The 71,028-nt window shown below is 31.6% G+C and overlaps 7 protein-coding genes and 2 long non-coding RNA genes across 13 annotated transcripts in view; 4 read left to right on the top strand and 5 right to left on the bottom strand.

Annotated features, from left to right (window-relative positions):
• The window catches only part of LOC107904919 (probable choline kinase 1), a 4,465-nt gene extending 4,272 nt beyond the window's left edge, over positions 1-193 (bottom strand). The window contains exon 1 of the mRNA XM_016831440.2: positions 1-193. This exon is cut by the window's left edge and continues 58 nt beyond it. The gene's annotated coding sequence lies outside the window, so the exon portion shown is untranslated.
• Positions 194-12,183: 11,990 nt separating this feature from the next.
• On the bottom strand, positions 12,184-14,141 carry LOC121217908 (uncharacterized). The gene is made up of 3 exons (XR_005914112.1): positions 14,072-14,141; positions 13,516-13,598; positions 12,184-12,640 (listed from the first exon to the last, which is right to left on the bottom strand). It is a non-coding gene; the product is annotated as an uncharacterized lncRNA (long non-coding RNA).
• A 4,070-nt stretch (positions 14,142-18,211) lies between these two features.
• Positions 18,212-28,827, bottom strand: LOC107904922 (carboxypeptidase SOL1). Of its 2 annotated transcripts, none has more exons than XM_016831443.2 (15): positions 28,532-28,827; positions 28,226-28,301; positions 28,046-28,141; positions 27,817-27,847; positions 27,633-27,689; positions 26,663-26,758; positions 25,800-25,922; positions 24,673-24,777; positions 22,936-22,982; positions 22,191-22,316; positions 21,931-22,033; positions 20,297-20,359; positions 19,998-20,081; positions 19,134-19,197; positions 18,212-18,584 (listed from the first exon to the last, which is right to left on the bottom strand). In XM_016831443.2, exons 1-15 carry the CDS (start codon positions 28,623-28,625, stop codon positions 18,277-18,279), a joined length of 1,473 nt encoding a protein of 490 aa, XP_016686932.2. In that variant the 5' UTR covers positions 28,626-28,827; the 3' UTR covers positions 18,212-18,276. The 2 variants fall into 2 exon arrangements, with proteins under 2 accessions (XP_016686932.2, XP_016686933.2); XM_016831444.2 differs by having other exon boundaries at positions 28,226-28,295; positions 28,532-28,797.
• Positions 28,828-34,730: 5,903 nt separating this feature from the next.
• Positions 34,731-38,844, bottom strand: LOC107904923 (UDP-rhamnose/UDP-galactose transporter 6). Of its 2 annotated transcripts, none has more exons than XM_016831445.2 (6): positions 38,574-38,844; positions 37,361-37,604; positions 36,631-36,815; positions 36,348-36,548; positions 36,068-36,229; positions 34,731-35,304 (listed from the first exon to the last, which is right to left on the bottom strand). In XM_016831445.2, exons 2-6 carry the CDS (start codon positions 37,488-37,490, stop codon positions 34,975-34,977), a joined length of 1,008 nt encoding a protein of 335 aa, XP_016686934.2. In that variant the 5' UTR covers positions 37,491-37,604; positions 38,574-38,844; the 3' UTR covers positions 34,731-34,974. The 2 variants fall into 2 exon arrangements, with proteins under 2 accessions (XP_016686934.2, XP_040950454.1); XM_041094520.1 differs by having other exon boundaries at positions 38,395-38,805.
• Positions 38,845-42,406: 3,562 nt separating this feature from the next.
• Positions 42,407-46,032, top strand: LOC107904924 (protein S-acyltransferase 8). The gene is made up of 5 exons (XM_016831447.2): positions 42,407-42,798; positions 43,883-44,068; positions 44,505-44,810; positions 44,915-45,148; positions 45,351-46,032. The coding sequence occupies exons 1-5, from the start codon at positions 42,760-42,762 to the stop codon at positions 45,843-45,845; spliced, it is 1,260 nt and encodes a 419-aa protein (XP_016686936.1). The 5' UTR covers positions 42,407-42,759; the 3' UTR covers positions 45,846-46,032.
• Positions 46,033-46,444: 412 nt separating this feature from the next.
• On the bottom strand, positions 46,445-48,954 carry LOC107904925 (60S ribosomal protein L3). The gene is made up of 6 exons (XM_016831448.2): positions 48,823-48,954; positions 48,453-48,547; positions 48,217-48,327; positions 47,566-47,870; positions 47,033-47,442; positions 46,445-46,905 (listed from the first exon to the last, which is right to left on the bottom strand). Exons 2-6 carry the CDS (start codon positions 48,535-48,537, stop codon positions 46,647-46,649), a joined length of 1,170 nt encoding a protein of 389 aa, XP_016686937.2. The 5' UTR covers positions 48,538-48,547; positions 48,823-48,954; the 3' UTR covers positions 46,445-46,646.
• Positions 48,955-51,829: 2,875 nt separating this feature from the next.
• Positions 51,830-52,265, top strand: LOC107903120 (egg cell-secreted protein 1.1). Its single transcript, XM_016829168.2, has one exon. It carries the CDS (start codon positions 51,833-51,835, stop codon positions 52,217-52,219), a length of 387 nt encoding a protein of 128 aa, XP_016684657.2. The 5' UTR covers positions 51,830-51,832; the 3' UTR covers positions 52,220-52,265.
• Positions 52,266-54,881: 2,616 nt separating this feature from the next.
• Positions 54,882-55,888, top strand: LOC107902568 (citrate-binding protein). The gene is made up of 2 exons (XM_016828724.2): positions 54,882-55,160; positions 55,475-55,888. Exons 1-2 carry the CDS (start codon positions 54,891-54,893, stop codon positions 55,856-55,858), a joined length of 654 nt encoding a protein of 217 aa, XP_016684213.2. The 5' UTR covers positions 54,882-54,890; the 3' UTR covers positions 55,859-55,888.
• A 4,206-nt stretch (positions 55,889-60,094) lies between these two features.
• LOC121217907 (uncharacterized) lies at positions 60,095-63,035 on the top strand. Of its 3 annotated transcripts, XR_005914110.1 has the most exons (4): positions 60,095-61,070; positions 61,158-61,211; positions 61,353-61,436; positions 62,884-63,035. It is a non-coding gene; the product is annotated as an uncharacterized lncRNA (long non-coding RNA). The 3 variants fall into 3 exon arrangements; XR_005914111.1 differs by lacking the exon at positions 61,158-61,211 and having other exon boundaries at positions 60,096-61,070; positions 61,353-61,471; XR_005914109.1 differs by lacking the exon at positions 61,158-61,211 and having other exon boundaries at positions 60,099-61,070.
• The last annotated feature ends 7,993 nt before the right edge of the window (positions 63,036-71,028 follow it).

The raw sequence follows: 71,028 nt of genomic DNA, 5'->3' as shown, positions 1-71,028 counted from the left end.
CACAAGAATCTTTGAAGAAAACAAAAGATGATGAACTATAAGAAGAAAAATAGAAAGACAAGACAAATGAAAGCTGTGATCTGTTGGTTAGCAAAGAGGCAAACAACCAAATGTTGGTTAACTTTTCCCTTTACCGTTGAAATAAAACTCAGCTCTCATTATCGGGTCATTTTCGATGAAAATTCTTCAAGCTATACGAAAGTAACCGTGCCGTTAACTAAGTCTTAACGAGAAAGAAAATGATTAAAAATAATGTTATATTTGAAAATATATAAAAAAAGGCTTTATTCACATTTTAGCCCCCAAACTTCCCCATTTTCCAAAATCCTAAATAGGTACCTGAACTTTAAATCCACTAACTTTTTTAGTCCAAGTGAGTAATACCGTTTGGAAAAGAATCCCTGACCAATCAGCTTCGGGCAAATAACCAAAAAAGGCCGGTTTTTTTAAAATTTACCGAAATGGGCTGGTTTTTTAATTATTTACCGAAATGGGCCATTTTCCGCGAAATCGCGTCCACGTCAGCGCGATTTGCTTCGCGCCCTCTAGGACGCGATTTGCTGACGTGGCATGAACAGTGTGTTTTTAGCTTGGAAAACTTTGAAAGGCCATAACTTTTGGCTCGGTTGTCCGATTGAGACGAATTTTTTTTTATTTCGAATAAATTTTCGAGATCTACGCGCTGGCAAACAGCCAACGGCGGTTTTCCGAAGTTTTCATAAAAAAAGATCCTTTTTTGCCCCTAAATTTTGATTTTTCGGTTTAAAATTGAATTTTGAAACATTCAAATCGTTATTTTCCTCATTTATTTGAAGTAAACACCGGATTTTTTTTATAGAATTGTCTTATATCATCCTGTTATAGGTATAAGTCAGCTCATTCCACTTTTGAGAAGTTCCCTAAAATTTTCCATTTTATTCAATTTAGTCCCTAAAACCTAAATAGTCATATTTTCAAATATGAGCTTCATTTTTCAATTCAATTTCAATTTCATCCTTCCATAACATTCAAATATTCTTAAATACAAAAATTTCATGCTAATTTTGAAATAATTACACTTTAGTCCCTATACTTGTAACTAACAAATTATACTTTACAAATTAGTCCCTATTCATCTCTAAGCAGTTTTCCAGCGCGTAGATCTCGAAAAGTTATTCGAAATCAAAAAAAATTTGTCTCAATCGGACAACCGAGCCAAAAGTTATGGCCTTTCAAAGTTTTCCAAGCTAAAAACACACTGTTCATGCCACGTCAGCAAATCGCGTCCTAGAGGGCGCGAAGCAAATCGCGCTGACGTGGACGCGATTTCCTGCGCGTACCCTGACATCGCGCTGACGTGGACGCGATTTCGCGGAAAATGGCCCATTCCGGTAAATAATTAAAAAACTGGCCCATTTCGGTAAATTTTGAAAAAAACCGGCCTTTTTTGGTTATTTGCCCGAAGCTGGATTGGTCAGGGATTCTTTTCCAAACGGTATTACTCACTTGGACTAAAAAAGTTAGTGGATTTAAAGTTCAGGTACCTATTTAGGATTTTGGAAAATGGGGAAGTTTGGGGGCTAAAATGTGAATAAAGCCTTTTTTTATATATTTTCAAATATAACATTATTTTTAATCATTTTCTTTCTCGTTAAGACTTAGTTAACAGGCACGGTTACTTTCGTATAGCTTGAAGATAAAAAATAAAATATATAATATACATAAATGTTCTACTTTTATAATATTTTTTACCTTACTTTATAAAAATAAAACATTTATGTATATTAAATATTTTATTTTTATTTATCTTTTCAAAAATAATTTATTTCTTTCTTTTAAATATACATGGAAAAAACAATACACGTGTTGAAGCTGGATTGGTTAAGGAATTTTTTCTAAATGGCGTTACTCATTTGGACTAAAAAAGTTAATAGAGTTAAAGTTTAGGTACCTATTTGGGATAAAAAAATTTAAGTACCTATTTGAGAAAAGGGAAAAAAGTTGGAGGCTAAAATGCTAATAATACCATTAAAAAAATTAAAATTAAATATAAGTAACACGAGGCCGGTAAACCTTTGACTTTAGATGCTGGTAACATCAACTCAAGTTCCAAAATTTAAGGCTTCAATTCTTTGCATATTTATTTTGGTTAATCTTATTATATAGTTTATTAGCTATAACTTTAAATTTAGTCTTTAATATTTTTTTTCTCAATTTAGTTTTAATTTATTTTTTAGTTAAATTTACATTTAACTTTTAAAATTTAATAAAAATATTGACTCAAATGTTGACATGATAACATGTATAATAGTCCACATATATTTTATGTTTGCTAGTGTTTATCGAATTATTATATTCTTAATTATTAGATTCTATCAACATTAGCTTGAATATTAGATTGCAATAAATAATTTAAAAATTATAAAAAATTAAAAAAAGTTCGTAAATTTTTTTTAAAAATTATCATGAATACGGGCTCCTTGTCTAAAAAAATTAACATTTCAATCAGGATTTTTTGTTAAAAAAATAATTCAACTCTTTTTGAAATTTTGATAATTAAATATGCCTCTTTTAAAGGTTAAATTAACAAAAAAGAATAAAGAGTCAAATTAACAAAAATTGTAAACATTGAGATTTAAATTTACCGGTTTGCTTTTATATTATAATGATAGATACTTATAAATTATATTGATTGTAATTGTAATATTTTTAAAATTTTATATTTATATTGAAAATAAAAAATATTTAAATAATGTAGGGGAAATTGTCCTTTACACAACGATTTTAGTTAACTAAACTTAGGATTAAGGAAAAAAATTGAAAATATTGAACATCACCTGAACAGTAATGTTACTTAATTTTATTAAATTCACATTGATTTTGATTTTGTGATTATTTTTATCCAGAGTTTTTTTTAGAATAGTTTAGATTTAAATTATTGTTGTACTAAAAATATTTTATTTATTTTATTTATAAATAAAAAAATTATAATAATTTGAATTGAGTTGTAATTTAAATTTTTATGTATAATTGTTTTATACTTGAATTAGTTAAAATAACTTTAAAATATTAAAATTTTCTGTTTGACTTGATTAGCCCCAAATTCACTGTTCATTTAACATTAAATTTGTAAGAATATTATATTAATTTATGAGGGGTGGCTGAAAGTTAACACGGACGGTGCCAGGAGTTGTGCTACAGGACATGCTACGGCAGGGGGTGTTATTAGAGACCACACCGGTGCATGGATCATGGGGTTTGCTAAACATATTGGCGCTTGCTCGGTTGTTGACGTACAGCTTTGGGGTATTGTTTTCTAAATCTAATCAGCATCTAATCCGCCACTTGCACAGCCCACTTGCGCCACCATCATCATTCCATGCAGCCGACCACCTAGCTGCCAGTTGTCACCAACTTGGCTAGGGTCCGATATTAAAAACAAGCACCGGCTCTCCTTTCTACCCAGAAATTATTTCATTTTTGAGTCAGTTCTAATTGAAACTGAAAAAGGAGAAAAAAGATGCTAATATTAATCGGATAAATGTCCATCGCCGAAGTAAAAGAAAGCGACGTAAAATAAAATAATTTGTGTACTTCCCATCCTACGTGGAAAATTTATGGGTCCATCAAAATTTCGGCTTGTCTAATTCAAATCTTTTCCACCATTCCTTTCTGTTAGCATAGGTGTTACTGACTCAGATTTTGTACAAAATTAAAAGCCTGTGGGGCAACCTAGAATTGTCGGGGTAGAGGAGAGGATTAAAAAGATTTTTTCTCTTTTGTTTCTAGATAATGGTAGTAGAACGATCGCAATATAATAAAAAAAGAAAAATAAGAATATAAAGATTTTGTATGAAAATTTTTTCGAAAAAAAATCATAGATAGAGAAGAAAAAATTTACTAATGTTGATAAACGAATAATATAAGAGGAGTTTCGACTATATTTATTTAAGGGTCGAAAAATCCTGTTTTATACAGATACAACTTGTGTTGTATGGTCCGTGCTGCTCCAATTGTGCTTAATGAGAATCATAGATCCCCTTATTTTATCATTATATTTATTTTTTAACAAATGATGGGATTTAAGTCACACAATCTCTAAAAATTTCATTGTTTATTTTAAATTTTTTATACTTCTAGAATGGACTAGATTTAACAAAATCTGATTAAGAATTAGAATTTCCAAATAATTACAAAATAGGAAATGAAACAATTTAAACTAAAACCAATTAATTGAACAATTGGATTAAGAATAAGAATGAACAAGTAACTACATACAGCACACTTACAAAGTAGAATCTAGAATAATTCAATTGGAATTAACTGAGTGAACAACTGGATTAAAAATTAAAATATCTGAATAATTACGAGCTAAAATCTAAACTAAAACTAACTGAGTGATTAATTGAACTAAAACCCACATTTAACTCGATATTAAAAATATCTTTAATTATTGTCCTTGGTTGAGAATATGGAATGAATTTGTACCTTGCAGGACATCTTGCGGTTGGATTCGGTTTGTCCAAGGTGTGGTATTATTGAAAATTTAGTGGTATTGACCAGCTGGCTTCATTGTTATAACTTTATTAAAGGTTTATCTGGGCACTTGAAAATGGTTAGAGGTGATCATGGGTTGGGTTACTTGGCCCGGCCAGACGGTTCGCTCGAGAAATGAGAGAGTTCGAGTAAAAATATAGATCTAAAATATGAGTTTGGGCAAAAAAACGAGACCCGTTTAAAAAATGAGCTGGGCCTCAGACCCGACCTGAATTATATGTTAAATACATATATTTTTATTTTTAATAAAATATACTTTTTATTAAATATATATATTTTAGACTTTTAATCAGAATTATATATTAAATATATATATTTTTATTTTTAATCAAATATGGGTCGGGCCGGGCTCGGGCTTAGTAATTTTCTTTCGGGCCAGACTTAAACAAATTTTTAGGCCCATATTTAGGGCTGGGCCAGACTCGGACTTAAAATTTTGTTTGGGTCCGGCCCGAACCCGGCCCATGATCACCTCTAACAATGGTTACTAATCCTAAACTTGCAAAAGCTTTGGCCATAAGGGAAGTGATCTCATGGTTTCGGTCCTTTACTTTTGACAAGGTGGAATCTGAGATTGATGGCTAGATATATTTGTTACATAAAGTGTCATAATTTAGTACTAATATTTAAATTTCTTATTGAGTTGATGTCACTTTTCAATTGTGTCCCAACTTAGTGAAGAGATTACCAAAAAATCTTTATTTTTTACAAAACATAAGATATTATTTTGAGGATAATTTTTTTTTCATATAAAATCTAAAAAAATATTTACAAATGATGATATTTAAATACAAAACATTATAATTTTTAATAATTCACGTTAACGATTTCAACCAAAACCATATTTGATTGCTATATCAATTTTATTTTAATTTATTAAATAAAATTGTCACCCACATCCTGACTATACCATAATCTAATATTATATAAAAAGAGAAGCATTTACATTAATTTATAATTAAATAATTTTTTATAATTCTTATACAATTAATATTTTAACATCTCATAAATTATCAGTTCATAATACTATCCTCATATATATTTAATAATTGGTCAAAACTCAAAGTACATAATGTAGGGGAAATTCTTTTTCAAACAGTCGATAATTACAATATTAATATTAATAGGATAAGAACTACTTTAATAAATTTTATTTCTAGACATTAGACACGCACAACTTATGGTCTGATGCCACAAATGTGCACAGAAACGAATAGGGAAAAGCATAATGCAATTATGGAGCTTCAATATTTATACAACATTCGAATCTTAACACATAAATATAAGAATATGAGCTTCGAAAATCCTAATTTACATGAAAATAATTTTTAAAAAAATATTTAGCCCATGGCCGTGTTGGACACTAACTCCTATATGATATACTTAAGACCTGAGCTCAATAATAGGACTACCTTCCCTGCATATGTATATCTAGCTAAAGGACAACGTTTATGTTGGGCGTAGGTCACATGAGTCCCACTATGTGGGAGGCTCAATGCCTATGTGTGTGTGCCCTATTATATGTGTTTTGGGGCAGCAGAATATTGCTTCAATTTATTTTTATATGTGGGTGCCGCAAGTAAAGAACAAAAAAGTTTTGTTCTCCAAAAGCGTGTTTTAAAGCTTTATTCGATGTCTATTTCAGCTGACTCTTGGGCTGTGACTAGTAGATTTGAGAATCTCAACTATAGATAGTGGAATTTTTCATAAAAGTACTGTAGCTTTGTGTTTTCATTTTCAAGTCAGTCCTTTTTTGGTAATGTTTTCACTTTTTTTGCTTTAATTTGCTTGAGATTACTTGTTTATAGTCTTTGTTGAGTTATATGCTCTTGTTGTGGTTCTATGTTGTAACCTTTTAGTAAGACTTTTTTTTTTAAAAAAAATTTTATGGTAGAGCTTTTGGTGGACTTTCAAGTCTCATTGCTTTAAAAGGGCTTTTCACGTGTATGTCTCGATATTTTAGTTTTGTTTGTGATATTATAGATAATTTGCATCAATTGTTGATATACTGTGTTATTGGGTTTGTCATAATTATCAAATTGATTTATTGAGAGTGAAAGAGCACCAATTGTGCTTCTGTGGTGTTTCATTGGGTTCGGTTTCATCCCAACATACCGGTATTAGAGCTTGGTTCTCGTGTTTGGTAATCATAAATATTAGCACTAGTAAGATAAATATGTTGAATGACACAAATGATTAACTTTGGAGGAAAAAAAATGAAAGATCTTCTGTTTGTGAAATCTTTGCACCTTTTTGTTTTTGCTACTCAAAATCCTAAGTCAAAACTGATGAAGAGTGGAAATTTGAGCATCAACAAGTGTACGATTTCATTCAACAATTTGTTAAGAGAATGTCTATAACCACATTGATTGAGAGACATATATGGGTACATTGTGGAACAAGCTTGAAAACTTGTATTCTTCAAAGTCCGGTCATAACAAGTTGTTCATGCTTAAGAGAATGATGTCATTAAGTTACAAAGAAGAGACTTCTATAGTCGGCCACTTGAATGAGTTTCAAGGTTTGTTGATTCGACTATTTGGTATGGGACTTAAATTTGATAATGAGATTACGGGACTTTGGTTGCCTGCTACTCTATTGAACTCTTGGGAAACATATCAAGTTTCGCTCATTAATATTGCTTCAAAGGGTGTTCTAACCTTGGAAATTGCTAAGAGTGATGTGTTGAATGAAGAAGTGAGAAGAATGTCTCAAGGTTCTCCATCACAGTCTAAGGTTTTAGTTACCGAAAATAAGGGGAGAAACAAAGATAAAGGTGAAAAGGTTAGAGAAAAAAGTTAAAGAAAGTCAAGGTCAAGATACAAAAATCTTGAACGTCATCATTGTGTCATGGGTTGTGGTTCAAAACTCGTGACCAAAGCACAAAGAGCATCTCATGAAGGTCAATCTATTAAATGGAGCTCATTTGACCCACGTGAATTGGCTCGATTTGAAGAATAAGTGACGAAGCCCATCTACTTGAAGCTTTGGTGGCCCAGTGAAGCACTCATGGAAAATTAGAGCTACCTTTTGTAAATAGGGAAAGTAATCTTAGATGATTTTTAATTTGATAATATTTGGTTTTGTAATCTTGGGGATTATATAAATCCCTTAATTGTAGACAGGCTTTGATCTCGTCCGTCAATGAAATTCAATCTATATCGTTGGTTTTGGGGGAGTTCAACTATAAATAGAGGTCTCCCTCTCATTTGTAATCATCCATTGTATTCCATTCTTTAGTAATAAATACTAATCGAGAGAATTTAATCAAACACTTGGCATGCTTCGCTTTTTTATGACTATTTTGTTCTTTTGAGCTTTATTTTGTCTTTGAGTTGCTTCTGCTAGCCTTAGAGATTTTTTATCGAGAATTCTCACATTGCTAGAGTTAGGCTGACATAAGTGCATTTGAAGCGAAGAAATCACCTAAGGCCACATGGATTGTAAGACTAAAAGTCAGCCCCATGACAATTGTGGCAAGAAAGGCCATATCAAAAAGTATTGTTGCAAGTGGAATAGAGAGTGTTGACACCATTTTTTGGGATGATGAAAAACGGGGTCGACTTGGGTTTTGAAAATGAAAATGAAAACGGGAGTCGCCACCAATCCTTTTTGATAAGGTGTGATTGGATCACCTCGAAAAGTGGTTGTTTTTAATAAAAGGTTTGATTTTATTAAAACAACAAGTTTGGTCCACGAAATTCAGAAAAACGGGTTCGGGAGTTGGTTACGCACGAGGAAGGATTAGCACCCTCGATACGCCCAAAATTGGTACCTAGTTGATTACTTAATGTCTTAGTGTCGAAAAACTGAAAACTTTAAAGAGATTTAAAATACGATCCTAAAAAAACTTGAATGACATGGATTAAAATTCAAGAGGATGTTTAGCTATTTGGTTGAACGAGAAAAATCGACACCCAGCACCTTAGGGCATGTTTTCTCGAATTTCCAAACGCAAAACATTGCCTTATTTTAAAAATTTTAAAAGGATATTAAGCTATTTGGTTGAACGAGAAAAATCGACACCCAGCACCTTAGGGCATGTTTTCTCGAATTTCCAAACGCGAAACATTGACTTATTTTATAATTTTTGAAAGGATATTTAGCTATTTGGTTGAACGAGAAAAATCGACACCCAGCACCTTAGGGCATGTTTTCTCGAATTTCCAAACGCAAAACATTGCCTTATTTTATAATTTTTGAAAGGATATTTAGCTATTTGGTTGAACGAGAAAAATCGACACCCAGCACCTTAGGGCATGTTTTCTCGAATTTCCAAACGTAAAACATTGCCTCAATTAGAAATATTTTCCCTTTTTTTTTGAAATATGATATTTATATGCATAATGGAATAATAGACATGATAATGCGAATAAAAAATGAGCAAAAACGAATAATAAAATAAATCAATCATGCATATACCATAGCAAATAAATAAATAAATAAACTAAAGCATAAAAATGGGCATATAAATAAATACATAAATGAACATAAAAATAAAGGAAAATATATGAAAATTATAAAATATGAAAATATGTTTGTGCATATAAGGGAAATATATATATGTATATACATGAAATTATAAAATATAAAATATATATATACATATATGTATTAAAAATATTAAATATAAAGTTTATGTATGTATGTATATACATGTACATGTATATAAAAGTTATAAAAATATAAGTATATATGTGTATATTAGTAAGACAAAGAAAAAGAAAAGTATGTGTATAAGTATATAAGAAATATGAAATATGTGTATATACACGTATATAACAAAGTTTGTAATAAAAAGAATAAAAAGGACATAAATAAATAAACAACGATATAATGAGGCCAATATCTTGAATATATAAATAAGTAAACATAAACAAATGATAGTAGTAATAATAATATTAATAGCAATGTAGCAACAAGAATATACTTAATAAGAAAATAAATAAAAGGGAAAAGGACTAAATTAAAACTTAAGATGAAATACGGGGTTTAAAACAGTAAATAATTAAAAGAATAGTCCAGGGACCAAGATAAAATGCGCTAAAAGGGCGAAGGACCAATTAGGCAATAATCCCAACCCTAACACGCAGCGTTTCAACATGGACTAAAATGAAAAGCGATAAAAATCAGGCAGCCGAATTAAAAAACAAAATGGGACCAGATTGCACAAAGGAGCGAAAGCGAAAGGACTTTATGCACAAATATCCCAACTCCGAAAACGCGCGGATCCTGTAGCGGGTCGGGTCTCATGCGCGGATCTGAGAGCGAAACAACGCCGTTTTGTGCCAGAAGGGCTTGCCCAAAACGACGTCGTTTTGGGAAGCTATAAAAGCCCAGTTTTTTAGAAAAAAATCATTTGCCCCATTTCTGTTTTAAAAAAAATGCTTAAAATTCTCTCCTCCCTTTTCTTTTTCGTCCAAACCCCAGTCTATGGCTCGGCCAATCACCGCCGTGACGGTCGCCGTTCTCCGGCGTTGGCTCCGCCGTAAGCGACGGTCGGAAGGTGAAAGGTTGGTTTTTCAAACCCCGTTTTAAAGGCCGATTATAGATCAGACCTTCACGGTCTTAAGGCCAAAGGAGAAAATCCCCAAAAGGTCGCCCTCCCCGTCCATTTTCGGTGACCCGAAGGACTCAGGCGACGTCCCAAACACGGCGTTCAGGTATGTTTCTTTTATTAACCTTTAGACTTATATTAACTGTAAAAGAAAAGAAAAGCAAAACCGAACAGAATCGAAGAGGAAAAAATACTAAAAATATCACCTTTCAACTGATTTTTATTTCTTCAATCTTTTTCTTAAAAAAATCCGAACCCTTTTACAATGATTCCTTCTTGGCTTTATAGCCGATTTACATAAGTTTTTTTAGTATATTTCTTTGCTTGTTGATGTTTCCTCTCTGTCATTGCAGGCATGGGCGCACGTGGGTGGAGATGACAGTGGCAGTTGGCGGTGGTTGCGACGCTGAGGGCAGGTAAGCTAGGGTTTCAGTTTTGAAACCCTAGTTTGACCATAGAGGCTGAGACCTTGGACCCAATGCAACTGGGCTCGGTTATTGGATCTAATTTGGGGTATTGGGCTGGTGTTGTATTGGGTTTGGTAATGAGGTTTAATTGTTTTGGGCTGAGGGTTAGTGGGTTATTTAGGTGGGTTAGGTTAGTTGGGTATTGAAAGTTTGGGCTATGGCAAAATGGGTCTGGTATTTGGGCCCGTTATTTGTGTTTGCTGTTTGTTTTTTTTACTTTGCCTCTGCTTGTTGGGCCCGGGCATAAATTGGGCTGTACAGAGAGAATAGAGGCGGTGGTAATAAATAAGAAAGAAGAGATAATGAGAAATTCGAACATGTTACTACTGTTATTACTGATGATTTGTTAGTCCTTTGTCATGAGAATTTGATCAATCTATCATGCGATGAGACTTGTTGGGTGATAGATACTGGTGTTACGCTTCATGTCACGTCACAGAAGTTCTTCACATATTATAATTTTGTCAATTTTGGGGTATTAAAGATGGATAGTGATAGCTTGGTGCAAGTTGTTGGTGTGGGAGATGTTAGTTTGGTCACTAATAATGGAACCAAGATGACACTTGAAATATTAGGTATACAACGAATATTCATTTAGATTTGATTTCTGCAGGAAAGTTTAATGATGATAGTTTTTGTAACACTTTCAGTAAGGTCCATGGAAATTGATTAAAGGCTCATTGGTTGTGGCTTAAGGGAAGAAAAGTTGGACTTATATTTGATGCAGGCTTCATGTAACACCCATAACCTGTGACCATCGCCGGATTGGGTTACGAGGTGTTACCGGACATGACACATTTTTATTTATTTATTACTATTTTTTTTTTTGCAAACTTTGCAACATATACAAATTAAGACGAAACAATTATACTAAATTTGCATGCTTAAATTTTTGGAAACGAATAATATCTCAACCATTCAAAAAAATTAAAATGCTCATTTCACAACCACCATTTAAAATAAGAACATCATACCTATCCAAATATAAACTAATAATTTACTACTATTTTACACACATGTATGCTTATGCATATAAGTTTTATAAACCATTAACCTTTTTATAAATCCATATCTCAAGGTCATTACAAAATTTAACTATTACACAATCGAACATTATAAAACTCAAGAACCATAGTACTTTTGTACCTATATAATATTTCTCAAATGTATATATATATATATTTAAATAAAATCTTTTAACCAAGCACAAACCAAATTCATTTACACTATATTTAATTATATATACATAAATTCATACCATAACCAAACTTGCATAACTTATAATATTATCATATGGTTAAACCAAATTGCCCTATTAAAAACCAATTACACAAACATGAGCATAACAAAATATTCTCTATTAAAAATCAATTTAACGTAGCCAAAATATTACTAAAATTGTTTATTGCATTAAATACCTAATATATATATTAAAAATCAAATTAACCAAATTGGTCTTACAATACTAATACATATACGACAGATCCATTATTTGTTTTAACATATATATTCGATCCATTCATATAAATAATAAAGCATATATCATAATTCAATACATAACTCAAACTTACATTTAGTCAATTACCCTATGATAGCCGATCATAAAGTAGCTGCCAACCAATTCTTCATATTTCAATTTATAATTCATGAACTAAAATTACTTACTTACTAAAACAAACACATTGTATACATTATCTAACTAATTCCACGTAATCAAACATTACTTAGCTTAATACCTATATCAAATATACTCACACCACATACTTACGTGCCAAGAATTTATAATTCAAACACTACCATGAGCATGTATATACCTTACCTTATAAATACTATCCATAAAAGATTATATAATAATCAAAACATAATCAAGCCATATCTCCACCAAAACCTAACATAGATACAAAATGCTTAAGCCATTTTCGCATGGCTTTAATACATACACTTTCTAAAATAAGTTATTTCCCACCCAACTTATACATGCCATAATTTCAAAAGAGATTTCAATTTATAAAATACCGTAGTTAGTCGATAGTGTGATAAGCTTTACTGACGATCCCCGAGCTCGTAACTACTTCAAGGTCTATAAAACAGAAATACACAAATACAAATACACAATAAGCTTTATAAAGCTTAGTAAATCGTAAGCATAATTAATATTTAAATAGTAAGAATTAAAGGCACATAATTAACATACAAAGATATTATATATATAATTATAATCACACTTTTATCACATATACATGTAAGCTAATAACCAATTTTGTTCTTGTATAAATGTTCATAAACTTTTACTTTAAGTAAAATAGGTATCAACCGAAATTTAAAGTATGCATATATATATATAACCATAACAATTCAAAACTTATATATATTCATACCATATATACTTCCAAATAAATAACTTACCTTAATTCCATATATTTATTCAACTAACTTATACCTGCACATACATTTCAAATACATAACAATCTTCATTTATATTACTTGTCGAACCAATCGAAAATAAATAGAATAATAAAATAGTCGAGAGATTCATACAACGCCATCGTCCCAGACGTGGTCTTACATGTAATCGCACATCGATGCCACTGTCCCAAACAGGGTCTTACTCAAAAATACAAATCGATGCCATCGTCCCAGACGTGGTCTTACACGAAAATACAAATTGATGCCATCATCACAGACGTGGTCTTACATGAAAATACAAATCGATGCCATCGCCCTAGAAGTGGTCTTACACGAAAGCACTTATCAGAAAATTTCCATACAATTTTTAAGGTTCAAATATGCTTACAAAAATTAAATATCAGTTAATTCGAACTCAATTGACTTATTTCTTATAACAAATATATATGTATATTTGGCCAAAACCTCTTACTACATCTAATGGTTCCATATATTATCTATCTACTATATAACATTAATTTAACAAAATTTAAATGTTTATCGACTTACCTCGGATGTCGTCGACCGTTAAATCAGCTACTCGACCACCTTTGTCTTTCCCCGATCCAAATCTGATTTCTTTAATTCTTGATCTAAACATATTCAATTTAAGCTTATTTAAACACCATTCAATTCAATTTATCCTAAAAACACATAAATGGGAAAATTACAATTTTGTCCCTAACATTTCACACTTTTTTACAATTTAGTTCTTTTTGCTCAAAACACATAATACACAAAATTTGGCTACACTCCTTTAGGGCCGAATATTCCTAGTGTCTTTACAAGCCCACACATTTTATTTATTTCACATTTTAGCCACTCAAAAATTTATTTTTACAATTTAACCCTAATTACTCAAATTCATCAAAAATTCAAAGACAAAACATATTAACCTTTCACATATCTTTCATATTTCATCATCAATTATCACAAAGCTCAAGCATTCATCAATGGTGCTTTTCAAAATCATCAACAATTCATAAAATTAAGGCATGGGTTTTGAAGTATTCGAAGCAACGATCTAAAAAACGTAAAAATTATCGAAAACTAAACAAAAACGAACCTTGAATTTAAGCTTGAATATGGCCGAAACTTGACTAAGCTTTAATGGCTTTCTTCCTTCTTGGTTTCGGCTAAGAAATATGATAATAATCTAATGTTTTTATGCTTTTAACTATCTTATATTATAATATTTGTTAATTACTCATTTAACCTTATTTAAATAAATATAACTAATATATAATAAGGTTAGTTTTGTCCTTAGCCATCCACTAACTATTTAGTGGTCTAACCTTTCAAATAAAAAGACAACAACAAATAGATACTTTTAGCTTTAACCCCTAAATTTTTATTTTTACGCGATTAAGTCCTTTTTATTTAATCAGTTACTCAAACAACAAAATTTAAACATGAAAATTTCACACAATCAAATTCACACATAGTAACTCACAAAGTAATATTAAATTTTTTTTCAACTCGAATTGTGGTCCCGAAACCATTATGTCCAATTAGGGTCGAAATAGGGCTGTTACACTTCAACTTCCTGAGGCATGGTGAATGTGACAGAAGATGATGACCCAACAAAATTGTGGCATAGACAACTTAGTCACATGAGTGAGAATGGCTTAATTGTTTGGTCAAGAAGAATCAACTTTCAGGTTTGAAGAAAACTACGGTGAAGAATTGTGTCCATTGTCTAGTTGAAAAGCATATAAGAGTTTCATTTAAGCATTACCCACCTTCAAGAAAGTCAAATTTGCTTGAGTTGGTTCATTCAAATGTTTGTGGTCCCTTGAAGGTTAGGTCACATGGTGGCGCACTTTACTTCATGACTTTCATTAATGACTGTTCAAGAAAACTTTGGGTTTTATACTTTGAAAAAAAAGGGCCATGTACTTGATGTGTCCAAGCACTTTCAAGCTTCATCTGAGAGAGATTGGGAAGAAGTTGAAGTGTATTCGTATTGATAATGGTGGAAAGTATAGAAGACCATTTAATGTTTACTGTCGAAGACTCCAAAGTTGAATGGATTGGCTGAGAGAATGAACTGGACATTGGTTGAGAAAGTCAAATGTTTACTTTCATATGCAAAGTTGCCTAGATATTTTGGGTTGAAGCTTTGCATACAGTTGTACATGTGATTAATCTATCTCCTAGTGTTTCTTTGCAGGATGATGTACTAGATAGGGTTTGATTTGGTAAAGACATGTCATATCACCTGCGTGTGTTTGGTTGCAAAGAATCTGTCTATGCTCCAAAAGATGAGCAATCTAAGTTAGATGCTTAGACTCGACAATGTATCTCATTAGTTACGATCATGATGAGTTTAGGTATAGGTTGTATGATTCGATTGAAAATACTTGTGAGAAGCAAAGATGTGGTTCTCTTTGAGGATCAAACCATTAAAGACATTGATAAGATAGAGAATATGAATCCACAAAATAGTGATGATTTGTTTGAAATGAATCTGATTTCTATAGCTTCTTCATGAAGTCCTATTCAGGATGATATGCAAGAAGTTAACATTTATGACTAGCAACGTATAATTGATTTTAAATCTAATTTCTGATGGGTATGTTTTTTAACTAACGAGGAAGATCTAGAGTGTAATAAAAGGCTATGGAGAGTGAATGCAAAGATCAGTTGGTTGAAGCGAAGAAGGATGAACTCCAATCCTTGCATGACAATTATATCTTTGAGTTGGTGAAATTGCCAAAGGGTAAGAGAGTTTTGAAAAATCAGTGAGTTTACAGGTTGAAGCAAGAAGAGAATTGAATTCCACGATACAAAGCTAGATTGGTCATTAAGGGTTATAGTAAAAAAGGGGGATTGACTTTAAGAAAATATTTTCTCTAGTTGTAAAGATGTTCTCTATCAAAACTATATTGAGTTTGGCAACTTATTATAACTTAGAGGTTGAACAGATGTATATGAAAACTACTTTCTTTCATGGTGATGTGGAGGAAGAGCTTTACATGTAGGAACTAAAGGGTTTTGTTGTACAAGGCAAAAAGGAATATGTATGCAAATTGAGGAAGAGCTTGTATGGTTTGAAGCATGCTCCGAGGTAATGGTACAAAATGTTTGAGTTTGTTATAGGGGAGCATAGCTACAAGAAGACGACGACTTTTGACTATTGTGTTTTTGTTCAGAGATTCTTCAGTGATGATTTCATTATTTTATTATTCTATATTGATGATATGCTTATTGTTGGTTATAATGCTTCTAGAATTGTCATGTTGAAACAAAAATTGAGTAAATCCTTTGAGATGAATGATTTAGGGCCAGCAAAGTAAATTTTTAGCATTAGATTAACACGTGATAGAAAGGCCAAGAAGTTATGGTTATCACAAGAGAGTACATTGAGAAAGTACTTTAAAGGTTTAATATGGATAGATAGAACTAAAATGGTGAGTACTCTCTTTACTATGCAGTTCAAGTTGAGTGTAAAGCAAAGTCCTTCCACATAGAAAGAGAAGGAAAACATGTGAAAAGTTCCTTACTCTTTAGCCGTGGGTAGTTTGATGTATGCACGAGACCAGACTTGGCCTATGCAGTTGTTACAATTAGTCGGTTTATTTCTAATTCAGGGAGAAAGTATTGAAATGCAGTGAAGTGAATTATAAGATATTTCCAAGGCACCTTCAATTTTAAACTTTTTTTTGACAATAAGAAACTCATTCTAGTTGGCAACACAGATTTATATATGATCAGAGATATTGACTTGAGAAAATCTACTTCAGGTTACTTGATCACTTTTGCAGAAGAAGCAAAGGCTTGGCAATCTAAATTGCAAAAATGTGTTGCTTTATCCACTATTGAGTCTAAGTTTATTGCAACTACAGAGATGTGCAAAAAGCTCCTTTGGATAAAGAAATTTGTGTAAGAACTCGACTTTGCTCAAGAGAGGTATGTCTTGTTTTGTGATAGTCAATGTGCTATTTGGTAAGAATTCAACTTTTCGTTCTCGTCTAAACATATTGATGTAAGGTATTACTGCATGCGATAAATTCTCGAGACAAATTTATTAGAACTTGAAAAAATTCACACTAATAATACTGGTGCAGATATGTTGACTAAAATCTTACTAAAAAGAAAGTTTGAAGCATATTACTCAATCGCTTGTATAGCAAACATCCCCACGTAATGGGTAGGGGATATTTGTTGGACGTAGACCACATAGGTCCCACTATGTGTATGTGTATATACATTTTAGGGGCAACACAATAACGCTTTAGTTTATTTTTATATGTGGGTGCAACAAGTTAGAGAGAGTATTGTTTACCAAGTGTAGTTTTAATCAACTCTTTAAACTAGGGTTATCCGATGTCCATTTAAATCGATTAGTAGACCCAAGGATCTCAATTGTCTCATGCCCTCTGTTGAGTAATATTCTTTTGAGCTTATGGTGGACTTTCAAGTCCCATGATTTTTGCCCTGGATTTTCCATATAAAAATTTGTATGTCTCAATTCATGATCTGTGTTTGCAATGTTATAAATGGCTTGAATTAATTGTTAATATATTGTGTTATTAGATTTATCATATTGATTTATTAGAAGTGAAAAACACCAATTGTGCTTCTGCGATGTTTTATTGTGCTTCTGCGATGTTTTATTGGGTTCAATTTTGGCCCAACAGTTTACTGACCCGAACTAAGGGTAGATATTGAATTGACTACTTAAGCCACATTCTTACTCCGAGGATAATGCTTCCTACTGTGATTTTGTATATTTTTAAAATTTTCATATCCAAATAGAAGGAAGTGGACTTTAGTAATTGAAAGTAAATGGACAGATATAATAATGAATAGGGCATACTTGGCAAGTATGTTAGTCCGACACCTCATGATTCTCCAAAGACGCTCCAAATATATGAACATTTTGGGGGAAGAAATGAATATACTCATGCCGAACATATCCATGGTTGACACTCACACGCTAGTTTGAGTAATTTAGCTTGGCTAGACACATTATCACATTGCTTAACAACACAACACAAAAGTAACTGCTAAAAACCATACAGAACAAAAATGGAACTACAAATAATCTTCAACAATACATTTCCTTGTGTCGGAAAAAAAGGGAAGGTTCACATTGATTATCATTATCCATACAAATTATGTGTAGGTAGAAAATTGCAATATAAGTAATCTAAGGAATGGTTGATAGTAAACTCAAACAAGTATTATACTAGTTGCACAATCAAGCAAAAAGATATTCTATTTAATTTATCGATCATAATGCAAGAGTACAAGTTTTAAGTGAGGTCATACTGTCAATACTGACCTTTTAGGTGGCGATCGCTGTTTTAAAAGGTTGGATTTTATTCGCCGTGTCAGCAAAAAGCATAGAAATGCTAGGACAACAATCAAGACTAAATAAACTTCAAAGTGAGTTCCCCAGAAATACCCTATTGAAAGGAGCCGGCTTTTTCTGCCACAATCACAAATACTACGAAGTAAAGTTCCATCGGAAGAGACTTCTGGATCAAGAATAAAGTCTACATTTGTGGCTTCTTCTTTTTCCAACCAAATATGTGTGGCCTTTGATTTGTACCCAGGCACAGTAGCCATAACTGCAAGCATATTCATCAGTTTAAAACATATAGGTAATTATTTGCTTAATTGAATGGGATATTTACAAAAAGGCCTGCCATCAAACCAATATCCCAGAAAAACGGCAAGAACTTATTGCTCAATAATCAGTAAAAGATGCATAAAACATTCGCAATATATATTTAACCTATATTGCTTTGACTCTTCGTTTTTCTTTTAAGTACCTATGATTGGCACTCATGTCCAACACTTACCAGGACATGAGTAAAGGGATATGATCCTTTCAAGACCCTCCAAGTACAAGAGAATCGTGGGAAAAATTTAACATACTCGAGTAACATACCCATGTCCAACACATTCAAGTCCAAGTAACATAGTATTCAACCAGCTCCAAATACCAAATGCAAGCCTTATTTAACACCTCTTCAGCTGCACCTTGCTATTCTCATGATTTAACCAACTACTAATTTTTCTTTTCTAATCATTCGTATGCGATCATTAGATATTTCTTGCATTACTAACAATCACTGAAAAGAACCCAGCATGCTGAGACTAAAAAAATTTCATACCTTCATATCTCTCTCCTGGAACGAGTAACCGATGATAATCTGCTAATGTCCCGCTAGTTTTAACCTGTCATGATCAGGGACACCAAGATACAAGTTATTAAAAGAACGCTACAACTCAAGACCACCAGATTATTTAATCATGTCAAGATTTTATAAAAGCAGCGAGAATGAGTATTTTGTTTACGATGATCAAAGGAGAAAATAAAAACAAATATAAGCACAAGCAGCATGGATACTGCTATTACAAGTATCTCAGAAAAGAATAAAATCCAGGCATATCAAAAGCAATTGATGTTTCATATAGAAAGAGCAAAGAAAAAGCAATTGCTGTTTGGTAAAAAGGAGCTCCCTAACCAGAAGGGTGATAGAAGCTTAAGGTGTGAAGCATGGATATGGAAGTAAGAAAATATCAAACCACATTTTCACTTTTTTTAACATGATTGCTGCAAAGTATTAGGTGGTCTACTAAGCAGAACAGGTCCGCAAATAAAGGAAAACAGAACTATGATTAATATCTTCAAGGTAAATCCATGTTCTTTATGCTCAAAATTCTTCAGAAATTACATCCTAAACCGGGAAAAAGTGAACTTCACAAATTCAAAAAATGCTCTATGTTCTCATATAACAGGCCGAATCTAAGCAGATTAAAATTTTCCATTCTAGGGAGAAATGATGAATTCTCAGTGATCATAGTATATACGAAATTCGAAGTGACTTCAACAAGACAGTTAATTGCTCTCCTTTAGTGCCAGTGAATAAACTGATACATTCCAAATCAGAATCCTTACACTATGATTTCTGTGACAATAATATGGTTAATAAGATGTCTGTGTATTATGACAGCATATATATATATGAACAAACCGTGTAATTTATTCCCTTGATTGTGATCAACCCAGGCAATGGCCTTCCACTGTCTGAAGAAAAGACCCTTCCATGAACTCCTGTCTAAAAATATACAAGTGGCATAGATCAATGATTCGTAGACAGAAAAAGCTGTATAAATATTCCACTTTGTTGAATATTTAAGATTGTTATCCATAATACCTCCGATAAGATAGATTTTAGAAAAATATTCTTTTATACAAAAAAGATGCAGAAAGAAAATGAAATCTATTTCAATTTTCAATACCAGACATTTTTAAAGCCAAACTGCAGAGTACCTTAACAAGGCTCGCAACAAGATTTAGCATGCTCATTTTGTTGTACTCCCAAATGGTAGGAAGCTGCACATTACAATTAGAAAAGAAGATGAAAAAAGGCAACAAGAAATAGTAAAAACAAGAATGAACACTATCTAAATTAACTTTCCAAACAGGCTGATATCAAAATAAGTTAACCGAATGCTGCCAAGAGCCAAGAACTATCTACTTGAGAAGATACAAAACCAACAAGGTTCATATATTGAGAGAGAGAAAATAGAAATGGAAAAATGATCATGTATATGCAAGAAAAGTTACTTAAAGCATCTGCAGAATAAGGCAACGATTTCAAGCAAAAAAAAAAAAAAAAGAACAGGGCAACAATAACTACTATAAGTGTTCCACTTCTATTTCATAGTTATTGTATTAGCATTTATTCTTGCTAATTAGTTTTTTGCCAATTCCGAGAGAGCTGAAAAGAGGGACATTGACAAGACACTACAAAGACCAAAACACCTAATTTAATTCCATAGAGGCAGAGATAATTTGCGATATAATTTCTGATATTCTTCAGTATCAGCATAAGAGGGATTTGATATTTGACAACATCGTGATAAATAAAAGAACCAATAAGGTGCCAATTGAAGAGAATAAAGTAGAAGGCCACCATAATAAATTTCCTACAATTAAAACAAACTTATGAAAAATGAAGCAGTTTTAAAACATTCTTTACCGCATCCAAAATACATGCTCCACAAAATAGCATCAAAACACCTTCAAAAGTATTTAACTGCTTGGTTTTAAGAAAACCATGGGACGAAACATTAAAGATTCTACATCTCAATGCCTAGGGTTCAAATTAAGAAAAATCACTCCAAACAGCTTTGAAAAACACCACTATTACCTGAAATTTGAATTTTAAGAAAAACCAAAAAATAGACATAGATATTGTATGAAAAGACTAAGGCAAAGGGAATTCAGAAAAGGACAAAGGAGACATTGGCATACAAGATATAAGAAATAACAAAAATGTTGAAGAAAGTGATGAGGTCCTTTTTATCTAAAGCAACACATCTGCATAAAATTTCTGAGCTAGAGCAAGTTTAAAATAACTAAATTTTAGGATTTAGCAGGATCTTGAGGGGAAAAAAAGAATTCATTACAAGATAAGCATAAAGAAGGGGCACTCTCCTGTGATTTGACCGAGTTAAGAAGCAAAGAACGCTAGGTGAAAAGTATGACTCCCTATCTTTCTATCACTAAACTTTTATAATAAAAAAAATAAGAAAACTAGAAAAGGCCTCCACCTTTTCAGAAGTTCAGTGCACTAAAGAATACAAATCAAGCTAACCATAATGAATGCTAAAGTATTGCACTCCTGTTCAATTGGGTTTTCTCTTTTTTTTTTTTTTTTGGGGGGGGGGGGTGTTAGATTTAAACTAAACATCATTCCTTAAAAATCAGTTCTATAAAGTACATGTTAGAAAGTAAGATTTATGAGTTACTTCAACAATCACATCAACAATGTTTTCCTCCAAAAGAAGAAGAAAAAACCAGAACTGGTATAGAATATAATTATACAGTGAAGCTTGATGCAAGCCCTAATCCAAGGTCATTTGTTATCAATTAAAAGATGACTGAGACAGAATTCTAACCTCCTTGGCATTAGGCCATTTGTTATCACTAATCTCCAAGGTCAACTCAAAACAACCACCATATATGTAGTTCCAATCTTGCATGCCACCATATACAGGGTACCTGCATTAAGTTGAATCACTGGCTTACATAACAGGAAAAGTTATGAAAAGTGGATTAATATTACAGACTATAGAAAGCAAAACATAGATGAACAAAAGTTGCATGGTTTGTAAGGTAATCAATTTCTCTGATCATAATCAGCAAACAAATTGCTTACCAGGCTGCTCCATTGGTAATGCCTCCTTCAAATTCTTTGCTCAAAGACATGTTATAGTGAGATTTGCTATATATGCTTGCCAAGAACCGGAATGTTCCATCATCAGGACATGCATAATAGTTCTTCCTGATTTAATACATATAAATATGAGAAACTATGTCCAGCATTGCATTTGAAAGATTCAGTTTGCATTAATATAACAAAAGGAACTGATTTCATGTTGTTCCTAAGGTGCAGAGATGTAGAAGAGTCGCATTACTAACAGTAACATTATGACAAATGAAACTCATTATGAATTAAACAAAATGTATGGGGATCCACAAGGCTACAACCATTCATTATTGCAGAAATGATCATGGTGAAGTCAACCAGGAAGTTATTAGAGATCGTATTACAATTTAAATAGCATATATGCAGACATTGGCAAATAAAAAGAATTGAAGTGAAACAAGGCTCGTAAACCATGTCATGGAAATATGCAATCTATGATCATTTAACTGATGAAACATCCATTATGAACATCTAATAACCAAATCAAGGAAATTAAATTGCTTGCTTAAAAAGGAATTAGACAAATATAACTTAAACATGAATTAAGCTGAAGCCTAAAATACCGAGATATAACACCTGATAGTTTAGCATGCCTAGAAAAAATATTTAAATAACAGGCAGGAGCTACAAGGAACTTAAATAATTTTGTAGGTGCAGCTTTGCAATTTTAAAGCTGATAACGAAGAAGAATCACCTTTTATCCAGAGAGGCGTCCCATGGATAGTTAGCAACAAGTGCACCCTGTAAAAAATGAATTGTTAATAGGCTCCTCCCCTTAAGTTTCTTGTATACCAAACAAGATCAAATTCATAGCCTCATTCCATCAATATCAGATATTTTGAAGTAATGAGACAGAACTACCATGTACATCATTAGAAGGTATAAACTTTTACTAGATCTGAATGCCAGCAATCTAAAATTGATAACAAAACTTTAGAATTAAATTCTCACTCTCACTAAGGCTCTGTTTGGTTGATACTTTTTCTATTCTATTTTTGCAAGAAGACAATACAGTAAAAAGAAAAAAAATGAATACGAAACAGCAAATAGAAAAAGCATTAATAAATCAGAGCCTAAATCAAAGATTAAAGTATAAGAATAGGCATATATTTACCAAACAATAAAACATAGATGGGCCACAGCATGTACATGAAGGTGCATCAGGCTTTAGTTTTCCATTTCTTCAGTTTTGCAACATTATCTCCAGCCCTAAAAAATTTTACTACACCAATTTAGCTAAAATTTTCTTATTGCCCTTACTTTGGGCACCTCACACAGAATTCTACCGTTGGATAAATACTCTAGTAAATTTATGTTACTCTGACTCGAGTTTGAGTGTTGGATATGGGTATGCGTCTGACATAGGTCTGTTCAATTTTTTCTTATTTTTTTCATGTTTTTGGAGGGTAATATCCCCATACCCATGTCTGAAATGTGTCGGACAAGGATGTTGGACAAGGGTACTTCAAGAAAAATGAAGAGTCGAATCAAAATAGAGGTACACTCCATGCAACACTAACATTACCTGCAGAACGGAGTCTTTGCTCTTTATGCATTGACTTCTAGTTCTAACTAGTATTTAATTTCTCTCACAAAGCAACTCACATATATATATATATATTTGGGTGCTAGACAAGAGAATGTCAAGAAAATGAAGAGTCGGATCAATATAGAGGTACATTGCATGCAACACTAAGGTGATCTACAGAATGGAGTCTTGACTCTTTACGCATTTACTTCCAACTAGTTTAGCATTGCTTTTGAAAAGTTTGCTTTATGATTTAAGTAGTCAGCAATGCTATCAAAAAGTGCTTTTGAAAAGATAAAATGTCTATTTAGACATGATGTTGTAAAGTTAAAATAAGTTTCTGAAATTCAGGCTAGACAATGAGGGGAAATAGATAATTCAGCTCAAACATGATTTTCCAAAAGCCAGAAGCTAGAAATTTTAGCTTTTTGAGTTGACTTAAAAGCCTAGTTTTAAAAGCACTTTTAGCTTGAAAAACTATCTGCTTAGCATTGCTTATGGCTTGAAAATCTGGTTTGGCTAGAAAAGTGCTTTTGAGAAACAATGCTAAACACACCCTTAAGTTATCTTTCAAAGCAACTCATACATGCACATACATATATGTATGAGTTTACAAGATAGAGTCGGGTGACAGAAGCATCTTTGCATATTTCAAAAAGGGAAATAAAAGTGATGCCAAGAAAGATAAATGATGAAGGGAAGCTTCTCTTATCATTTGTGATTAAATCTTCTATGCCTATCATGTTTATCTTCAAATATAGTCATTTACAACGTTTTGCCAAGAAATTGAAGCAATCTAAAAACTGACAGGGAAAAAGTAACAGCTATTGTCAATGTCCAATAACAATAGCACTCTCTGAGTTTAATAAATACACAACAAGAGAAGTGAGAATAAAATATTACCCCATGCAAACTTGCAGATGCTGTAAAACGCATTTCTCTCAACCAACTCATAATTGCTTTTGTTTCAGGTTGTCGTGCATCCTCATTATTATTCCAAGGGAAGAACTGGCAGATTTTAATAGTCATGATCATTTAATATGGAGAATAGGAGTAAATCCAATAAAACCTAGGAATGAAGAGCAACTGAAGGCAATATACAATGCTTATCAAACTAAAAGAATGCACATATGAACAACAGGATCCAATCAAATTTTGACCTTAAAAATGAATTCTTAGTTGGGATCACTTTCGATGAGTTGGATGAATAGAAATACAAAACATATTCCTTTCTAATGTTATAAACCAAACAAAATATATGCTAGCAATAATAACACCACTCACAACTTTATTACCATGAAAAAGAAAAATTAAACACTGACCCTAAGAATTAGGATCTCAAATCAACCTCGGATTTCAAGTTTCTAACTCTGCCCAATCAATCCAATGATACCAAAATGTGCTTTCACATTTTAGATTCTTCCATGACAAAAAACAAACGAATAATCATAGGAATGTGAACACTGCTGCCAATGCTATCTTTAACGAGAAAATGCAATCTGAAATTTTTTTATTAAATTCTACATGTTAGAAGATCATCTACAAATATGAAAGCACAAGGGTTTCCATAATTAAAAAAAACTGATATAACTATATCATATATTAAGGTCATAAGGAGCAACATAGAATTTGTATTGTATTGTTAAAAAGAATTTTTACATTTCATTTATTATTATGTCGAGTTGACTAGAAAATGGGAGGTACTGAATGAAGTTTCAACCATCTTATTCACCATTGCATAGCTTTCCTAATTTAGTCTGCACACCACCTTCCTGCAAGATGTTATGGAACTATGATAAATCCTACAAATTAAATATCAATCCTGATTTGGGAAGAGCATAATCCTTAACACCAAAGATTTAATTAGGATTTTTTTAACTTGAACTTGTTGATGAAGTTGAAGAAAACCAAAATACACCTTTCAACATTAGATATATACCAGTCTTAGAAGATCCATTTGTTTGTGATCTATGAGGTTCAACTTGAAATCAAATGCCTCAAACTTAAAATCAATATTGCAGTAGAGTTACCTGATCTGGAAAATCTCGATTTAGATCAACATTATTTGCATTACCACGTCTCCTAAAAGAAAATCCATCAGGATTCATTGATGGAAGTATGTGAAGGTGAACCTTGTCAACAATCAAGTCAACCTGTACCATCAACAAATACTATAGATTAGGCAATTTTATAAAATAATGTGATAAGGGTCATAAAATTACAGCAGCTGTGAAAGATGAATGTTATGTACATGCTTAACCAGAAAAATATAAACAGAAAGCATACTTAATTGATAGAAATCATCAAATAGTATTATCAAAGTAATATTTGTAAATAGGGAAGGCCAAAATAAAGAAGATCAACATTTTAGTGAATGAGTGAATGAAGAATCAACTCTCTTTTTGACTGAGAAAAAGCAATCATGTAAATAGTGGGCTGGGCCCTATGGATCACTCACACGACTGCATATGTGTTTCTTTATGTATAAGGTGTGTATAGACATACCTGCAACCTTTCTATTGATTAAATATGTCAAAGATATCAGAATATATTACCCAATGCAAATACAAAATGTCTTATAGTTGTTCAGATGTATGATTCAGTTCTCAAGCAAACCACTTCTTCCAATGACCATGGAGTGACGGGGGTGTCTCTAAAATGTCTCAGAAACAACTAAAAAATAAAATAATAATAAAAAGTATCTTAAAATAGCATTAAGCCTCAACAAATAACCCACGAATGAAGTATGATAATAAGTAAAAAAACCACAGTGCTTAAACCAAGGAATTATTATGGAGAAAACACTGAAAAAGGCACATAAATATTATTCACAACATCATGCAAGAAAAAAGAAGAAATACACTTACATGCAGTAAAAGGAATAGAAAAATACCAATGGGTCCCTCTTATAGTTGTCACATATCCAATTCGCAAGAAGCAAAAGAAGCTCACGACCAACAGGTTCATCACCATGCACATTACCAATGAACTGCAATTTCAAACAAATGAGGTGAGTTGACCCATAGAAAACAGAATAATAGTTCCTTTAATAGCAGTTAATAAACTACATTTTGAACAAAAAATGAGTCATGATGATGAAATAGAAAGGAAAACAAACTCTAAGTCTCCAACCACCATTTGAGAAAATATGAAGAACGTAATCATGCTCCTAGGGTGGAAAAGAATTGTCATAGAAATTCACATTCTCCATAATTGTCACAAAAATAGGTGTAATAGTTGATAAAAAACAGGGTACATTTTAATAAAAATGAACAATAGAAAGCTGTTGAAGAGAGAAAAATACAATTTATCAGAGAATGTGAAATGTGAAAAGAAAGGTCTAAACTTTGGTGCACATTTTTTAAACCTTTACTATTGAAACTTTCTTCAAACATAATTCAATTTCAAATTAGATTCCAGAATTGCTATACCCAATACTTTTCCTCCTTGAACACATATAAGATAACATAGTCCTTAGGAAGATTTACTGTAATTGTGTAACACTCTATTGATCCTAGTACTTTGTTTTCTAACTTCAGGTACTATACTACCAGGTTAACTATAAATCCTTTATCCTATAACTGCAAGATATATAAATATATTTGTTTCCCCTGATAAAAGCTTCTAATATTTCAACATCTCAAATTTCATTTTCCTCCATTTTTATTTTAATAGTTTCTTCAATTCAATTCCTAAGTTCTTAGCCATGTTAAAAGGGAATCTTTTGTAAAACAATCACCATTTGATTTAAATATTCACAAAAACCCAATCAACTTCAAAATAGGAAACCAAATTAGCAATCACTAATTAAAACAGTGCATAACCATGCAGGCGCATAGGTAATAGAGCACTAAATCATTTACCTTGAATGCAGGTTCAGGCTCTTCCCGGCCTGGTTTGTCAGAAATCTCTATCACCCACTACACAAAAAGAATCACCAAACACTTACAAACACAAATGGTTCACAATAGTGTAACAAAAATCATTAGGAAATAATTGTGAACATGTATGTACAGAAAAGGAAGCAAGTTGAAACAAAACTATTACCAGTGGAAAACCACGCACACTTTCTCCAATACTGATCCCAAAATCAAAAATGCCCTCAAAGAGAGTAATAAAGAACCAATCAGTATATAACCTCCATGGAACACTAAACAACTCCATTCATTCCACAAAACTATCCATTCCTTTAATGAGAAAATTCCTACTTAAATCCATCATAAAAATCGGAAAATATTATAGGCAAGAAAAGCAAAAAAAAAATAGAAATAATCACCTGTATATTCTAGAAATGTGGCTACATCTTCGCCCAAATTCCTTCACCGCCCTTTCTAGTTCCGAGTTAGTCATGTAGCCACGAGCAATATCAGTTCTGTAATAACAACTCCTCAAATTACTCACAAAACACAAAAAGTTAATCAAACTTCAATTATTATTGAAAAAGAAAAAAAAACACCTCGGGTGGTGAGACTGGTTTTCCTCGATCAAATGCCTTCCAGAACCGGCATAACTCTCATTTTCAAACCCTAAATCTATATAAAAAATGGGTTAGCAAAAAATCAATCGTTTGTAAATTAAACACAGAAAAAAAATCCCGGTCAAACCATGTAAAAATTCAAAGATCATGGGGCTTCCTTTGTTTCCTTAACAACGTAAATTTATTTACTTGTCTATGCAACATAGATAAAAAAAGAAAAGAACATTAGGAACCATAATTCTCAACTACTAAGCTGTAAAGAGAAGCAAAGAGAGAGAAGAGGACCTGCAGCTGAAGATAAAGAAGTGCTGCGATAGCCGCCTCTGGCGATTACGTTGCGAACAAAGAATGAGAAAAGGATACAAAATTTGAGATTCATTTTTACTTCTCTTTTTTCTCTTTATTCGGAATAATATTAACAAATAATTCGATGCGACATTAAGCTGAGCTTCAGCTTAGTTTTCGATCGCTTCCTTTAACGATCTTCAGAGAGAGACAAAAGACCGATGAACGCAAGTTAATGATTAATGGATTTGGATCATTGACTTGAGAGCTAAACCCATTTATTTTGTAATAACTTAAATGCACAATATCAGATTTAGCCCCGATGTTTACATTTTCATCAATTTGACTTTTATCTTTTAACTAAATTTTAACATAATATTTGGTGTACTGTTAGTGAATTTTTAGACTCACAAATAGGAGTTGACAAGTGTCTTATAATTGTATAATAAAATATGTAAAATAAATATTTAAAAAAATTAATAGACAAATAACATTTTTTAAGGTTAATTATGAAATAAAAAATATACTACCAATATACCAAATATGAACCATTTATGAAATTTATTTTTAATATTAAAAATATGAATTCAATAAAAAAATAATGGTTAAATTTTGTTGTTGATTATCGAATAAATCAAGTAAAGTTAATCATCAATAAAATTGAAACATTGTTAATAATTCATAATTTTGAAATAATAATAATTTATAACTAAGATTTAAAAAAAATAAAAAATTTCATTAAAAAAAGTATAAAAATATGAAATATCTTTTTATTTGTATGTTAAACCATTTAAATTTAATAGGAAATATACATTTTTATTATGTTTTAAAAACTTTGTAGTTTTTACTATTTTAAACTATTTTAATTTTGAAAACATTAGTCACAAAATTACGGAAAATTTTCGTTTTGATAATTTAATAAAAAAATATAATTTGATTACTAAATTATTCAAAATCATTTTTTTACCACTCGATTGTTAAGTGGTACTTTTTTAATTGGTAAAATAACAATTTCAATCCTCAACTTTTATAATGGTTAAATTGAATTGGAAGGCAGGTTTTTTCCATAATTGATAAAGGCATATGTCAAATTTAATTTTTATACAAGAATTTAAACTCTTTTATGAGTTAATATACTATGTGCCCCCCAAAGTTACACTTAATTATCACTTTAGTACTTAAATTTTTTGTATTAATTTAGTACATGACGTTTCCAATCCGTTGCCAGTTTACTCCCGTCATTAATGGAGTTAAAAAAGGGTGACCCAAACTTTGTTTTCCAAAAAATAAATTTAAAAAATCAGAAAAATTAGAAAAATAATTCAATTTTTAAAAAAACCAGAAATAGAATTATATAAAAATCCATAAATTAAAAATAATTTTATTTTTATTTTTTTAAAAATGCATAAAACACAAAGAAGAGAAAAAAAATACAAAAAAAAGTGTCAAACATATTCAGAAAAATCTCAAAAAAATTTAACAAATTAGAAAAGAAAATATATGGAAAATTATATATTTCCAGAACCTAAAATATATATTTTCTGTTTAAAAATACATAAATTAGAGAAAAAAAAAGTGAAATTACAAAAATTATCAAAACAAATTCAGAAAAAATCTCAAAAAATTTAAAAATTCAGAAAAATATGAAAAGCTTTAAAACATGTGAATGAAAATATAAAATTAAAAAAAGTGTGATTTTGTTGTCTTTTTTCTTTATTTTATATGGAAATCTTTAAATTCGATTACTAGATTCAAAATCTTAAAAAAATATATTACGCTATGAGCAAAGTGATAAAAAATTGTTTTCAATATTTTAAAGTTTTCCATATTCTTTTCTTATTTTATATTTTTTTATATTTTTCTGATTTTTTTTACACTTTTTGTATTTTCGCACTTTTAAAAAAAGAGAGTATATTTTTAACAAAAAAAAATTCTAGAAACTTTATATTAGTTTCAATATTTTTTTTCTGATTTGTTTTTTTTTAGATTTTTCTGAATTGATTTAATAATTTTTTGTATTTTATATCTTTTTTGTGTTCTATGTCTTTTCTTAAAAAAATAAAAATAAATATTTTTTAAAATTATGGGATTTTTATATAATTCTATATATTTTTTATGATTTTTAAGAAAATGAGAATTATTCAGATTTTTTTTTGCTTTTTTTTATGGTTTACCCTTTTTCCCTTTTTTTTAAATTTTATTTCTAGAAAATAAAGTTTGGGTGACGTGGGCCTTTTTTCAACGTCAATTAAAACTGAGCAAATTGATAACGGATTGAAAACTTCAGGTACCAAAGTGATAAAAATTTTCTTTAGGTACCAAAGTGATAATTGGATGCAATTTTGGGAGGCAAATAGTACATTAACCCTTCTCTTATTTATTACTTATCCCTTATTAATTTTAGCTAATTAGATATAAAATAGTCATTTAATATTATCACTTAATTATTTTATAATTAATTAGTGATAATATAAATTTTATTATTTACCCTTTAATTAAATTAAATTAATTAGAGAAAATATTTTTTTGAAAACAAATAGAGAAAATAATTATGACATAATATATGAAGTCATTTTTTATCCCAAGGTAATTTTGGCTTGACCCACAATAATTTTAACTTGACACATAGTGTTTTGTAATTGAGTGAGTTTTTTCATCTACAATCACATCATCATTTTCTCATGTTAGCGACCACGTCAACTTTCAATTATCATGTCAGCTATTACTTTTCTATTTGTCGAAGAGTTTTGATTGAAAACTATGTTTTAAGATTTAATGAAGTGAAATTATTGATTTAAACGATTTAATTAGATGTTATTTTCGATAAAGAATTTAATTAATTTTTTTAATTATTTTGAGGATTTTTTTTAATGAAGCCTCAAAACTTTTTTGTTTATTAAAAAAGGAATTCAATATTTTTTATAATTCTATTTTGTTTGTTATGCAAATTTATAGTTTAAATTATCTTTTGGTCAATAAACTTTTAAAATTATTATATGATCACTAACATTATCGATTCGTTACATTATTGGTTATTGAAAGTGTGCCGCTATCTGCCATTAATGGTGTGATGACAATATGACAGGGCAATTACCAATACATTTTATTAATGTGTTCGACATATGTTGATATTTTGATGGATTTGGAATTGCTAAAGGTGGGTTTGGATGGTCGATTGGGTGCGGTGCGGTGAGTTTATTTTTTGTCTCACACTACAGTATCACTACAGTATCTAATATCACAGCCACCGCTGTTTTTACACTAACCGCAAGTAAACGCACCGCCCATCCAAACTCACCCTAAATGAGAAAAGGAAACTTGATGAAGTAAAGATTGTTACTTTGGCCTCTAAGTTTATCGATGTTATTGCTTATACAACCTCTACAAATTTACGGTGGATAATGGGAAATTTGATTAAGGGCTAATTTAGTAATATTTTTTAAAAGTGTTTTTGAAAGATACTGCACAAAAGTGATTTTGAGAAGTACTTTTAAAAATTTTGGTTTAAGATTTGAGTGTTAAGCATTACTGTCAAAAAATACATTTGAGAAATAAAATGTCCATTTTAGACATGTTATTATCAAATAACAAATATGCATTTAAATAATGTTCAAATTAATTAATATTATTATATTTTTAGTAAGAATATAAAAAATTTATTATAACTTGTTAAAATTTTAATATATGAAATATAAATTTTAAATATTTTTAAACAATAAATATTAATTCTTTATAAAATTTAATTAGAATATATAAACTATATTTTAAATATTTAAATATAACCATTAAATATTTGTAATTAGATATTAACATATTTTTATTATTTCAAAAAATATATTTTTATTTTTAATTAATAATTTTAACTTATTTATAATTAAGCACCAAGAAAAAAAAGAAAGGAAAATACTATATTTTTGAAGAGGTGAAAAAATAATTAAGCATCAAAAGTGCTTTTGAGAAAGAAAAAATTAAAAATTTTAACTTCTCTTTCAGGAGTGATTTTCAAAAGTATTTTTTAAAAGTGCTTTTAAAAAGTCAAAAATTTTAACCAAAAAATATTTTTTTAAGCACTACTAAATAAGCCCTAAATATCTTTATATTAAAGATAGAGTATTGATTGAAATCAAAGGTGTTGCAGAAAATTGTGTTAAAGAAATCAAGCAAGATGAGATGCTTTATTTGAAACTAGTGATTTTGTAAGGGGTAATAAGGCACCTATTAGCACTCTTTGTGGTGCCTTATTGTGTGACAGAGAAGACATTGTCTTAGATATTTATGATATTTTATCTCATAGGGACTAAATTTGAGGCAAAAACAAAATTAAGGGCCAAAAGCGTGAATTTAGAGATAAAATGAGCCAATATGCTACACAAGGAAAAGTTGGTGCCAAAAGTGCAAGCATGGAGGACACAAGGGTTGAAATGCAAAAAGAAGAGATTTTATTATATCAGACTCTATTTTTATTATATTAGGATAATTAATATTAAGATAATTATTAAGGATTATTTAATTTTAGGATTTAATTTTATTTAATTTTATTTATCTTCAATTAATTGTATTTATCTTTTGGGAATTTAAGTAGGATTAGACTATCTCCTCTAGCACTATAAATAGGGGGTGAAGTGACTCAAAAGAGATCGATCTTTTTCTATAAACACTCTTTTCCCAAAAATTCTTTTTCCAAAAAAAGATAAATGCATTAAAAACATTATTTGTTCGGGTAATAATGTAACCAATTATTCTAAATAGATTTCAAATCAATTGACTTAGTCCAATGTGAAACTTAAATCATAGTAAAAAATTGTTATAAGTGACTTGAAAAAGAATAATGATATGACATGGATAATGCATTCGGATATATACATTGCAATGCTAATGTGATCTTGATTTAACACATAGCAACATTAACTGGTCTAACGGTGTAAATTTAGATGCCCAATAATATTTATTTTGAGATATCAAACTAGATCATTAAATACTATATTTTAGTTCAAGTGGCAAGTTGTGACACAAACATATTTAATCTTTCATTGTAGAAATTTTGGTTGTGTTAACAAAATTAAAACAGCAAGTTAGTTTCAGTGATCTTTCATTTCATTTTTAAAAGGTAAATTACATATATAATTATATGTATTACCTTTATGACTCCAACACTAAAATTCAATCAAATATTACATTTATAGTGTATGTATGTCAAAAATAAATTAAACTAAGAAATATAATATTCTTTTTAAAAAATTTTAAAATGAAATTAAATTAAGAAGGCTTAATGGCAAAATTGATCACTAATGTTTACATGTTTTGTTAAAATAGCTTTACTTGTATTTTTGAACTTTTTTTCCATCAACTTTTATTCTTTTTTTTCGAATTGCTTTTTTTTTTAAACAGATTTGATGACCGCTAAAAAAGTTAACAGGATAATATAAAATTTCATATATAGAATATTTTTTATAAGATGTAATTTATTACTTAGATAACACAATAAAATAATTACATGTAAAAAATAATAAAATAAGTAAATAATTCATGAAGTTAAAAAATTTACTCTTAATTTTTAAAAAATAAAAGTAATTATCTAAAAAAAATTTTAAAATGATTTATTAATCATCTTTTTGAAACCTCTTGGTAAACAATCGTATGCATTCATTTTAAAACTTTTTTCGATAATTACATTTATTTTCTTTAAATTAATTGTTATTTTTAATTTCATGTATAATTTATTTATTTTATTATTTTTCACATGTAATTATCTTATTAGATTACTTAATTAATAAATTAGGTCTCATTAAAAATATTTCACATCATTTTTTAACGATACTTTCACCAAATTTATTAGAAAAAATTGTTTGAAAAAAGAAATGTTAGGGCCATTTTATTTCATGTATAATTTATTTATTTTATTATTTTTCACATGTAATTATCTTGATGGTTAAAAAAGGCTCAAAAATACAATTAGGACCATTTTAACAAAGTATGTACATGTTAGTGGCCAAATTTGTTATTAAGTCAATTAAGAAACATATAAGTCAATTAAGAAACATATATTTAGAAAGTAGGGCAAAAAATGTGTGAAAAATTAACTGGGAATAAAATAGCACATGTTTTCAAACTAGTATTTAAGGTCTTTGATTTTACCAGGCATTTTTACTAGTACTTCAAATGATAAATTCAACGTGAAGAAAATTGAACCCCCCAAAAAGAAGCAGGACAAAAATTTATATAAATTATATTCCTCAAATATGAAAAGCAAATTTCAAAAGCCATCTAAATCCTATCAGAAAATAATCCATACCCTCAAAGTGAACCCAATACCAAAGAATAAAGAGCTATAAGAATCATTAAAACTAAGGCTGTTTTTTTCCTTCTAATCATATGGATAAAACCAATAGCTTTCTGAAATCAGCTAACCTTGTATGCTTTTAACTTACCTACATGGAGGAGAATCAAACTTTCAAATCATGTTCATTAGAATCCGATAAATTGCTGGGCTTTTGTTGTCGGATTGTAGGAAGAGATAGGCTGCGACGCTCTTTCCCACCAGGCTTAGATGAAGCATTTCCGTACCAAATCATTCCAGCCACTGCTATGATCATGCCCAGAACCACATGTAGATTGAGGCCCTCTTTTCCGAAGAAAAAGAATCCCATAATCAATACGAGGATTGTCTTCATATGGCCAAGTACTTGGAAAGACACTGCAGTAAATCTGCCAATGCAGATGAATTGGCTGAGGTTGGTTCCAACTGCTATAGTACATGAAAGTAATATAAACATCTGCAACGACCATGAACCAAGAAAATTGTTAGCAACTAATCCCGTAAAACTGAAAGTCACAGGAATAAACTACAATTGGAATTATGAACAGCTCAAGAATACTTCTACAGGCATATGCATAACTGCATACAGGAAAAGGCAGGCACCAAAAATAAGCAGCAGCTAAACCACATAAAAATGTACCAAAGTGAACTTATGACTTGAATAGTAAACTATTAATGTACAGGTCTATTTTATACAGCAGCTAAAGAGATAGAAAGGAGAGGAAGTACATCTCTTATGTGCTGCATGCAACCAATGTTAACACTGGCTCTTCATTTTTCACGAAGTACCCATGTTTGACACCCATATATGACACATACTTGTATCTACACTCATACCCGAGTTCGAGTAACAAAACTAAATCACTAAAAATTAAATGCTTTTTTTAAATCAGAATAGAATGAGCACAAATACTTCCGCTAAGCCTAAAATCATTTAGTAGACAGATGTTTTAAGAGATGTTAGGCACCATACGTCATGTAAGTGGTCTTAGAAATGAATGCAGATTGCAACATGATATGCAATGCAAATTAAATATAACAGTAGGTCGAAAGAAATACAAGTAACTGCATGAATTACAGTGCACATTCATGAACACGATTCTGACAGCAACCCTGAAGTCTAAAACAAGTAAATCTAACCTCATTCTAAACTGATGGCAACAACTACCATGACACAAAAACCTCATAATGCAAAGAATACAAATAGATAGAACACTTACAATAGATACTATATTATAATTATAGGCATCAACTCTCTGGCTTGTCAACCAATAATCCAGAAATGGTCCTAATAGCAGCAGTGTTCCAGCCTGGGCAGGAGCAGTGTGTCCCAGTAGGTTGAAGGAACTAAGGTTGTACCTTCGCTGAAGGTGATGTACATACTGCACAAAAGAAAAAAACAACAAGAATAAATAAATCATGGCATATAAGTTCTACAAATGAAGCAGTTTAGAGCATTAGAAGATTCAATTTATACATGCACAAGAAAGAACAACTTACATACTGCTGCAGAGAAGTACTCCAAACTGCAATGAAGGCAGCTATGAAACCCTTGGTATTAACACTCACATCGGTCACAGTACAAACACCAACACCCAGAAGAACAACAGCTATGCTCAGCTTTGTGTCTCTGGAGTACCGAATCTTGTCCATCACAACTTCCAAAAAACAGGATACAGGAATCATACTGAGCTTTGCAATCTGTCATTGAATTAGAGAATCTGTGATTTTGAAAACATCTAAAAAGCAAAACTAGTAAAATCTAGCAAATAATATACTTTACCTGATAAAATCCCACAGAGTTCCACATCAGACTAACGTTCATTCCAACAATAGAGAAGTTTGCAAATAAAACAAATTTCAAAAGCTCAGCCATGGGTAGGTGAGAAGATTGAATGTATCCTAACCATCTTAGAACAGCTGTCATCAAGGTTGTGGTAGCAAAATGCAAACCAGTTAATGTTGTGGCTGCAACAATTAGCAATCAAATACAAAGAAGTTAGTGACATTTTATTACATCCTTATTGAAGCAAAGCATAATGAGAACTTATTCGTAAAGGAAAAAGGAAAAACATAATCTTTAGCTTATTTACTTGAAGATATGTATTACAAGAGCATCGCAATTGTCCTGAACTTAATATGAACTACTTCCAACATCCAAGTAAAGGCTTCCTTTCATCTTTTCTTACAATATCAGTGCAATTTTCTTCTTCTTATTATTTTTCAAATGTTTTCAACAACTTCAACCCATTTCTTTTCCTTCTAGAACATGTAAGGGAAGAGAGTCATAGCCATGCATTTCATTCTCCACCATTTAAACCTACACTAAGCATATTCAAGGTTTGAACCTCAAAACTCATTTCTGTGCATGATAAGGCCAATTGCATAACCTTTTTGCAGTATTGATTATCTGCTACCCAATCGTACCACTCACAATCTCAAATTTCAAATGTTTGTGGCATATGAAGAGGGGGGATGGAGGGAGCAATGAAAAGAGTTTAAAAGGAAGTTACCAAAACTGAAACCATAAGTAGCCATCAAGGCTTTATTGACAATAATAATTCCAACAGAAGTGACAACATTGAACATCCAGGCAGACGCATCTACAACTGCCTTTCTTTCAGCCTTGTTAGCTGGAGCCATTTTCTATGTAGTTGTAAGTAATAACCCCAAATCTTTGTATAACTCAAATTTTTATAAGTAATCCATCTTTGTGCATATGATATCCAAGAGTTTTCAACAACTTCAGCAATAATCCTACAAAATTAATAGTCACAAATAAGAAACAAAAAAAAAATTTACTTGAACTGCAAGTTTATTGAAAAATATTCTGCAAAGACATGCTGAAAAGATACTCAAGCAAATACATTAACTACAATCAAGATATGAGTTACTAACTCAGACTAACCATGAACACAGATATGAACTACACGAATTCCTTTAATTGCTACAGTAAAAATATGAGTTAGTGACTCAGACTAACCTCAAATCCATATGAATCTACTCAACTCAATGCCTAGACTTCGACTAAAACATCTTCTGCCTCTGAAGAATTATCCAATTTGACAACAGATCTACGTAACCATTAACGGAGTAAAGCTACCTCAAAATCCATTTAAATATCTAAGCATGGAGTGCAAAGCACATCCATAGACTTAAAAATCATTGTGCTCATTAGATCATCGTGACTATGGCCACCACTACATATGAAATCAACTCAACTCCAACTTACGATTTTTGAGTTCTACAATAACTAATCAATAGTCAATGTTCTCCCTGTTTGGATCAAACTCTCAACATAATTTCATGCAGAAAATAGTTCACATCAAATTAAACATTTCGATTTAATCTCATCAAAGATAAATGTAGGATTCCGAGTTAGTTAAACACAGTAAACATAGAACACTCGAACATTTAATCGAACTATAACTATTTTACTTTAGATTCCCTTGAGAGATCAATCAGAAAAAAGCAAAGCGAATCACATTGAACTGTTTAAACACTAAAAATCACAACAAAATAAAAATAACAAAGATAATAAATAAACCTTATCAATGAATCGATGGATCCAGATCAAGTAAATAAGGAAACACTGACAAAAATTGTAAAATTAGATCTAAGAAATAAATAAACCAGTGTTGGATCTCAGAATTGAAATCAATGGAGAACGCGAATAACAGATCTAACGCATCGAAAGGGAAAATGGAAAACGACGGGCCATCGTACCGTTTTGGAAAGGCAGTCGTGGTACGAGAGAGAGAGGGAAATGATGAGGACGGCAAGTGTAGCTCAGCAAGGGGAGGGACTTAATTATTTTGTTTGGATCCCTAGAGTGTTGGAGAGAGAGAGCGAAGAAAATTTTCAGTTTTTTTAATTATTTAAAATGTGAAAATTAGTTGGAAAATGAAGGGATCGTGGAAGGGAGAGGTAGTAGAACAAAATAAAAACCAGGCAGACAAGCCAGCAAATGAGATGTGAACATCAAATTGGCATTTCACACTTTATTCTCTTTCTTCTTCTTTTTTTAATTAATGTATTAATTTCAAGAATTATAATTCGAATTTGGCCCATGAGGCTCTCACTGTGATTAAAAAGGCTCGATGATTCATGTTGAAGATTAAACATTTTAATTTGTAAACGTTATATTTGAATTTTCTTTCGGATTCTTTTAAGATTAAGATGTTTTTCTTGATAAACTTATAATTTAAATATTTTTTATTAAAAATTTTAATTATTAAATATTATGTTGTTTGATAAAATTAAATATTAATATTTTAAAAAAATTTATTTAATTCTTAATTTTATATTTATTAATATAGAAAAATTTACAGACCAATATAAATTGAATGTAGACACAACGTCAAGAAATAATAAAATTTTAACTGTTTTTCTTCTACTTCGTATATGGAGTGAGATCATCTTTAAGGCATCACAGTTTTTTTTTACTCAAGTTAGTATTTAATTATTCCAAATGTAATTTATTAATATTATTGAATTTAGATAATATTTTTTTATTACTTCTAATTACTAATGTTTTTTCATGTATAAGGTAGTGTGTAATTCAATGTAGTTATTTTATCTAAGTTTTTTTTTTTTGGAAAAGGACTTAAGAAATGAGAAAAATAAATAAATATAACATTTACACCATTTATATTTTCATAATAAGTGCTTTCGTCTAAATTAAATTATATTTTACACTATTAATTTTCTGTATTTCACATATCTCACAGTTTAATCTTATTAATTATTACTATTTCTAAATTTCATTTAATTTTTACAATTATTTTAAAACTAATACAAAATGTTATAATATTTGAATTAAAAGTGTATGAAGATAATTATGAAATTTGAGTATATTAAAAATTCATTAAATATTAATATTAAAAAAAGTTTTATTAAATCTTAATATTTTAAAATATAATTATTTAAAAATAAAAATTTCATTGTACATTCAATTAATTTTAATTTCGACAACTTTAGAGCTTAAAATGTATTAAACTATTATAAAATTAATATTTTTCCTAAAAATATCTATACACACATTTGTCTAATTTATTTCCAGTGAATAATATTGTCCATATTTTTTAAAATTTCTATGGAGTGTAATATTTAATTATTTTAGTAAATATGAATAATTTCTATAATTAATTTTATATGACATAATATTATTAATGATAAAAATATTTTTTTTATTTTTATATCAAAATAATATTCTTAAAATGTTACTAAATCATTACAGGTTGATTTTCATATGAAAATAATAAATACGATTTTGTAAAACTATAACAATATTTTATTTGCTATGTAATGACTTATAATATGTGAAATATGAATGTTATGAAACATTGAATGCCCTATTGACAGTCTCAGATTGAGTTGGGTATATTAGTTGGCATGTCATAGGATTAGTGTATGAGATTTACTTCGATTTATACCGATGAGGCGTAGAGCATATATTATACTTCAGATGTACAGATGAGGTGCTAGACACATTTATATATATATTACTTCGGTTAATACCAATGAGGCACGAAGCACAGTATACTTTGGACGTACCAATGATGCACCAAGTGTTAATTATATTGGTGTGATGGTTGGTTGATCTATGTATCCATCTTAAGTCTGTATCCGGTTAATAGGGATTATAAAACATGTGAATTGGTTAATGATGCTAAATATTGAATGTTGATTTTTGAAATTGTATATGAACATCATAGCATTGATGATAACATGTGAAAGACCGTGCAATTTAGTTATTACGAGCCTTGAGGGTCGATATGAATATAATACAAATTAATGGATTTGATTGTGAGAAATGGGAAAATGAATATGTTATTATGAAATGCCATAACATACATGTGATTATGATGGTATGGGAAATGTTAAATAGATTAATATGTGTAATTGATATGCATCATAATACTTGAAATTGAAATGATATAATAGTTGAATTCAAAATAATGATATATGATACGTTAAACAAGCATGGAAATATGATAAATAAAAGCATGAGATAAGAAAGATGGATATGGTTTAATTTATTGTTGAATCTTGTATATATATATTGACTATATTAAACTTGTTATATATGTGTTCTATTGTTTCCAAATCATGTTAGCAACACTAAATTTTATTGTTTAGCGTGCAATTTTGTTTATTTCTATGCTTGAGTAACATTAGATTTCAAAGACTCGAGACGTACGATAGCATCCAAGATTCAATTCTCGGCTCAACAAAGTGTATATAGATTTTGATATGTTTTGTAGCAAGCGGCATGTATTTAGTCTCATAGTTTACTTTGAATTCATTTTGAATGTTGTGGTCACTTGATGTGTTAATGGTATTTAATATGAACATGTCCATATATGCTTGTGTGTGTTGGATGTAGGGATATGTGGTTATGCTTGTCTAATATGTTATGTTTAGATCATATTTGATACGATGCTTGCATGCCAAAAAGTGAAATTGATGCTTGATGTTAATAAGATTGTGATCATACTTGTGAATAGGTGATTTAAGGTGTTAAGCATGCTCAAAATTATATTTAGAACTTTATCAACATGTCTTTTAATGTTTGGATATGATATGGTATTGTTGTGGGACAAACTAGGTATGTTTTGGGGTCCTTTTTAGGTCCTGACAAACTTCTACCGATACAAATTGTCAGATGTATCGGTACAAATAAGTCAGTAGCAAAAAATGAACAGTAGCAAAGACTTCTACCGATAGAATTCTAGACTTTTACTGATACAAGTATGTCAAAACAGAATTTCTCCCCTGTTTTGATTTGTTTTGACCGCCGGAGACCCGAATTAGATCATGATCATCCTCGAACACCTAAAAACTCAATTAAAAATAATTTAAAAGTGTTTTGAATGACTTGAAGTTGGTTCTAATCAATATGAATGTTTTGTAAAGTGCGATAAAAGTTGGATATTGTATTGATGTTGAATAAGAACTAGTTTTCAAGTAATTTTAAAGTATTTGAATAACTTGTTTATTGTTGGAATGAATAGTTTATATAAAATGTCAAATGTTTGATGTTTTGAATTTATTATAAAAGGAAAGCTAGTTCATGTTGCTTCGACAATAAATGCGGTGTTTCGCATTTAAACTTGGTGATCAAGTTGGGTGTAGATGCTACAAAAAAGTGCCCACTAATTCAAGCACCAATTTAATTATGTTGTTTCCGCTCTTAGCAACACCCCTTTTACTAACATGTTAAATACTTTCACATTAAAATTAATTTAAAATTTGAATAACACACTATTAATTCTTACATAGCACATAAATGCAAATTAATTTAAAATAAGTTATTTAGCTATCCATGTTAAAAATTTATAGCTGTGAGTCTCAATTATATAGTTTCTAATATTTTAACCTATGCTTTTTCTAAATAAAATGTATCTTACCATTGACTTGTTGGTCAAACGAAACCTTTTTTAAGTTTTAACATATTTTATTTATTCTCTTAACAGTTAATAAAATTTAACAAACATAAATTTCATCCCTTTTTCTGTTGAAAAAACGATCATACAAAATGACGTGATATTTTCCTTTTAACAAAAGAAAATAAAAGAACAAAAAATTCCTATTCCGCTCACGAAGTAACAGAACGCGAATCGCCGTCGCTAAGATCACCTCAACACACGCACTTTATCTTCTACAATAATTCCTATTTATTTTTTTTAAATATTGAATACGCAAAAGGAAACCAGGCCCTAACTCTGCACTCATCATTTAATCGCCATTCGATTGAGTATAAATTTCAGTCGGTTGGCAAAGTTTTTGCATCGCAACGTGTTACGGTTTTTTTTCCCTTTAAAGAGAATGAAAATTTCGCATAAGTTTCAAATCTTGGACTCAGTTCCAACGTAGTCGAATAAAGCTATAAGAGGGGAAGATTTCTTTCATGGAAAAGCGTGTTTACGAAGTTTGGAAAGGAAGTAATGTAAGGATATCAATTCTTCGTTTGTATTGCCCCCCCCCCGACCAATATAAATGCTAGGTTTTGGCATCTAGGTATTGTTAGATTTGTTTGGTTTGAAGGACAATGAGTATGGTTTTGATTGGTGTAGTAGCATTTTTGGCTTCGGTTTTCATTGTTTTTATTTTGCTATGATAGAAAATGGGAGAAAACATGTAAAAATGATGAATTTCTTTTTGGTGCTTTGGACTGTTCATTGATTTGTTTTTACATTCTTGAGGTTAAAAAGAGAGTTATGGTTAAGGTCAATGAAACATTCATATCAGTTATGGATTGTAAAGTTAAGATGCATATGACCTTACAATTTTTAGGTAGAATTGAGTACTTTTGTGCTAAAATTGCTTTGATGCAAGTAGGCCGATTCATGCTTCACAAGTAGCTCATTTTATTTTATTTTTTGTGTTTATAGTGCTATGTGTGTGCTTTCTTCAATGGAACTTGTATAGATTATGAGAACATCTGGTGATACTGTTGTGGCCTTTCCTAAGAGTATGAACTTATTCTAAATCTGCCAATTCTTTTAGAGAAATGTCCTTACTGAAGTACGATAATTATAATTTCACAATTTGGTGCAATTCCAAGCCATGATGATGGTGATGATGATGAAGCCTTTTCTTTGTCTAGTTTGGTGATTATGTTGATATACTCGCTACTTTACTAGTTTGACAATGTTTGGATCAAAGGAATGATTTAGTGTAGCAATCGGTGCAAAAGTAGTGTTTGAGTGGATCAACAATGTAGTATTAGATTGTGGTTAAGACTCAAGATTTAGATGAATGATCACATTTGTTGGAAGTGCCATGAAATCATAAAATATTGGTTGATATATATTTTTTGCTATATTCACTATTTATTAGGACCAACATAGAATAAAAGGTGTGCTAGTTATGAAAAATATAGAGGATGATAGCTTTAGAATATTGGTAAAATATGAAAATGCTATAGCAAAATCTGATGTTATTTGTTTTATCTTTTGATGTCTCCAGTCTGAATGGATCGTCCATGACTTTCATTCAGCATTTAATTCTCTTCTATATACGTTATGCAGAAGTTTTTCCTTGGTGGAAGGCTAATATTCGGTCCAGATGCTAGATCTTTGCCTGTTACCTTATTGCTTATCAGTGTTCCTTCTATAATCTTTTGCATATTTGTTGCAAGGCATCTTCGACATAGATTTTCTCCATACAATGCAGGATATGGAATTATGGTGGTAGCAGTTGTCTTTACTATCTATGTAAGTATCTTTACCCTTTATTTGTTGATTGAATTGTTTTTTGAGGTTTTAGAACAATTACTCTTGAAATTATCACCCTAGTTGCCAACAGTGTTAACAATTCTGTAAGAACTTTATGAACTGCAAGTTATGGATAAATACTAAGTGCCAATTTTTAACAGTTGAACTTTTATGTTTAAACTCCCAAGGACAGTTTATCTAAAATTTGAAATATTTGTTTGGTGGAATATATGTAGTGCAACCCTTTCATTTGATCTAGATTACTTGCCGAGTTTGTACTGAAAATGAATTTCTCATAGAAGTTTGGCCTTCTCTAATCTAAGATAAGATTAGGATAGCTATAGCCCCTTTTAGATTTTAAAGTACATATATAACTTTTTTTTATTTTTGTCAACTTTCTACTTTGTCTTTTTGATAGCATTCTTTATTTTGATAGGTGTTGATTATTCTTTTCCTCACATCAGCCCGGGACCCAGGAATCATTCCTCGCAATTCACGCCCCCCAGAGGAGGAGCCTCACCATGATTCTTCTGTTCCAGCTCAGGCTCGGAATCGGCATACACCTGGCCGTCAGTTCCCTCGAACTAAAGAAGTTATGGTTAATGGAATGCAGGTGCGGGTGAAGTATTGTAGCACGTGCATGCTTTATCGACCTCCTCGTTGCTCCCACTGTTCCATTTGCAACAATTGTGTTGAGAGATTTGATCACCATTGCCCTTGGGTAGGGCAATGCATCGGACTGGTATGTTTTATCTGATAAACCTATCTATTCATACGGGTCCGGATGTTTCATGCTCCCCTTGAGCAGTGTTTTGATAAGAGGCTGACTATTCTGTATATGACCAGCGCAATTATCGGTTCTTCTTTATGTTCGTTTCTTCAACAACTCTTCTCTGCATCTATGTGTTCTCCATGTCAGCATTGTACATTAAGGTTCTGATGGATGATAACCACAGAACAGTTTGGGAAGCAATGAAAGAATCTCCTCCATCTGTCGTACTAATGGCGTATTGTTTCATTGCTCTATGGTTTGTTGGTGGGCTCACAGGGTTTCACTTGTACCTCATCGGAACAAACCAGGTATGATATTGTTTTTGCACCCTCTTAACTTGTGAGAGTTGGGTAAATAAATATGGAAAGAAATCAACCAATGAATGCAAGTTGTAGGCCTTGATTTGCTTATTGTGGTGCAGCTTGCAAGGAACAAAGATGCCCTTTTTATGTTGTTTTAATTTGATAAGTTTATTTCGGAGTTTAACTAACCTAACTTCCTGTCTTCCAGACTACCTATGAAAATTTTCGACATAGGGCTGACAACAGAATCAACATTTTCGATCGAGGTTGTCCGAGTAATTTTGATGAAATATTTTGCACAAAGCTAAACCCCTCAAAGAATAATTTCCGGGCTTTAGTTCAAGAGGAGGTACCCAGGCCTACTGAGGAAGCGAAAGCAGAAGATGTAGGTGGAGATACACATCCGAAAATCGAGGTAGATCTAGAGAACCGCCAAGATCTATTGAAGATAATAGACCTATCGAAGATCTCCCGACGACAAAATGACGAGGAAAATGATAGTAGAGAGAGTAATGATCCTCTTCGTAGTACCTTGGAGGCTGATTCTATTATGGGTATAAATCATCGAGCTTCTCTGACTATGACTATGATTCGATCAGACCCCGAACCCTCGAGTTACGGTAACAGTAGTTCAGAAATCGCAGCTGATTCCCATACCAATTCCACAGTTACAATAAAAGAAGCTGGCCGTTTATTTGAGTAATTTGTACAGTAGCCATTGCATTCTTTTGATTAGTGTTTTTACTGTATGAAGGGGATATTTCTTTGATTTACGAATGAGAAAGTTTCGATTGGGGAGGGAAATTTACTCCCTTTCAGGCATAAAAATACATGCATAAAAAATAATGTATTACCATCGAACACGATGGCAATCAAAACAACGAAAAGGACAATTGTCCACAAGAAATGTACCAATAAATAGATTCAGAAGGAAAAGAATCCACTGGGTCAGATGATTGATTTTTAGATTTAATCCGCTGGTCTAATTAAGGCATTCAATCATCGTCCGTACAATATCATATTACCACTTGACCAGATGATTCTCTAAATATTTATAAATATATTGAAAAAGCTTTTTAAAAAAATTTACATCTTCATTCGTCCCATCGTACACCTCAAGCAGGAAGCACCATCTGAACCATTTAAACTCCAGGGGATACCCACAAGGTTATTACTATTTATTTTTCTTAAAATACATTTAGATATAAGCATAAAATTTAATCTTCCAAATATATCGAACAACTTTTAAATTCTACCAAAGGGAAAGAAGGCAAAATTAATCAAATCGAAAGGAAAAATCTGTTAAAAAGTAAAACATTGGGTATAATTGGTTTTCTAACTGGTCCAAAACCCCAGTTGTGCACACATTCAAAAAGAGTTGATAAAACAAAATTAATCCAACCAATGCATTTCAAAACATAATAGAGAATCAGCATAAACTAAGCTCAGAGAATAACAAAACCTAAACATACGATAGCCGGAAATTCCTGACCAATTTGCAGATTTATGCCTTGAGCCGACCATAGAATTTCTGTTTTTCCTGTGTAGTCTGGAAACGTCCGTGCCCGAATTTTGATGAGGTGTCGATGAACTTCAGCTTGATTTCCTCTAGAGCTACACGAGATGTCTGGTTAATCAAAGACTGGCGGAGTGTAACCACCCTCTTCTTAGGTCCAACACAGCCACCTTTGATCATCAGATAATCACTCTTCACAACACCATAGTGAGGGAAGCCACCAATTGGAGTGATATCTTTCTCAGTCCTGATGACCATACACATTCCACAATTATATCAATCGAAATAAACAAAACCCATTGAAAGTCTTTATATGAGACCTTCAAAATACTCCCAATCTGATCAAAGCAAAGATTTAAGTATATTCCACTAACCTGTCATAGTCGGTAATAGCAGAGTGGGTCTCGTCACCAACCTTGCCAACCCGGTAAACCTTCTTGTTCATCTCAGTACGATGATGGTATCCATTCTGACCTGCCCTAGCAACTGTAAAGGAGACTCTAGCAGGATGCCAGGCACCGATACAAGCAACCTTACGCAAACCTCTGTGGGTCTTACGGGGCAGACGAGTGACACCCCAACGAGTCACAACACCTTCATAACCTTTACCCTTAGTGACACCGATGATATCAATCATTTCATCCTTCTGGAAAACAGCATCGATCGGGACTTGCTTCTCAAAGAACTTGTAAGCAAAATCAACCTTGTCTGCAATAGTTCCACCATTAACTTGGATCTCCATTAGGTGTGCTTTCTTCTGCTTCAATCCCTTCATTTTCCTAATCTGTAAAAGCACAAGTTAACAAGAAACAGTACTATTAAAACAAAGCATTTGAAAATTACCACTTATGAACAATCAAAATAAAACAAAACCAAGGCATAGATTAAATCATGTATTGGTAGAAACCTGTGTGTGGGCCAAAACCCTAACAACAGTGGCATATTTCTTGATCTTTTCCAGCTGAGCCTCGATACTCTTCTTCCCTTCTTCACTCTCGTACCGCTTTGAGTACTTGGTGAAAGCCTTCTTCTTGGACTTGCACCAATGCTTGTAGAACCTACGTTTGACTTCCTCGCTCAGATGCTGAGCCCAAACGGTGTTCAAGCTGCGAAGACCACGTGGTGTCTTGACATAACCAACAACCCCAACAATCACCATAGGAGGGGTTTCAACGATCGTAACAGCTTCACATGTCTCTTTCTTGTGAAGCTCTATGCAGAAACAAAGAACGCAAATTAGCTTGAAATTCAAATAAGATTATGGGTGCAGCATAATAAATTTAAAAAGTCCAAACTCCAAATAACCGATGCCTACTAACCCTAGTTCCAGGATAACTTCTAAATTCAATGCACTATTTTCACAAATGTCAATAATAGTTAACACATTACTTGTAAATACCTTTCATAAAAATCATCTTAACCAATGCATTAACATTCAAAATAAGCTCAACAAATCTTAAGGCAAGAGTTTATAAAGCTCAAAGAAAGAACAATTTAGTAGTCTATATATCAAACAAGTGGCACAAGTATCAGAGTTATGTCATCAAAATCAACTTACTAGATCCAGGTTTTTCGACCTCTCGGACAATGTGTGTCATGCCTGCCTTGTAGCCCAAAAAGGCAGTGAGCTTGCAAGGTTTGCTTGGGTCATCCTTAGGAAATGCCTTCACTGCACCAACCCACAGTAACACCATCACATACATATATATAGTCATTTAAATACTGCATTTTGGGATACAAAAACTGTAGTTTTCTACAGCCATATAATAAACAAATTAAAAAAAACAATATAACCTTTCCCTCTGTGACGAGAAGCTCGCTTCCTCGGAAGAAATCCAAGGGAGCCATGCCTTGGGTGTTCAAACTTCCTGTGAGACATTCTTCCCCGCCTTCATCACCACCAAAAGTAAATTAAATAAATAAACCCATTGATAACACCAAATTAAAAACGCGTAACCAAAGACCAAAATGAATATTTCAGCATCTAAGACTAAAAACTAAACAAAAGAAAAAGATTTTCACAGCGACATCAAGTCATATTCTAACAAAAAGGGAAAAAAAGTAGAGAAAACAGTTTATATTTTCCTTCATTTCCGACAAATTTCTATGTATATGTAGCTGAAAGAAACGAAGATGGAGAGATTAGATGAAAGAGAAAGGCAACCTGATGAGACTGATGCCGTGCGGCGAATGCTGTGGCTGGCTGCTTCTAACCTCCTAAATGGTTAAAACCCTAGCTGATGCTTTTTTATTTATAAACAAATGCTTAGATATATTAATTTACATAAACACCCCCTGTTTTCTTCACTCAAATTTAATTTTGTCCCCCACCTCTCGGTTTTATGACAAAATGGGGAATCTCTCTTTTTTATTGGGCTTACAAATTAGAGCCCAAAGTTATTGGTTAGTGTGGACTAGAACTTATTATGAGTCGCCTCATGATCAGATCACCCCAACCATTATACTCATTTATACAATTTTTTTTATAAGTTTAATTGGATTAGAAATACAAGTTTTTGTTGGTTAAATAAATATTTTGTAACTTTGCACGTTTTATGTTTTAAAAAATATAACCCTAAGTTTTGAATAGTGTGGATTAGACATTATTACGAGTGGAATTATATTTTAATAAGTTTAAATAAATTATTAATTTAAATTCGACTTCACCTAAAAGTATGAGTTTTAATAAATGTAATAATAAGTTACTTGGCAATTTAACTTTATAAAAAATATATTTTTAGTTTTTATTTAATTGTTTGTCTCTTTTATCCTTTAAACTTGTGTTATTTGTTAAATCGCCCAAAAATAAATGAAAAAGTTAACTTATGTTAATTTTGTTGATATATCATACATGTGGATTGTCATATGGATGTCATGTTAACGATTAATTTTTTTTAATTTTTAAAAATCCAAAAAAATATAAAAATTATTTTTTAAAAAATAAATATATAAATATATAAAAAAAATAGTTTTTAAAGATTTTAATTTTTTAAATAATTATTTGCTTTCGTGGCATACACGTAGATGCCATGTCAGCAAAGTTAACATTTTTTAACTTTTTCATTTATTTTGGAGTGATTTGACAAACAATGCAAGTTCAAAGGCTAAAAGAGGTGAAATTTAAATAACTAACTAAAATGATTTTTTTTATAAAGTTAGAGGGTCAAATAAATTATTATACAAATTTGTTTGTATTTTCATACTCTTTAAGTTGACACTAATTATTGTTTAGAAAAAAAATGAATATCCATTAAACCCCTAGTTTTCTTCCTTAGATTTAATTTTGTCCCCATCTTTTGGATTTATGACAAAATGGGGGCTCTCCCTTTTTTATTGGGCTTGCATGTTACTGCCAAAAAGTTAGTGAGGACTAGAATTGATAAATAAGTTGGATTGGCTTTAAGCATATATTAATATTAGTTTTAACTTTTAAGCCTGTTTTATGCAAGGATAATTATTTTTTAAAAAAATTATATATCACATAAAATTTTAGTATTTTTTAATTATTGGGTAATAAATATAATTAGAGGTGTTTATAGGCATGGCCAAGTTGGATTTCGATCAGGTCCATATATGATATTGATGTCATACATAATTACTTAAGTTTAGTCCGACTCGAAATATGAGTCTCAACTTTTATTCAAACTTGATTATATTTATAACGTACTAACTTAAACCCATTTATATTCACCAATATTATTTTTTAGTTATTTAAAATTATTTTTATTAATATTTATTAATTATATATACTTTTTTCACTATCATTATATATATTTTCTTATTATTAAAAAGTTTAAGTATTATTTATAATATAGTATAGTGTATTTAATTTTCGTATGACACAAATTACATACTACATAAAATAACATAATAAAAACATATTATTAAACTTGGAAGTGAGTGGGGTCAGTATGGTTTGAATATTGGAGATTAAGCCCAACGTATATTTTAATCGAGTTTAACTTTTTTGTTCAAATCTATTTTTTAAACCTAATGTTTTTATCCAAATCATTCCAAATATTATACAGGCCTTTTAATTTAAATAAATGGCCCCAGTTCTAACTATATATAATATATATATATACAAAATCTAATTTTTAAAATATTAAAATTTTGAGATACAAAACAAATTGTAATATATGTTCTTAAGCTTTGTTTTTTAATGCATACATGTAATTAAATTTTAAATAATTAGTATGGTTCAACGTTTCATGTTAAGTTGATTATTTGTTTGGATTAAATTGTGGTGTAAAAATTTGAAGGTTAAAATATACTTTGAAGTTTTTATACACTTTATACATTTAGAATCCAGCCCCAACTTTTATTTTCAGGAATTTAATTCATTTACTTTGAATTTAAAAATCCAGATCAAGTTGTTATTACTATTAAAAATTTTCTATAAATTTATTTCAATGACATTTTGAAATAAAAAATATATATATATAGATATATTCACTTGATAATTATGCAACAATAAAAATAATGTTGAAAATACTGATAAGGTTTGACGAAAAATACAAACTCTTTAAGGTTTATTTATTAAATAAATTTTAAGTAAAAACAATAATTTTACCTTTAATTAATTATTATTCTATTTTTATTTTTAATATTTTTATTAAATAATTATAAAGATAAAATAATAAAACCTATTTAATTATAAAAATACTTTAACTATTAAATTAAAGTATAAATCGCTTTATATTTTAAAAAATCCATAGGTTAAATATAATTTATTTTCAGTATGTATTTTTTAAGTTAAATTACAAATGTAATTATGAAAAATATAATCGAATAACTATAATTATAATAATAATATATTTAAACCTAAATCAAAATAAATAAGTTTGTAGAGTAGAATCAGTTGTAGCAAATAATTGCTGAGATAATTAGCGGCTGTTGACGAACCTTATCACTGAAATACAGTAACATGGTGCTTCACAACTCAACTCTTCATCTGCACTTAATTATATTCTATGCTAGCTTGAAATTAAACCAATATTTAATCCCCATTTACGCAAAATCCCATCAACTTCCATAGTAATTATACTATTAATAATCATATTAACTCTTTCATGAACAGTTAATAGAGTTGAATTCCTATATAAACCTACCATATGCTATCTCCACCAACATCTCATCCAATCTTGTTCTGCATTATCATCAAGCTTCTAAAAATGGCCAACACTTTCAAGCTCTTTTCAACACTCACTCTTCTGTTTTTAGCCCTGCCAATGGCATCGTCATTGGAAACCTCGAAGCTAACCCTTCAATCTCGACTCAATGCGGACTCCCCGAGTTGCTGGGAATCATTGACCCAGATTCAATCCTGCACTGGAGAAGTCATATTGTTTTTCATCAACGGTGAAACCTACCTCGGGGATTCATGCTGCCACGCTATTCATACGGTTAGCCACCAGTGCTGGCCGAACATGCTTGAAACACTAGGGTATACCACGGAAGAAGGTGACATACTTGAAGGATACTGCGATCATGAAACTTCCAAGTCTCCGCCGTCTGTGAAGGCTAGCGTGGTTGCTCCGGCGAATGATATGCTTCCTTGAATGGATGGCTTTCTCATTCGTGAATAAATTTTACCATGTTTTATGTGTCTTTGTTCTCTCTTCTTTTCACGTTATTAATGAAATAGTTTTTCGTTACCAAATACGAGTACCACAGGACAAATATAATACCAATATTCTAGCAAGATTAGGAAATAAAATTAAGATTTTTAAATTAATATACAACAAAATGTATGTAAAAATCCATTTTTGTATTAATTTAGATGTCCTTTTATAACAAGATATGGTTAAAAACGAATACAATAAAAACAAATTAGTTAAAAGTAACGATCATACGGAATGAGATTAATTTGCGGAAAAACTCTCGTAACAAAATTAGTATCCTCTTCGTATACTTGAGGTCGTGTAATACTTAGGATACTATTTTTGAAGTTTCAACTAAAATTAATTATTATAATCATTAAATTGTAATGCACTAATGCTAATATTATAGTAGAAATTGGAAAAATATTTATAGAAGTCACCATATATTTGTAACCATTATCGAACAGATTAGTCTAAGAGTTAGCGCTACTAATTCAGTCCCATGATTATCACGGGCCAGACTATTCATTCAAGTTTAAAAGCCAGTTTGAAATTTGGGAGGGTTTGAGTAAAAATATTTTGTCTCGAAAATTAACTTGGATAAAAAAATTAGACCCATTTAAGATATAGGCCGGACTCGAATTTGAACATTCAAGACTAGAGCTTGGCCTAGCCCGTTTTTAACTTTATAATACTTTATATTATGTAATTTATAACACATTAAAAAATTTAACCTATACTAAATATATAATACTATTATAATGTAAACATTAAAATAATGTTAAACTAAACCCCATGTGATGGCCTAATGGTCAAAGGTGTTCATCGTCCCAGGTGTGGCTTGGGTTTGAGTCGAACTAGTCGCGTTGATTGTTCGAGTTTTGCCCTGTTATTGTAATTCACCAAAAAAAAATGTTAAGATGAATATAGAAAAATTTTAATAAAAAATTATTAAAAATTAAATTAAAATAATATAAATATATATTTTTTAAAATTTAAAATAATATAGACGGGTTTAGGTAAAATTTTAAGCCCATATTTCAGACGAGACTGAGCTTGAGCAAGCATATAATATATATTAATATTATGTTTAGACCTGGCTCATGAGCACTTCAAAGGGCCAGTTTAGCATTAATTCTCAGAAGTACTTTTGGGTCAAAAATCACTTTTGAAATGAAAAACATTGCTAAATGAGATGTTTTTGAGCTTTTCAAAAACATTTTTTTGACCAAAAAAACAAAAAACAGAAAATTTTAACTTTTACTCAAAAGTACTTTTTAGCCCAAAAATGCTTCTGAAAAGCAATGGTAAACTAGCCCTAAATTCAATTGTTAACTCTTTTTTTTTAGTTCAATCCTAAATTATTGTTTATTAGTTAAAAATAATTAAATTTAAGTATAAAAACATGCAAAATATTATCTTGAACATTGATATAAACTTCTAATCAATTCAAACCTTGCCTAATACAAGTCTAAATTTGTTCAAAATATTAGAAACAAGAGAATGGTTATGGCTGTCATCTTAAGGAGAGCCGTGGTAGGAAGCCAAATTTGTTGTTTCATTTTATTTTTCGTTCGTTAAATAAGATCAATCAAGTTTGTTCGGCAATAAGCAATTGAAAGAGAAACATCTAAATTAATTTATGATTTTTTTATGTTTTAATTATTTATATTTTATATTTATAGTTAAAATATATTTTTCAAAATGTATTGAAAAAATAAAGCATATACTAATATAAAATTCTAATTCATGCCATAATGTGAATATCATTTTTTCTGTTCTGGGTTAAACTAGAGTTGTTCATGGGTCGAGTTGGGTTTTAACAAAACTTTAGGTTTATGTCTGAAAATGGGTCTAAATTATTGCCTATGTCCGGCCCAGATAAAAATGCTAAAATTTGAGCTTGGCCCACCTGTATTTATTTTTTAAAATTTTTTATTTTTTATATAAAAAAATTTAAAATATTAAAGTAACATTGAAAATAAATTAAAAAAATATTTATACTTAAATAACACTAATTAACAAGCAAATAGTTCTAAAATAATAACAAAATTAACAGTAAAACAAGTGTTATAGAATTTCTAAACATTAACAATATAATAGTGAAATTGTAACAAATAGTGATAAAAAGAGGGAAAATAGCAGCAAAACAGCATGGCTTTATTTTATTAATTACAAATTCAAGTTGGGCCGAGTTCGGGCAAAAAAAACCTAACATGAGGCTCGACTCATTTTCTAAACAGACTTTTTTTATTTAAACTTATTTTTCGAGTTTATATTTTTACCTTAACGTTTCTATTTTTCGAGCCGGATCCGCCTTAGACAAGGTTCAACAAAGGACAACATAATATTCATTGGAGAAGCAGACATAATATGAGTATCTAAGACAAATAATTTCAACCTTAAAAGAGTTCCCAAAAGAGCAATATAGTTGGACTTTAAGAGAGAAAGAAAACAGCATAAAGGTCCTGCCATTCTTATTTAATGCCTTACGGTAAACCTTAATCTGAAAAATAAACTAAAAAACAAAGTAAGTGGCGAATATTCCCATGAAGCATCTTACTATAAATATGGTTTCAAAGATCTGGTTATGCTATAGTTTTGATTATGCTATTCAAATTGCACCAAAATGAAGGGTTCCAATTGCTATAGAGTTTTGATTATTGTTGCTGTTGTTTGTTTAAATCACCAGTTACTTATTTGTGGTGCAGATCCTACGGATGGATTTATTCGTGTGCCATTAACAGATGAGAATTTTGATTTACAAAAACCATATAATATGCCACTCTCCCAACGTTATAATTACTCCGATGGTGTTCGAAGTTTTTGGGTCTACAATAAAGATAAGCCCTTCAAACCTGACAGTGGCACTAGGCCTCGCACAGAAGTACGCATAAAGGTAAATTAACGTATCTTCAATGGAGTGATAAAGAGAAGCCTTAGTCTCGAATTTTTTGAAAAGAAAAAACTTTTCTCCTTTGAGTCTGTTCTGATTCGATTCTAGAATAATTAGACGTAAGGTGGTTACGAGATATTCAAACATCTTTAATAATAAAAAAATGACATGCAAATGCAAGTGTACCATTTTTGGGCATTATATTGTTATCCAATTTCGTCCAAACTCGGACGGATCTTTGGAAAAGTACCTCGTTTGTCTAACACACTATGAAGCCAAAGTGCATTCTAACTGAACCGTGGTGCATGGTGTTTTAGGGACATGACTATTCGTCTGGAATTTGGCAATTTGAAGGCTATGCTTTCGTCCCAACAGGGACATCCGGGGTGACCATAGTGCAAATTCATGGCGCTGCTGAAGGAGCAACGACGCTGCAACTTCGGATTTACGATGGAAACATGAGGTATTATAGGTACAACTTGGTGGCCACCGACTTGTACGACAAGTGGTTTCGAGTGAATGTGATCCATGATGTAGGCAAAGGGAAGATCACTGTTTTCATTGATGGAGAAGAGAAGTTTGTGGTGAACGATCAAGGACCCGGTGACTTGTATTTCAAATGTGGCGTTTATGCTGCACCTGCTAAATCTAGCAACTTCATGGAATCTAGGTGGAGGGACATTAAGCTTTTCAAAAAATGATTGTTATATATACACATATATAATTAAAGAAGTGGTTATTGATTAATGTAATATGCTATTCATCTTGGTCTTGTATACATATATATAGTTAATATTTAATCTCTGCTTAGAAAAGTGATTATTTATCAATGTAATCTGCTATTGATCTTAGTATTATATTTTGCTTCTTGATTTCTTCCCTATTTCAGCTATGATTCTTCCTAGGAGTTTTCAAACCCAAACCCGTGCTTTTCAATGGATTTTTACATCTTATCCATGTCTACATGGTGTTAGAGATTTGCTTTGTTGGTAATCTCTTGATTCAGTCTATCAAGACACCGAGTCATGATGATATTTTCATCCTCTTCAATATTTGCACCACTACACCAATATAGGCTTTTAGCGGCGGTTTTAGCGGCGTTTAGATGAAAAGCGCCGCTGAAAATAAGAATTAGCGGCGTTTTCTAGAAAGCGCCGCAAAAACCAAAGCCTAACGACGCCGTTTTCGAGCTTTTGGGGATTTAGCGACGTTTTTAATCAAGCGCCACTAATCATCCTAAGCCAAACGGTGCCGTTTCCGTAGTTTTTGGGATTTAGCGGCGTTTTTGGGGAAGCGCCGCTAAAAAACCTAAGCCAAACGGTGTCGTTTTCTCAGCTTTCTTGGAATTAGCGGCGCTTTGACGAAAGCGCCGCTAATGTTCAGGGATTTAGCGACGTTTTTAGGAAAGCGCCGCAAAAAAAATATGTCCAACAGCACCGTTTTCAGATCTTTCGAGGCCTTAGCGGTGTTTTTAATGAAGCGCCGCTAATGCTTGGGGGTGCCCAACGACACCGTTTTCTTAACTTTCAGTGGATTTAGCGGCGTTTTCTAAGAAAGCGCCGCTAATGCTTCCTTTAGCGGCGTTTTTCAGAAAGCGCCGCAATAAAACTAAGCCGAACGGTGCCGTTTTTGGAGCTTTTTGGGGATTTAGCGGGAAGCGCCGCTAATGCTCAGGGGTTTAAAATATTTTAAAATATTCATTAAAAATGGAAAAATTAAAATACTATTATTTAAAATAATTTTAAAGTTTTTTGGATACATTACTGATTTTTTTAGATTATATATTAAATAATTTCTTATATAATTGTAAAAGAGATAGTATTAATTTTAAAATATTGAATTAATTATCTCTATAGTATACGGTTTAGGGTTTAAAGAGTAGTCTAGAATATAAATTTAGGGTTTGGAATTTAAAGTTTAAGGGTTAGGTGTTATACTTTAGGGGTTAGGGGTTAGGGGATTTAGGGGTTACAGTTAGGGTTTCAACGCATATCAAAGTGTTGAGCAAAATCTATCGTTTTATTTTAGGTTTTAGGGTTTAAAATTTAAGATTTAATGTATACGGTTTAGGGTTTAGGGTTTAGGGTTTATGGCATACTGTTTATTAATTTGGGTTAAGTGTTTATGTGTTAGAGATTGAGTTTGGGGTTTAAGGTTTGAGTTTAGGGTTTTAGGGTTTAGTTTAGAAATTGAAGAACATTTGGATTTTACTTGGATTCATGCCATTTTGTACTACATCCATATATATAATATAATAATATAAAATATATGTCTTGTACTACACTCACTACACCAAAACAGGCTTTTAGTGGCGTTTTTAGTGGCGTTTGGATAAAAAACGCCGCTAACGATCGATCATTAGTGGCGCTTTAAGGAAAACGCCACTGAAAATAAGCATTAGCGGCGTTTTTGAGAAAGCGCCGCAAAAAACCTAAGCCCAACGACACCGTTTCCCAAGCTTTCGGGGGTTTAGTGGCGTTTTTAAGAAAGCGCCACTAATGCTCAGGGCTTTAGCGGCGTTTTTGATAAAAGCGCCGCAAAAAAACTTAAGCCCAACGACGCCGTTTTGTGAGCTTTCGGGGATTTAGCGGCGTTTTTAGTAAAGCGCCGCTAATGTTCAGGGATTTAGCGGCGCTTCCTCAAAAACGCCGCAAGAAATCATAAACCCAACGACACCATTTTGTTAGCTTTCGGGGATTTAGCGGCGTTTTTTAAGAAAGCGCCGCTAATGTTCAGGGCTTTAGCGGCGTTTTTTAGAAAGCGCCGCAAAAAACCTGAGCCCAACGACGCCGTTTTCTGAGCTTTTGCGGATTTAGCGGCGTTTTTAAGAAAGCGCCGCTAATGCTCAGGGCTTTAGCGGCGTTTTTGAGAAAGCGCCGCAAAAAATTCTAAGCCCAACGACGCCGTTTTTTGAGCTTTTAGGGATTTAGCGGCCAAAAATGCTGGGGGCTTTGGCGGCATTTTTGGAAAAGCGCAGCTAAAAATATTTTATCTTAATTGGTTTATTCATATTAAATAAAATTCAATTTATTTCTAATTGAATATTTAAAATCTTCAGAAAAAAATAATGACACGTAGAAATAATTTGAAATAAACACATGGAAAAATTAAAATACTATTATTTAAAATAATTGTAAAAGAGATAAAATAAATTTGTTTAGGGTTTTTGGTTTAGGGTATATGATTTATTTAAGATTTAAGGCCGGTTTAGGAGTTCATATTTTAAGGTTTAGGGAAGTATAGGTTTAGGGATTATGGATTAGGGGTTGGAATTTAAGGTTTAGAGGTTAGAGGGTTAGGGATTTAAGGGTTAGACATGCTAGGGATTCAGGGGTCGAGTTAGGGTTTTGGGTTTAGATTAATTATTTTTTAATTTATATTTTAAATATGTTCTTATATAATTGTAAAAGAGATAATAATAAATTTGTTTAGGGTTTTTAGTTTAGGGTATATGATTAATTTAAGATTTAAAGTCGGTTTAGGAGTTCATATTTTAAGGTTTAGGGAGTATGGATTTAGGGATTATGAATTAGGGATTATGGTTTAAGGGTTGAGATTTAATGTTTAGGGGTTAGGGGTTAAGAGTTAGGGATTTAAGGTTTAGGGATTCAGGGATCGAGTTAAGGTTTTGAATTTAAATTAATTATTTTTTAATTTATATTTTAAATATGTTCTCATATAATTGTAAAATAGATAATAATAAATCAAATATATTGAAATTATGAGTATAGTTTAAATTATTTAAGAGATATATAATAGATGGACTTTATATGTATTGAATGGTTAATTTAGAGGGTTTAAGGTTAAGGTTTACTTGAGATTTGTTAAATGATAAAATTTTATACAATTAATTAATGCTTTTATATTTAAAAAAAATTTAACCTAAACCATTTGATATATTTAAATATTAGTTTAAATAGAATTAATAAATAAGTTAAAAAAAGTAATAGATTGATATGGATATTTATGTATAATTATTTATTTTAGAGAGGACCAAATTATAAGAAAAAAATACAAAAATAAAAATGAAACGGATATATAGGTAATTATTTAATTTAGATAATTCTAACTTAATAATTAATTACAACCATTTTATCATTTGTTTTCTTATTAAAATATCTAATATTTATTTTGAGAGTACTTGTTTTTTTTATTATAAGAAATCAATTTATAAAAAATAAAAATAAAAAATTTTTAGCATAGCAAAACGGCGTCATTTTGTTCAAAATGAAAAATTTTTTGCGGCGTTTCTCATAAAAACGCCACTAAAAACAAATCAATATATATAAAAAATAAAATAAAAAATTTTTAGCATAGCAAAACGGCGTCACTTTGTTCAAAATGAAAAATTTTTTTGCGGCGTTTCTCATAAAAACGCCGCTAAAGGTAAGCAAAAAACGCCGCAAAAAATAAATCAATTTATAAAAAATAAAATAAAAATTTTTTAGCATAGCAAAACGGTGTCATTTTGCTGAAAATGAAATAGCGGCGTTTTTATAAAAAAACGCCGCAAAAAACAAATCAATATATAAAAAAATAAAATAAAAAATTTTTAGCATAGCAAAACGACGTCATTTTGTTCAAAATGAAAATTTTTTTGCGGCGTTTATCAAAAAACCGCCGCTAAAGGTAAGCAATAGCGGCATTTTTTTTAAAACGCCACAAAAAATAAATCAATTTATAAAAAAATAAAATAAAAATTTTTTAACATAGCAAAACGGTGTCATTTTGCTGAAAATGAAATAGCGGCGTTTTTATAAAAAACGCCGCAAAAAACAAATCAATATATAAAAAAATAAATTAAAAAAATTTTAGCATAACAAAACGACGTCATTTTGTTCAAAATGAAAAATTTTTTTGCGGCATTTCTCAAAAAAACGCCGCTAAACCGCAAAAAAATTAAAAAAATATTTTCCTTTAAAAAATTAGCACCATTTTATAAAATTTCCTTCCCACCGAAATCCTCAACCTTCCCCCCTAAAATCGCTAATTTCCCACCTCCAAGAAAAAAATCCAAAAGCTTATTCAACTCTGTGTTTCATTCCAACTTGTTTGTTCTTCGTCTTAAAACTCTCAAATGGATAAAAGAGGTCCAAAATCAAAGAACCCAGAACCAGGAAATCAAGGAAACGATTATCTCTGTTTGTTCTTTGTTCTTCGTCTTGAAACTTGCATTATTTTTCCCACTCTTATTCAACTCTGAAATATTCCTTGTTTAGTGCATAATCTGTTTTTTTTCTTGACACTTTTAGCTCTGAATCTCTGAATCTTTGACTAAATGGATGCGATTATCTCTAGTAAATATTACTTTCTTTCTTTTTTGCTTTATTGAAGCGAATAAATTTTGGGATTGTCAATTTATTAAAAGTTTCATATACCTAAGGATCCAATTATAGAGTTTGCCGAAGCACTTAGGTTTGAGACTAACCTGGCTTTTACCGTCTTGCGGGATATTGCTTCAGGAAGAGATCTTAAGAAGTTCCTCTATGTATGTTGTTACTCTCTAGGGCAACTTTGCAGTTCATAAATTTGAATTTTGGATTTTTACAGTTTGCTTCTTGTAAGTAAAAATGATGTTTGATTTTTGTTTTTGGTTCCAAGGAAAAGAAAAAAATTACATCTTTTAGTGTTTATAATTAATATGTTTGATTTAAAGCTTGCTCCTTGAAGCATATCTGCCATGTGTGATGGCTACTCTGTAGCTATATGCCTGCCTTGTTCTGATTTTTTACCATGGTTAGTGTTGTATTCTAGTTCCTTATTTTATTTCATGGAAATGGAGCGCTTTATGCAAAATAGTCTCAAACATTTTATTCACTACTCATCTTCTAAAATGATGAGTGTTTATCCTTTTGCAGTATCGGAGTTTAGTGTGAGCTTCTTCAGCATCAGGATTTAACTAACCAGTTTGCTGTAAGTGATTAAATCTTTGCATGCCTTATTTGTCTTTTAGCCTTTCTTTGATAATCCTTCCAACTTAGTGATAAACGGAGCCTGAAGTCTGTATATTAGAAATGCAGTCTACTGGATTGACAGAGGAACCTGTTACCAAAGGTAACTACGATGGTTATGTTTCTGACTTATGGCATGTGGTCTGAAGAAGGGGAAAGAAATTATGTTATCTACTGACAAATGTGAATATCATTTCAAGTTTGATTTATAGATGAGACAATTCCTTTATTTTATCTTACTCAGGTGAAATGTCACATGGTCGAATTATACAACAAGACACAAAGACTTCCAAGTCCTTCCATAAATGCATCAGCTCCTTTTAGAAAGGTAAGTATGAAGCAGAACTATCATAATGAAATAAGGTAATATTTGATCTCTGCTCTTTGGGAGAAGCAAAAATAGAGAAAACCAACATGATATACTCTCAAATTCTAACATTTTATTATAAATTACATGTAATTTAATGCTTAATGGTAATCGTGAACTTTGTTAACTGTGTGTCTTGCATTAGTGGTTCATTCAAGCAATATATGTGTGAACTTGGTAAATGATTCTTACAAAAATTGAAGTGAAATTTTCATCCAAGTGAAAAATATCTAGAAATTAAGTACTTAATGAAAAATGTAAACAATTCATGCAAGTATGTGGCCACTGGACTTGCACCACAGCATGGAATTGGTTAATCGATTTAATTATTATTTATGTTTGTTAGTTGCATTATTCAACCTTCAATTAGTAGCTGTCTGTAAGATTTGAAAGGAAAAAAAGAAAGAAAGTAGTAGCTGTAAGCAGTAAGTAGGTATGAAAAAGTAAATTGTGTTTTATTGGGTGACTGGCTCACATGATTAAAGAAAAACTTTTTTATTTAAAAAAACTTTTTTTATTTTATATGTTAATATTTTTTTTAGTTTTAATTTGTACTATTTTATATGTTAATTATACATAATCAGTGAAGCTCAGTTCCTTTGTTTGAATTCTTATGCTTTAGGTAGATAAGGGTTTCTCTGTACTGCCTGAAAACATTTTGTACTTCAAATAATAATATGCCATATGAAAATAAAATATTTTACCAATAAAATAAAATAAAATAAAATAAAAAACAAGAATCGAATATCAAAAAATTCGAACATAGAAGAAGTTTAATCAATTTGCTTGCAAAAACTCTTCAAGGTCTATCTCTTTTCATCTTCTTAATTAATTGTTAATCTTCCCAATGGCCGCCTACCAAAGAAAACGAAGTTTTGCCAATCAAACTAGGTATCTGTTTTCTTGGTTTTTTATATATATTCTTTTCTTTTGACAAAGAACTTGAGGTTTAATTAAATTTGACTAAAGACATGGGGTTGAACTAATTTGATTCTTGTTTTTTATTTTAATTTAATTTAATTTATTTTATTGGCAAGAAAGATAAAATATTTTATTTATCAAATAATCTAAAAGATTTTGAATTCTTATGCTTTAGGTAGATAAGAGTTGTTTTTTAATTGTTTTCTTAAATTATTTATGATTATATTAGTTGCAATAATGAAAAAATAATTTCATTTATGTACTAGTAGGTTAAATGGTAAATTCTTTTATATAGTTGCTTTGGCTCGTAAGCTTACCTGGTTATGTGGTAACTTGCACAGATTCTAGTTTTTCTTTTTCTGAGAATAGGTAGATCGTTTTACATTAGTCAATTATGTATGCCCCTGGGTAGTTTTACCTTAATGATTTGTTTTATTTGTACTCCATTACTTGAAATCAGTTTTTGAGCTGGTTTTCTTATTTTCAGGTCAGCAACACGGATCTTGAAGAAAAAAAAGCTGAAGATCAATGTTCATAGGCCTGTGGGGACAAGGGTTGTCTTTGATGAGGAAGGCAACACACAGGCTCCACTTGCTATGTTGGCTGACAAGACGAGCGGCGATATACTGCTTGACCAAGGTATAATTATTCCTTCTGTTGGCCAATGTTGCTACGATTTTTTATGTTTCTTGAAATACCTGAGTCTGGCACCAATGTTGGAATCATGTTTGGACATGATGGGTATAGAGTTATGACCCTTTAGATTCATGGAAAAACTTGGAAAAATTGAATATATCAATGATCAATTTAATTATTATGGTGTTCTTCTTTTTTCTGTGCCTTAGTTCTCTTTTATGCTATATAAGACATTTCTATATAGCGTTAAACAACAGTAGTGCTGCATGTTTCTGTTCTGTTTTTTGCAAATTAATACTATTGTTCCTTGTTAAAAAATTGAATAGTTTAGACAATCATTAGAAAGAATGCCTATTTGTGACACATGGAAGAGCTATGATTGAGATTGTTTGTTAGTATGGTTCAACCTGCTACTAAAGCTGCACATAATTGTTTGTTATATTTATTTTTTGAGCCTTAATGGCTATATATATTTTTTATTTTTAACATCTCTGTTGTTTGCCAAGTTTGTTGGTTTATCTGATCATTTGGTTTTGCATCCTTTATGTTGACACCATTTTTTAGGATGAAAAATGGGGTTGACTTGGGTTTTGAAAAAAAGAAACGGGAGTCGCCACCAATCCTCTTTTTTTTATGAGGTGCGATTGGATCACCTCGAAGAGGGGTTGTTTTTAATAAACGGTTTGATTTTATTAAAACAACAAGTTTGGTCCACGAAATTCAGAAAAACGGGTTCGGGAGTCGGTTACGCACGAGGAAGGATTAGCACCCTCGATACGTCCAAAATTAGTACCTAGTTGATTACTTAATGTCTTAATGTCAAAAATTGAGAACCTTGAAGAATTTTAAAAATACGATCCTTGTATTAAAACGTTGAAAATTTTCAGGAAAAAGGGGATATTTCACGTTATTCGAGAAAGAGAATCATATCTAGTAAGTTAGGACACAATGTCTCAAATTCCCGATACGCGGATGAAAAATACTTATTTAAAAGATATTTTATTATCTTGGTTTTAGAAATAAATCAGGCCCAGTAAGTTAGGGCACGATCTTTTCTTAATTCCCGAGATCGTTTAAAAACTTGAGTTTGAAAAGATTCGTGTATTTAGATTTATTATGAAAATCGAAATCCAGTAAGTTAGAGTACGATCCTTTCGAATCTAAATACGAAATATTTTTAAAACAAATTTTGTTATATCGAGTAAAATAAAACACGAAAATCGTAGTAAAAAATGTGAAAGCAAATTACATTGTTGTTATACGTGGTAAAATCATAATACACATAAAAATAAAAAATAATACGAGCAATAGCAACAATATAAAATAAATAGAAGTCATACCTACAATCATATAAAATAACAATATATATAAACAAATAAATTAAAACATTCATTCAAAATAATAACGAAAATGAAATAAATAAGTAACAAATACAATTAAATATAAAAAGATATATATAGACATAAACTAAAATATGTATATATATAAATTAACAAAATGTATAAAGTATATTTTAATATATAAAAGAAACGATAAATGTGTATATATAAAATATGTACATATATATGGGTGTATAAAACTATGGAATATGAAAATAATAAAATACATATAAAAGTAAGTATATATATATGTTGAAAAATAAAAGAAAGTATGTATGTACAAATTAAAGTTTAAAAATAATGAAAATATACGTATGTATACGAATAAATACGTTAATTTTGATACATGTTAAAAATATATTGAAAATGTATATATATATTTATGTAAATTAAGATATACAAAAATATGTATGTACGTGCATATAAAAATATATATACTTATAAAATAAAAGGATATGTATGTATATAAATTAATAGTAATATGTGTGTATATACGGATTTATAAAAAAAGTATATTTTAAACTATAAAGATTATATATAAATATGTATATATTTAGGAAAACGAAAATATATATATAGATATATAGATATGTACATAAGTTGTAAAATATATAAACTATATAAGTATATATGTTATAAAAACAATGTATGTATATCACAAAAATATACGCATGTATATGTATATATGTGCCGAAAATTTAAATAAAATAAATATAAACAAATAGGTAATAATAATAATAATAATAATAGAACTAAATCAAAACGGAAACGAAATCTCAGGGCTGAAATCAAAAATGAAATAGAGTAAAGGATTAAAATGTGAGGCGCGCGAAAAGGGAAGGACTGAAAAGGGAAATATTCCCTAGTCCTAGAGTGCAACATTTCAGCGCAAAGGACCATACATGGTCAAAGGACCTGATTGAAACAGAAACAAAACTCGCGGCCCAAATCGAAAAAAAATAAAAGGTTTGATTACATTTCAACGCAAGATGGAGGGACTAAATGCATAAATTACCCATTAAGGACAAGCATGTGCAAGATTCCCCACTAATGCGCCGTTCATGATTGAAAAAAAGACCAAAAATGTTTTATATTTTTATTCCTTCACTTTTTGAATTTGCTAGAGGAAAAAGGCTCTGCCTTCTTTCAAACCACCATTTTTTCAAACACCCAACACTTGGGTTTCTTAACACCTTGAGTGCCACCACGCCACCAAGACCGACGGCCGACGATGGAAGAGAAGCCCCGGCGGCACGGTCACGGCCAACTCCGGTGAGTTTCTCCTCTCCTTATTTCTTTTGTTTTTATTTTCGTAAGTAGAAAGAAATAAAAAGAAATCAAACTAGATGTAAAAACACACAAAAATAAAGAAACGAAAATTACTTCTCCGATTCAAAGTTCATGTTTTTATTGTTCTTGTGTCCGTAAAAAGAGAGGAAGAGCCCCCTTTGCCGGCCATCGGCCACCGCACCGGTCGCCAGACGCCGGCGACGACGCCGCCGTTCGCGGTGGCCGGAAAACCAAAAAAGCTCCCTTTTTCTCCTTTTTGCGAATAGAGTCCAGATCTGGGGTTAGAAAAGCCGAAATCCCGGCGAAAAGGGCCGAAATCGAAAGAGACCTTTCGGTTCTTCCTCTTTCCACCGCCGCCGGAAACAGGTAAACTCCTTTTTACTTTTATTTTTTTATCTTATATATATGTGTGTTGATTGAATGATAATAAAAAAGAGAAATAAATACTATAGAAAAACCGAAATAGAACGAAAATAAAGAAAACGAAAAAAAACAAGGTGAATCACCTTCTAAAGCCCCTTTTTTTATTTCTTTCAATTTTTTCAAAAGCCGAATCTTCTCTTTTTTTGTTACAAAAGTCCCCCCCTCCTTTTTTTTGTTTCTCTTTTTTTCCCCCTGGTCCGATTTTGCTTGTGGCTTTTTATAGCCAAAAATACAATATTTTGTTAATGTTTATTGCTCCATTTTTTTGTCCTTTTCCTTTGCTTGTTTGCAGGTGCGGCAAAAGGCATGGTGGTGGCAGACAACATGGGAGAGTGGGAGTGGTGCTGGTGGCAGACAACATGGGAGAATGGGAAGAGGCAAGTGGGAGTCTAGGGTTTTGGGATTGGGCTTGGATGTTGGGCTAGGTTGATTTTAGGTTTTGGGTTTTATTATTTGGGTTATTTTGTTGGTATGGGCCCGGGCAAAAATGGACTTTTACAGCTGCCCCTCTTTGCTCATTTTCGTGTAACGAGAATAGAGCAAAGACATCAAAAGGGCCAATTTTGCCCGGTCTTGCCGAGTCTTGACTTTTTTTGACACTTCTCTTCTTCAGGTAGCCTCATTCCGTCCACTGTGCCTTGTTGCTTCGATCCACTCTACTGTACTTCAGGAAGGTCTGATTTGTAGCTTTAATCTTCTTCGCAAGGGAACGAAATTTATGTTTTCAGTCTGTTCCACTGCAACATCAGGGAGATAAGATCTCTGGCTTCAATCTGATGTGATCTACTCTACTGTAACTTCAAAGAGATAAGATCCTTTATTTTAATCCGCTCCACTGTAACTTCAGAGAGATAGGATTACTAGCTTCAATCTACTACGCTGTAATTTCAGAGAGATAAGATCTCTGGCTTCAATCTGCTCCACTATAACCTCAGGGAGATAAGATCTGAAATTTTTCGGTCTGTTCCACTGTAATCTCAGGGAGATAAGATCTTTGGCTTCAATCTGATGTGATCTACTCTACTGTAACTTCAGAGAGATAAGATCCTTTATTTTAATCCGCTCCACTGTAACTTCAGAGAGATAGGATTACTAGCTTCAATCTACTCCGCTGTAATCTCAGAGAGATAAGATCTCTGGCTTCAATCTGCTCCACTGTAACCTCAGGGAGATAAGATCTGAAATTCTTCGGTCTACTCCCCTGTAACCTCAGGGTGATAAGACCTGATGCGATCTACTCTGCTGTAACTTCAGAGAGATAAGATCCTTTATTTTAATCCGCTCCACTGTAATCTCAGGGAGATAGGATCTGAAATTCTTTGGTCTGTTCCACTGTAATTTCAGGGAGATAAGACCTGTATAATAAACCTAATTATGCCTAATGATTAGGATGACATGATCAAAATGAAACAAATGCTCCTAACTAGACATATGTGAATGGTGTTTGCATGAATGCAGAATTTTATTTTTCCGAGAATGATCTCGCTTAGGTTGTCATTACTCGAAGTTTACTAAGGCTTTGTGACTGACGTGCTGCAACGCCTTCTCGCTTGACTGATTTTTTTTTCTGAAGAAACATTTAGCCAGACTGTCCCCATTGTAAACCTCAAAGTTATATCCACTGGGACGCCAAAATTTGTACCATCATTCTCTCACAGTAATCTAAGGGTAGAAATATGTGGCTTTTCCTCTGTCCTCTTTTATCACAATTCGGGGATATAGGATCTGAACCGTTCTGGTTTCCTACACCATTCTCAAGGTGTCGTACCAAAGTCTTATGCGCAAGTGAAGGCTCTCTTCTCCGAGGTAACCTCTTCCTATTGCTTGATGATCATTGCTTGCTTGTTCATTTAAGCTTTGTAACACGACAGCTTGTCATTTTGTTCAATCAATGTTTAAACAACAAAATCTGAAAGGATAGTCTTTAACTTAGACTCTTCCTTCTTAGATATTTCACCTTTTAAACTTGGTATTTTCTAAACAATAGTTATATTTCAGGTCCCTATATTATTTAGAAATTTTCCAGAGTAATGTGCAAAACTTCTTTCCTGAAAGTTTTATTAGTTTGTTAATCATTATTCCTATGCAACATATTTGCAAAAAGATCATAACAATGGATAAGAATAAAGCTAGTTCTGATCATAACTCGAATAAAACATCAAAGATGGCGAAAGAAGGTTAACAAAGAAGTGGATTGAGAATGTGCGTTTTCACAAAAAGAAAGGAAGAAAGAAAGAAAATAAAAGAATGTATTTTCAAGAATACACATAAGAACTAGGTGCCCCAGTTATCGCAGCTTGAGTTTCTCTGTACAAACTTTCTGAAGACCCTTCTGAGTTTGACATGTGTTCAGGAGATCTGCAATACTCTGTCCATGTTCCAAGACGTTGCATATCCTTTCTTATTGGTTCAAGTAAAGCAAGATAATCATATGCCCCCGATCAAAATTTGATCCGCTCAAATCCTGATGTTCCAATCCTGCCCAGTACTTGAGCCGCCTTTTTCGGGTTTTCGACTCAAGCCCTCTTTGGTCTCAAAGTGCCTTTTACGGGTTTTCACCTTAGCCTCCCCAAAGTTTTTTTCTTTTTTTTCTTTTTTTTTAGGAAGCAAAGCGCCCTTCACGGGTTTTCACTTTGGTTCCCCTTTCTTTCAAGTGAAGTATTTCTTAACGGAGTCTGCGTTTACAGGATTTGGTAAACTTTTGCCATCCATCTCGCATAGGATCAAAGCTCCACCAGAAAAGGCCTTCTTTACAACATAAGAGCCTTTCCAATTTGGCATCCATTTTCCTCTAAAATTTTTTTGCATAGGAAGAATCTTTTTTAGTACCAAGTCCCCTTCACGAAATTCTCGGGGGCGAACCTTTTATTATAGGCTCGCATCATTCGTTTCTGGTACATTTGCCCATGGTGAATAGCTCTTAGCCTCTTTTCCTCTATTAGGTTCAACTGACCGTACCGAGATTGGATCCAATCGGCTTTATCCAACTGTAACTCAGATAACACCCGTAGAGAAGGGATTTCAACTTCAATGGGTAATACTGCCTCCATTCCATAAACCAGAGAAAAAGGCGTTGCCCCAGTAGAAGTTCTAACAAATGTTCGATAGGCAAGGAGAGCAAATGATAATTTCTCATGCCAATCCTTGTAGGTTTCAGTCATTTTCCCCACAATCCTTTTAATGTTTTTATTGGCCGCGTCCACTGCACCATTCATTTTGGGACGATAAGGCGATGAGTTATGATGCTTAATTTTAAATTTGCTACAAACTTCAGCTATTGTGCTATTATTCAAGTTCATCGCATTGTCGGATATGATCCTCTCAGGCATTCCATATCGACAAATGATTTCCTTCTTCAAGAATTTGCTGACTACTGCTTTCGTGACATTTGCATATGAAGCAGCCTCCACCCACTTGGTAAAGTAATCAATTACTACGAAGATGAAGCGATGCCCATTAGAAGCCTTTGGTGATATTGGCCCAATAACATCCATACCCCACATGGAAAACGACCAAGGAGAGGTCATGACGTGAAGAGGTGAATGAGGCGCGTGTATTTTGTCTCCGTAAATTTGGCATTTGTGGCACTTCCTGGCATGATCAATACAATCTCCTTCCATGGTGGGCCAATAGTACCCAAATCTCATGATCTGTCTGGCCATCGTGAAACCACTGGTGTGCGTCCCACAAATACCCTCATGGACTTCTTCTAAAATTTTCTTGGCTTCCACAGCATCCACACATCTTAACAGTACTTGATCCTTCCTTCTTTTATATAACACTTCTCCATCTAAGACATATTCAATGGCTATCTTTCTCAGAGTTCTTTTGTCATTCTCTGTCGCTTGATCAGGGTATTCCCGATTCTTCACATATTGTAGAATACTCTGATACCAAGGACAATCATCTTTTCCCTCCTCCTCAATATTGCAGCAATTAGCCGGGGTCTCAGAGATACTCATCTGAACAGGCCTCATTGCCTCAAGTCTATTCACCTGAATCATCGAAGCTAGAGTAGCTAATGCATCAGCCATTTGGTTTTCCTCCCGTGGGAGGTAATAGAAGGTGATATCGTCAAACTCCTCAGCCAATTCAAGAACTAGTTTTCTATAACCGATTAGCTTAGGATCTCTAGTCTCCCACTCCCCTTTGAGTTGGTATATCACCAACGCTGAATCCCCGTATACTCTCAGTACTTTAATGTTCCGTTCAATGGCTGCACGAATGCCCATAATACATGCTTCATATTCTGCCATGTTATTTGTACAATCGAAGTCCAACTTGCTAGCAACAGGATAATGATCTCCACTTGGGGATACCAAAACTGCCCCAACTCCATTACCCGTAGCATTTGAAGCTCCATCGAAATTTAACTTCCATACGTGATCCATTTGAGGATTTTCTTCAGTATTCGCCACATACATCAAGTCCTCGTTTAGAAAATCGAAATTCAAAGATTCATAGTCCTCCAAGGCTCTACTAGCTAGGAAATCGGCTATTGCACTTCCCTTTATGGCCTTCTGACTGACATATACTATATCAAATTCTGAGAGCAAGATCTGCCATCTAGCCATTCTCCCGTTCAAAGCAGTCGATTCCATCATATACTTTAAAGGATCTAACTTTGAAATCAGCCAAGTCGTGTGATACAACATATACTGCCTCAGTCGTCGGGTTGCCCAGATTAGAGCACAACACAACTTCTCAATTGATGAGTACCTCATTTCGCAATCGGTAAATTTCTTACTGAGATAGTATATTGCCCTTTCTTTCTTTCCCGTCTCATCATGTTGGCCCAATACACATCCCATGGAATTCTCCAACACTGTTAGATACAATATCAATGGCCTATCTGGACTTGGAGGTGATAAGACTGGAGTATTAGCCAAGTACTGCTTTATCTT

Source organism: Gossypium hirsutum, chromosome D05 (genome assembly GCF_007990345.1).
Source record: "Gossypium hirsutum isolate 1008001.06 chromosome D05, Gossypium_hirsutum_v2.1, whole genome shotgun sequence".
NCBI classification, from domain to species: Eukaryota; Viridiplantae; Streptophyta; class Magnoliopsida; order Malvales; family Malvaceae; genus Gossypium; species Gossypium hirsutum.
This window is presented reverse-complemented; position numbering and strand designations above follow the sequence as displayed.

What these genes read in the sequence shown, in the direction of transcription:
- LOC107904922 (XM_016831443.2), bottom strand. Translation starts at nt 28,625, where the DNA reads ATGAATCTCAAATTTTGTATCCTTTTCTCATTCTTTGTTCGCAACGTA. An exon ending in AATGGCCTAATGCCAAGGAG is followed by an intron (nt 20,360 to 21,930) that starts GTTAGAATTCTG and finishes TGTAATGTGCAG; the next exon opens with CTTCCTACCATTTGGGAGTA. An exon ending in TCCAGGAGAGAGATATGAAG is followed by an intron (nt 18,585 to 19,133) that starts GTATGAAATTTT and finishes ATATGCTTGCAG; the next exon opens with TTATGGCTACTGTGCCTGGG.
- LOC107904923 (XM_016831445.2), bottom strand. Translation starts at nt 37,490, where the DNA reads ATGGCTCCAGCTAACAAGGCTGAAAGAAAGGCAGTTGTAGATGCGTCT. An exon ending in GTACTTCTCTGCAGCAGTAT is followed by an intron (nt 36,230 to 36,347) that starts GTAAGTTGTTCT and finishes TCTTTTGTGCAG; the next exon opens with TATGTACATCACCTTCAGCG. An exon ending in ATTATAATATAGTATCTATT is followed by an intron (nt 35,305 to 36,067) that starts GTAAGTGTTCTA and finishes TGGTCGTTGCAG; the next exon opens with ATGTTTATATTACTTTCATG.
- LOC107904924 (XM_016831447.2), top strand. Translation starts at nt 42,760, where the DNA reads ATGGAAAAGCGTGTTTACGAAGTTTGGAAAGGAAGTAAT. An exon ending in AAGTTTGGAAAGGAAGTAAT is followed by an intron (nt 42,799 to 43,882) that starts GTAAGGATATCA and finishes TACGTTATGCAG; the next exon opens with AAGTTTTTCCTTGGTGGAAG. An exon ending in TAGGGCAATGCATCGGACTG is followed by an intron (nt 44,811 to 44,914) that starts GTATGTTTTATC and finishes GTATATGACCAG; the next exon opens with CGCAATTATCGGTTCTTCTT.
- LOC107904925 (XM_016831448.2), bottom strand. Translation starts at nt 48,537, where the DNA reads ATGTCTCACAGGAAGTTTGAACACCCAAGGCATGGCTCCCTTGGATTT. An exon ending in GGGTTTTGGCCCACACACAG is followed by an intron (nt 47,443 to 47,565) that starts GTTTCTACCAAT and finishes GTGCTTTTACAG; the next exon opens with ATTAGGAAAATGAAGGGATT. An exon ending in GCTATTACCGACTATGACAG is followed by an intron (nt 46,906 to 47,032) that starts GTTAGTGGAATA and finishes TATGGTCATCAG; the next exon opens with GACTGAGAAAGATATCACTC.
- LOC107903120 (XM_016829168.2), top strand. Translation starts at nt 51,833, where the DNA reads ATGGCCAACACTTTCAAGCTCTTTTCAACACTCACTCTTCTGTTTTTA.
- LOC107902568 (XM_016828724.2), top strand. Translation starts at nt 54,891, where the DNA reads ATGAAGGGTTCCAATTGCTATAGAGTTTTGATTATTGTTGCTGTTGTT. An exon ending in GCACAGAAGTACGCATAAAG is followed by an intron (nt 55,161 to 55,474) that starts GTAAATTAACGT and finishes ATGGTGTTTTAG; the next exon opens with GGACATGACTATTCGTCTGG.